Source organism: Ylistrum balloti, unplaced genomic scaffold, assembly GCF_031769215.1.
Source record: "Ylistrum balloti isolate Yb309-2 unplaced genomic scaffold, AGI_CSIRO_Ybal_v1 Utg369758, whole genome shotgun sequence".
NCBI lineage: Eukaryota > Metazoa > Mollusca > Bivalvia > Pectinida > Pectinidae > Ylistrum > Ylistrum balloti.
The window spans coordinates 761,787-826,628 of NW_026781958.1; the positions used below are offsets into that span (position 1 = coordinate 761,787).

Sequence of the window (64,842 nt, forward strand, 5' to 3'; positions counted from 1 at the left end):
ATTTGAGAACGATGCGTATATCATTCTGTTTGTTAAAACCTTCTTATTGGAGGAGATCAAAACAATAATGCTATAAATACAAGGTAGTATATTTTCTACTCTGGATTGTTTTCCTCTTTTTATGGTCTGCATTTGAATTAAAACGTATAATATATAAATATTGGAAATAATTTATCATTTAAACAAAAAGTACAAATTGACATTCACGCTTGCATGGAATATCGATCGTTAGTGCATTTAAACCTAGAAAATTCAGGACATTATTGCATTCCTATAGCACATGTACAATTGTGTCCATTTTCCATTACCAGAAATATACATACTGAGACTAGACATATATAATACATATATACGTCTCTGCTGAGAGGTTAAATTCTAACCATCGGAGATTGATAACCTAAGTCCATTAGAAATGGACACTATTTTTGATTGATTCCATGAGCCACTAGTAATCGATAAAATCAATTAGGTAGATCTATGTTCTACTTGGAGAGTTAAAATGCCTCAACTAATGCATGACACTATGGATTTCTTCATGACACAAAATATGGAAATTAGAAAAAAGAATCGTTAGTTAGCATATATGATATTTTCCGTTCTTGTAAGGCAAAATGGGGTGGGGGATGGGGTCGGTGTGTATGTGAGGTTTAGGGTAAAACTCCTGTTTCCTCCTCTTTGTTTTATCCAATCAAGTTATGAGTTACAAAAATAAGGTTCGATAACTCTAATCCAAGCAACTCAGGAGAAGACTTTGTAGAGAGGACAATTGGTAGATCCAATTGAGGGGAGCACGATGGCAGGGAGCGCCAACAGATTCGTTTCAGTTGACTATGAAATATTTGGAGACGTGCAAGGTTTGTGACGAATTTGATATATGTTGTATCAAAACGATGTGGAAGTAACACGTTCAATTTTCCTGACCCTGACCTGCAAATGACATTTAATGCTTAAGTAACATTTCTTTTTTTTTTTTTTAAGAAAATTCCGTAAAATTTCAAATTCTAATTTTTATAATGGAAATGTATTCCCAGTTTTACAGTTGGTTAAACGGATACATAAATGTTTTGATATCGCAACGTCAGCATTTTTACCTTTGGTGTATACCAATGCAACAGTTTGTGGTAGGAGTTCCTTCCCTTTACCCACTAACGCACAAATGATGACGTCACCAGAGTGCGAAATCACGTTAAATAACAAATAACCTAAATATAAGTAAATGTGTTGAATTATAAGGTTTATTAATATTACCTTCATACAGTGTCATTATATTCATATTTTCTCTTTCATTTCAGGTGTATTTTTCAGACAGGTGAGTACAAGATAAGTTTGTAACGGGCTCAAAGCTGGGACACAAATAACTATTTATTTTACTATTTTTTTTTCACAAAGTTAATATCATTTTTACATCACTGTAATTGAATACCAATGTACCAAAAATTAAGATTCCTAGATTAGTCTTTTTTTGTTTATTTTTTTACCTTTGTCAATATATATTCATCATAATATTAACTTGTAGTTGTAGCATTTTTGAAGTTTTATAGAAATAATTGGATAGAAAGCTGATTGTATGAGAAATAAGTTTTTAGCATGTAGGGTTTGATACTTAAACTCAACAATGTGAAAAATGAAAATCATATTTGGGAAAAAAATATTGTGTCCAAATTGAACATCAAGCAAGCACCATAGCGCCTTTTATTTTTCATTTGAGTTACAGAGACTTAGTGAATAGAATTCTTGTTGTTTTCGTGAATCAAAATCTTCACATTTTATAAATGTAATGAACAACTTTACAATTATGCAATTTGACGAAATTGACATGTTATTTTGTTCTTGAAGATCAAAGACACTAAAGTGATTTTGAAATTTGAAATTTAGTGTTGTATGAATTATTATAGTTTAATTAATAACTGATTATTAATTGATAATTAATGCATATGTTTTCTGAATTAACTACTACTAATCTGCCCTAGTTTTCTGCCGTATAGATATACAGCTGTATAGGGTTTGTTTTGTATGTATACATCTCTTCTTTATTTTCAGCATACATATGATCTAGCTTGCCAAATTGGAGCAGTTGGATGGGTGATGAATACTGCTAAAGGAACTGTCAAAGGCAGAGTACAGGGCACTCTGAGACAAGTAGAACATATGTAAGTAGAGAGAGTATGTAAATTGTTGAAATCAGAACCTTTGATATACATGTACTTGACTTCCAACCATACATTTATGTTTGTCTTTCACCACCTGTAATTATGATCCCTGAAAATTTATGCAGTAGAGGGGGGAACATATGGTCACCGCCTTTTCCATCCATCTACCATCAATCTTCATGTCTGTATCATAAGTTTGCCTTTAGTAAAGCAATGATTATGAAACTTGGTGTATTCATTAGTCATACTAGGGGGCCAGGGGGGTGTCCAGTTTATTAAATTCAGGGTCCTCGACCCCTCAGTTATATAGTTATTTCCCTTTGTTGAAATTTCGTATCAGGAACATAACTTCGCTTGCAATTAAACAAGGATAATGAAATAAATTTGATGTATACATTTATCATACTAAGATGATGCGCAGTATATCAAATTCAGGGCTTGCAATCCTTGATTACAAGGTTATTGCCCATTGTTTAAATTTTGTCTAGAAATGTTACCTTTTCTTAAGCTTTTGTCTCAGGACCATTACTTTCCCTGCATTTAAATTAGGATATTGAAACATGATGTATACATCTGTGATACAAAAGCAAGGCACAGACTAGCAAAGGCAGTGCCCATGACCCCTCAGTACAGAGTTATTGCCCTTTGTCAAAATTTTGTGTCCTGAGCATAACTTTGCTTCCATAAAAAATTGGATTATGAATCTTGTTGTATGCTTTGTTCATAGTAAAAGAATGTGCAGTAAACATTCCATTCAAATGACTTCTCAATAACCAGAAGGCTCAGGGTACTGATATTTGACCTGTAGCATGGTGTGATTATGGGCTGTCAAGTTTGTAAATCTGAATGACCTTGATCCACTTTAAACGTCACTTGGGTCAAATGGGTTGAAATGTGTAAGCAACTTCTTCTCAATAGTCAAGGGGCTTGATAGTGGGCCTGTAGCATGTGCTTTCAACAAGCAACATGTCTAGAGTAATGGTATTTGTGTAATGCATGTATAAAGAAAGTGATTTCAGGTTTGCAGAAAATGTCTTCATGAACCAGCCAGTGTCTTCTATGTAAGCTGTGTTGTAGTTGAGCAAGTTTTTTCATGCCTATTTGGCCTTTTATATGGTCTATATAGTCAGATGACCCTTAAGGCTCATGGGCCTCTTGCTATTTTCACGAGATCATTACTTTGTTTTGTAAATATATAAACGAATATTTCTGTCAGAAGATTTCCTACATACTGTATTCATAAATAAGCCCACACCAGTTTATCGCTCTTCAGAAAAATCAATAATGCAAGATTTCTAAAAAAAAAAAAACCATTCTCGGAGTTCTTGACCTTTGAGACAGAGGTCAGGTGTTGATCCTTCCTGCCACCCCAAGGCCTGATGAAGGGTAATATTTAATCATTGAAAAAAAAAACAGAATCAGAATGATAAAAGTTTGGGGTTGAAAATTGATAATTCAAGATCCGTTTTGGTTGGCTGATCCCCGTCTCTAAAACTGTTATTTTTTAGTCTTCCTCAAAAAAATATCCAGGAGCATATACCAGTATGTGTAAATTCTTTAATACACAAATACATTGTATTATAACTTTCTTTGGTTTTGCATTTCAGGAAACAATTTCTTGCACATAGAGGCAGCCCAATGTCCAAAATAACAAAATATGAATTTACTAATGACAAAGAACTGGTAAATTTGGACTACAACAAGTTTTCAATCACAGCAGGAGACTGGTGATAATTTGTTTGATTTCTACGTGTGGTGTGTGTTCAGCCTTTCCCTCGGAGGATCCTAAAATACATCAATCTTGTACAATCCCTCGGAGGATCCTAAAACACATCAATCTTGTACAATCACTCGGAGGATCCTAAAACACATCAATCTTGTACAATCACTCGGAGGATCCTAAAACACATCAATCTTGTACAATCACTCGGAGGATCCTAAAGCACATCAATCTTGTACAATCACTCGGAGGATCCTAAAACACATCAATCTTGTACAATCCCTCGGAGGATCCTAAAACACATCAATCTTGTACAATCCCTCGGAGGATCCTAAAACACATTAATCTTGTACAATCACTCGGAGGATCCTAAAACACATCAATCTTGTACAATCACTCGGAGGATCCTAAAACACATCAATCTTGTACAATCACTCGGAGGATCCTAAAACACATCAATCTTGTACAATCCCTCGGAGGATCCTAAAACACATCAATCTCGTGCAGTCAATACCAGAAGAGTTAAAATGTGTTACAGTTTAACAAGGGTTGAAAGGTCTGGCCTGAGAGAGCGAGCAAGAAGTCTCATTGTTAATGAGTAATTTATTTGTTTTATTAGGAGGTTGAAAATTGTTTCTTTAATTTGGTTTTGAAATCTTACAATATTTTTACTACTAAGTTGTGTTGCCACGCTTCTGATCATTTAGTTTGTACACATTACCAATTTTAATTTGTAGTTAACTGCTTCACTTAAACATTAACAACATATTAAGTATGTAGCCAGCCAATAAAATTGGTATGAAACGTCAGCTTGAAAAACTTAACTCTTGTAGACACAATAACAGTGTTATTGTTGACATTTCTAACCTAAATTGGTAGATATTTTACCTGGTGATTTTATAGTCATTTTGATACTTTGGGTCTCAAATCAGGTAAATGATCCTTATTTATAAATGATATAAGGTATAAGATTTGCTCAAAAAGTAATTATTTACCAGAAACTGAAAATTGTCGATCACATGTTATATCATTAGACACAATGTTGAACTAACATGCCCAGATAACTTTAAAAAGAAATGAAAATGGCATATTGCTTAGAAGTTATTTTATAAAATGAAAATAAATCTTTAAAAGAAATGAACCCGGAATAAAGATCTAAATTCATTTCATATTTGTATTTACATAACACTATAATATTTCAGTTGATACTTGTCAAAAAATTATGTTTCAGTTGATTATAGTAAACATTTATCTGGAATTATGCACTCTGTATTTACATCATTGCATTATAGGATAGAGTTATAAAAAGAAGAAAAAGACGAGAAAACTTGTAGAGAGCTTTATCATCCTTTTTCTTGTTGTTATTATCATGGTTGGTCAGTCTTTTGCCTGGTTTGTTGTTTGATCCCATCACGAGGGTTGGTCATTCTATCACCTGGTTTGGTTTTTAGATCCCATCACAATGGTTGGTCAGTCTGTCACCAGGTTTGTAGGTCTGATTCCATCGAGTTGGTTGGTCAGCCTTTCGCCTGGTTTGGTTTTTAGATCCAATCACAATGGTTGGTTAGTCTGTCACCAGGTTTACAGGTCTGATTCCATCGCCTTGATTGGTCAGCCTTTCGCCTGGTTTGGTTTTTAGATCCCATCACGATGGTTGGTCAGTCTGTCACCAGGTTTGTAGGTCTGATTCCATCTCGTTGGTTGGTCAGCCTTTTGCCTGGTTTGGTTTTTAGATCCCATCACGATGGTTGGTCAGTCTGTCACCAGGTTTGTAGGTCTGATTCCATCGCGTTGGTTGGTCAGCCTTTCGCCTGGTTTGGTTTTTAGATCCCATCACGATGATGGATCAATCTATCACAAGCTTTGTTCTAATCCAAGCTTCTTGTTAGGTTTGTTTACTACCAGTGTGTGTTTACTGGGTTTGGGTTATATTTATCCCTTTGTATGAAATGTTTTCACTCACATATACTTGTTACGTTGTTATATTTACAATAAAAGAATATTACAATATATTATCTGTGTTCTGTACAAATATTCCATAACAATACTGCCATTTCTTTTGAATCTAAAAGAAACAAAAAATGATTATTTATTTGTGAGTATTGTTTTCTATATACATGCACAGGTACAGTTTGAAACTAAGTATTTAACAGTTACCAATTGCCTCGAGAGCCTCAGCATGTCATTTGTTGATTTTTTCTGTCGTCTCTTAAATATTTTTTCTCCTTTTTAAAATTTGATTTCATTTGGCTACAGATAATATAATTTACAATTTGGGGAAATGTTCTTATATTACAACCACTTAGGAAGTTTATGTCTACCAAACACTGTCACCTCCATCAGACAAATGACCAGTGTGAAAAGTATTTGTATTTGCATACAGTATACCAAATGGTAATGAGACCTTATATCACCAACCTGATGAAATTCACAATTTGGTTCATGTTTCCCCATGAAAGGTTTCTGCAAAATTTCATCACAACTGGTTCAGGATTTTTTTTTTGTGAAGTAAAACTTGTCAACTGTTTATCAGCAGAAGATGCACATTGACAGGCAAGAAGTGATAGCAAGAGACGAGCTGAGCATTCATCTCGGGCCACGTAAAAGTTGTAGTTCTTTGGGTGATTGTTTCAAAGGTGTACACACGTATAGTACTTACGATTACTGAATTAAAGAAAAGGCTTCACAATAAAAACACAAAAGATGACAAACAAATGACCCTTAGTTTACATGTAATTTAATGTTTATTTTTTCTGCTTAAAGTATTACCATACCCTAAGATTACAATATCACACATTTAGTACAAATTACACTCGCATACCAGAAATATAGATACCCTCTAATATAGTACACCAGGGGAGAAGTTCCGTTTTATTTACACAACACAACAAAACTGTTCCATGTTCATTAACAGCACCTGCAGTTATCTTGATGTTAAAAAAAACTGTAGAATATGAGAATTATTTTTATATATACCTGACTAATAAAGAGACTTATTCGCTTAAAAGGAGATTTTGCAAATAAATCAATAATTTTTAAAGTGTAAAAAGAAATTCACAAATTAAGAAATGTGTCACAACTTTGAAAGGTAGAAAAATGACAAATTGTAGATCAGTTTTGTGGTAAATGAATTGTAAACATCATAAAGGTTTTCTCTTTCATCACTGATTGCAAATACAGAGTTTGTCAGATTTCAATTCTATCTCTTTGAACTCCATTAGTACACCCGAAGGCATCTTAAAATTTGGTCAAAATTTAAAAAATCACACAAACAAGAAATTGATAATATCTATCAATATTATGAGGAGTTTCACAAAAATTAATGAAAATTCATCTAAGACTTACAGAAGTATAAGATATATATAACAAAAATGCAACCAGGTTGTTTGCTAGGCCAAAGCTGAATGGGCTTTCTACTGTGACCAAATGTGACTGGACTTAATGCAATGACCAAACTAGACTACATGCTGTGACCAAATTTGACTGGACTATATGCTGTGACCTGAATGTGACTGGAGATTATATGCTATGACCGAAAGTGACTGGACTATATGTTGTAGCTAAATGTGACTGATGACTAAATGCTGTGACCAAATGTGACTGGATCATAAGCTGCTACTGAATGTGACTGGTGACTAAATGCTGTGACCAAATGTGACTGGACTGTATGTTATGGTTGGTGACAATATGCTGTGACCTAATGTGACTGGACTATAGGTGACTGGTGACTAAATGTTGTGACCAAATGTGACTGGACTATATGCTGTGACCAAATATCACTACTATATGCTGTGACTAAATGTCACTGGACTATATGCTGTGACTAAATGTCACTGGATTATATGATGTGACTAAATGTAACTGAACTATAAGCTGTAACCAAATGTGACTGGACTATATGCTGTGACCAAATGTCACTGGTGACTATAAGGTGTGACCAAATGTCACTGGGGATTATAAGATGTGACCAAATGTCACTGGTGACTATAATCTGTGACCAAATGTCACTGGAGATTATAAGCTGTGACTAAATGTCACTGGATTATATGCTGTGACTAAATGTCACTAGATTATATGCTGTGACTTAATGTGACTGGAGATTATATAATATGACTAAAAGCAACCGGACTATATGCTGCTAGCAAAAGTGACTGGGATGAAATGGACTGGATTACCAACTAGTAACAAAGGTGACCAGATATCTATGTGAACAGGTGACTGAATTATCTGTTAGGTGACTAGATTATTAGATAAATGGTGACTGGGTTATAAACAATAGAATAGATTTAGTCAGGGTTTCCAAGAAACAGAGGTGACTGGATTAGTGGACAGCACTACACTGATATGATATATTATTTCTTATTGTTTTCATAACTAGGCAAAATAGAACTATATTCGTACAAACTTCTGGAAATCTTAAGTTTAATGAAAGTTTAATACCATCAGATCAACCTCTCCAGAAAGTTAATAACAGAAATATCAATTTTCAATTTTCAAAAGTATAAATTTTAAAACTTTTCAATGACTATTAATAAGATGTATATAACTGTAATACACAGGGATGATTTTTATTGATTAATGGTCTCTTTGAGAATTTTAAACAGTTGAAAATCCTTTTGACTAGAACTTAAAGAGATCTTTGAACAAGCATCCTAAATATGTGTCTATAGCAAGAACATTGAATAAAATCAATTTATTTTAGCAGTAAAACTGTAATGAAAACGGTCAAATGTTCTAACATTTCATAATCAATAAATAATTACAACATATTCTCATCAACTAATTACATGACAAATAATATAGAAATATAAAATCATAAATTATTTCCTTTCAGGAATACAGCTACAAGTATATATTAATATACTTAGATATTTGGTTTAGAAAAAAGTTGCTTTGAAGCTTTTGTGAAGATTAAATAGTAATGCTGTCGACTATGTAAATACTTCCATTAATAAAAGTTATAATGCTGCAAATTGTCATGGCAATTTATTTATCTATTCTATCTTTTTGTCCCAATAAACATGATTGTAGAGACATCATCCCATATAATGCAAAAGGGGAGGATTATAAAAAAATGGAAAATTTCATTTCAGGTGGGTTTTTCGTTATTTGTTTTCATTAATTTAACCGTATTTAATCACAAATAAGCTCATCCCTGATATGATCAGACAACTCTGCTGCAGTTTCAGTTACATATATATTTATATATACATAAATATAGACAATAATAATTTTTATTATGACAATTGAAATATTGGAATTATGCAACATTTTGATTTTCTTAATTCCACAACCAAACAAAAAATATAAACAGTATAATGTATAATTATATCTGTCATCAAAAATGTACAATGTCACTGATAGAGATTACTTTGGATATGAACCGATTTCCAAACTAAGCATAAATACCATGGTGATGGGAACTGGTTCCAGTTTTACATGTTCTGTAATAATCAATTAAGATTGAATTCTTGAGGTTTTTTTTTTTCATTTATAAGATTGAAAAATCAATATTTTTGAATCTGTTACTAATGCTTAATTCTACTTACAGAACACTGCTGATAAAAGCCTGTCTAGTTTTACCTTGAAATAAACAAATTTACTGACGCAATTACACTAGATCTCCACATTTCTGAGATTTCTAAGTCATTCCTGAACTCTATCAATTAATCTGCAATTCTGGTACCAATTTTATACCCTAAACTTCATACTGCTGATGCCACACTGGTTTTCTTTGGCCCACAAATCAGACTTTTGACACAGATACAGGGTACATAACATCAATATGTCATTGTGTCTAAAACATTAGGGTGAAAGATTACTCAGACTATCATCTCCTTCACCACAAAGCCAATGATCTGAATTCACACAATATTGTACTACAATAACAAATGATTCTGATCAATCAATTATTGGGTAATAATTAATATTAATGCTGCTTTATCATTATATCTGCTGTTGTCCCTCACATTTTCTGAATTTGTCCAGACAAGAATAAATACTCTACAGATGTGATACTGAACAATCTTGTGGGAAGATAAAGATACTGAAGAAATTGACCTTGGTAAAATGTATATCGTGAGTTAACAATGTACCTGGTAAACAACTTACTTGCCTCATTGATCATGCTAGCTTTATATATGTTATCAGACGGTTTTGTATAATAAATTTGTAAGATCTATTTCAATTCAACTTCTAACTGAAGATTTGTGAGTTTGCTGGGTTAACTGCCCAGGAACAGCTTCAGTCATTTTGAGGTAGGGTCTCCTAGTAGTAGCTGGTGGCTACCTCTCTGAACAACATATGAGAGGACCATCACATGCCATCCAGAGCAATTAGGGTAAAGTGTCTAGCCAGAATACAATCACATCAAATAATGCTCTCCAGATCTTCACCGGAGGTCTTACATTATGTAGGGCAACGTTATCAACTGAGATATCACAGCCCCTACTGAAGGATACACAAAGCTCTACCCACTGAGATATCACAGCCCCTACTGAAGGATACACAAAACTCTACCCACTGAGATCACAGCCCCTACTGAAGGATACACAAAGCTCTACCCACTGAGATATCACAGCCCCTACTGAAGGATACACAAAGCTCTACCCACTGAGATATCACAGCCCCTACTGAAGGATACACAAAGCTCTACCCACTGAGATATCACAGCCCCTACTGAAGGATACACAAAGCTCTTCTCACGGAGATAACACAACCCCTACTGAAGGATACACAAAGCTCTACCCACGGAGATAACACAGCCCCTACTGAAGGATACACAAAGCTCTACCCACTGAGATATCACAGCCCCTACTGAAGGATACACAAAGCTCTACCCACTGAGATATCACAGCTCCTACTGAAGGATACACAAAGCTCTACCCACGGAGATAACACAGCCCCTACTGAAGGATACACAAAGCTCTACCCACTGAGATATCACAGCCCCTACTGAACGATACACAAAGCACTTCACACGGAGGTAACACTACCCCTACTGAAGGATACACAAAGCTCTACCCCACTGAGACTAACACAGCCCCTACACAAAGCTCTAAGGATAACACAGCCCCTACACAAAGCTCTACCTACTGAGATATCATAGCCCCTACTGAAGGATACACAAAGCTCTACCCACTGAGATAACACAGCCCTTACTGAAGGATACACAAAGCTCTACCCACTGAGATAACACAGCCCCTACACAAAGCTCTACCCACTGAGATAACACAGCCCCTACACTAAGCTCTACCCACTGAGATAACACAGCCCCTACACAAAGCTCAAGAGATAATTTAAATGCCTTAAAAAATTGGCCAATAAAAACATAGCTCTTGTCCAAGCAAGTATATGATATGATGTTTACAAGAAGCTAGGTTTACCTCCATAATCACTGTACTTTACCTTTACTTCCAGGTAAAGTTAAATAGGGTTTGTCATGGGACAGCCATTTGCATATACAAATGTATTGCACTTATTTATAAATGATTTATATTATATCTGAATTAACTGAAAAACAAAACTGTATAAAGCTCTAAACAATAGTGATCACAAAAATACAAAATGAAATAATAGAAGATAAGATTTTGGAATGTTTGCTAGTTTAGGTAGAATGTTAAACAAAACGTGGAAAACAAAATAAAAATAATAGCAATTATAACTATAACAAGATCATAATTCTTCGTGCCTTTCCTGTCCATGTGATGGTATATCTTGACCTGTGACCTTGACTTGATCTTCAGTGACCTTGACCTCATCAACTCTAGATGAATCTGATCCTTCTTCCTCATGGTTTTTCTTCCTCCCTCCAGAGTGATGATAAAGTCTAGATTTTTTTAAAGCCAGCAACTCATGACGAACCTAATATTTTGATAAAAAAGAAAGATGATGAATAATGCATTTATAATGAGCAAAAAATTGATTCTACTTAACAGTATTGTGCAGTAGAGAAAACATCTACTTTAATATTGTAATACTGATTTGTGATACATGTTATTTCTTAATTACAATATAAAGGGTACACAAAAGTTATTCCATTACAACTCTGCATAGTAAGGGCACTTTCACGTCCAGGCGTACCTGTCAAAAACTAACTTGCTGAATATCATAAGATATAAAAATTTCAGCATAAAAAGTATGGTCGATGCACTCACATATTTCTTTGAGCATTGTGCTATTAAGTATGAGTGAAATGGATGGTATCTTAATTTAAGTTAATTGATTTATGCTCGACAGGAAATTCTGAAACTGTTCATTTTGAGCTTAACATATATCAGGTACAACTTCCGGTACAAGTGCCTTCATGTATAGTTTCAGACCACCTGAACTATTTCAGACCACCTGAACTGTTTCAGACCACCAGAACTGTTTCAGACCACCTGAACAGTTTCAACTGGGTTACTTGAATACAGCTTAAGTGATACAGGCATGTAATTCTAAATTACAAAATAACATTATTTTTATAAAATAATACATATAGAGTGATTTAAACATACAATTTGAGTTTATGTTGCTGTTTCAGCAATATTCAGTTTTGGTTTAAGAAATGGGTTTTACAAAGGTAAGATGGTTAGAAATTGTATCCATGGTATACTCCACTCATTATTTGAAGTTTGGCAGTAAAACCAAAGTCTTTTGTGATAAACAAGATGTAGGACATACCTGATCCTCCTCAAATGCACTCTTTGACCTTGTTGGTGACATGTCATCTTTAATCTCATATGATCTCTTCACCTCGTTACCTTCTTCATCAAATCCTACAAAATAGAAAATACAGTAACATAAAGGTCCCTCTAATAAAACTTTTCTCATACAAAATCTGAAATTCCAAGAAACTGTTGTAAATTTTCATTCTCACATTGTAACTCGGTCAGCACATGATGACCAGTAACATGGGTTGGAGAAACAATCACTGTTGTAAATTTTCATTCTCGTAACTCTGTCAGCACAGGATGACCAGTAACATTTGTTGAACAAGTGACCATTCAACAAGACAACAAAGCTGTGATAACTCACCTATACCATACTCCTCAGCAGCATCCCGAGAATGACCAACTTTTTTCTGATTTTTCATCTCCCAGTCCATCATGGCGAGAAAATTGTAGCCCTCCTTCAGTGGCTTCCAGTCGCCCTGGGGCAGTTTTGCTGTAAACAAAATCAATAACATTCTAGAATGGATTATATGTTGAAATTAATCATTAGAGATAAAAAGGCCAAGTTGATCAACTTATTAGTTTGTCGGCTGATTTTACCCTACTTTAGGTGTCTTCAGAATATCCTGAATATTCAGAATAAGACTGAAGTAGAACAAAACCTGTGGACAAACTAATGAAATGAAACCCTGACTTTTTTGCCTGTTAAGATCTTTACTCACCTACATACCTTCAGATACAAAGACGAGGGGGCTAGGAACCCAGTGTCCACCTCTGAAGGCAACCACATACCCCATGTTGGCTTTATTTCCCCCCATTTTTTATTTTTTTCTTCTTTGCAAAGAATGAGAGGAGCAATCAGAATAGTCAACATGCTAAAATAACATTGACTTACTATTAAGAACAGAACCTTACCCCCTTAGATTGACTGACTTTTTATCAAAAATAGATCCCCCACCCCATGGGGGACCAACTTACTACTATGGACAGATCTCCAATCTCAAAGGACTAACTTACTACTAAAAATAGATCCCCCACACCTTGGGGGACTAACTTACTACTAAAAATAGATCCCCAACCCCCAGGGAGGGACTGACTTACCATATTTATTCCATGCCTCGTAACAAGCTCATCCATATTTTCTGCTGATCAGAAGTATTACAAACAAACTCCATTTCATGATTCTGTATGTGATAAAGCTGTCAACCTAAAATTTATACAGTCATAGTGTGTTGGCCCCTTGGTGTTTTGAAGGTGTTTTAACTTTCCTTCAGGAATACACTCCTACAAGGACAATTTACTTACTATTTGGACTAGACTTTCCCTGTAATGATCCCTGTATCCAGCTCACAAGTTCTTCACTACCAAAAGTCACCTGATCATAGTTAAATACCTCACCCTGAAAGTTCAAAGGTCAAAAAATATCAAAATTGGAAACAGTAACTCCATTTTGTTTCTCACCATTGATAACAAAAATATCTTTCTAAAATTTGTATATATTGTCATTGATATTGATATAGGAGATTGATGTGGATGATGAAATATCAACTTAAAGTTAAACTTAATCATGTATATCGGAGAGAAAATAACAAATAACTATGAATTTGTAAACAGGTATTTTGACTTGAGTTTTATCAGTTTAAATGCCACATACGACTGATAAAATAAATGAAATAAGTGTTTTTCATGACAAACATACCAAGACCAGATTCACCAACGCCACAGCAGGTGTGCTGCCTTCAGGATTATATTTCTTCAAAATTTTGGTTCCAAAATCATCTGCAGTTGCTCTACAACAATTGTTAATATGAGTTGAAAACAACAAATGAAAAAAAAAATTTAAAAATTCAAACCAATAAAAGGAATTATATAAACCACCTGACCGAGTAAGAAAGAACCAATGTCCTGATTGTCTTTGGTCGTAGATCAGGTGTTGCAGGAATCAAAATGGATGGCCGACAGTATTCAATGGAGCCCTAACAAGGAAGGTAAATACAAATGACAAAGAAGGTTGAGCATCAACATCTGGATTCCATGGTTTTGTCGTAGGTTGACATGTTAGCTAGGCTAGCCGTCATCAACATCTGGATTCCGTGGTTTTATCGTAGGTTGACATGTTAGCTAGGCTAGCCATCATCGACATCTGGATTCCGTGGTTTTATCGTAGATTGACATGTTAGCTAGGCTAGCCGTCATCAACATCTGGATTCCGTGGTTTTATCGTAGATTGACATGTTAGCTAGGCTAGCCGTCATCAACATCTGGATTCCGTGGTTTTATCGTAGGTTGACATGTTAGCTAGGCTAGCCGTCATCAACATCTGGATTCCGTGGTTTTATCGTAGGTTGACATGTTAGCTAGGCTAGCCGTCATCCAGTAAAATAAAAAGAACTGTAAGAGTACTACATGTAGCTTATCTATACACTTCCTTTAAGTACAGGTAATATCATGTACAAGTCCAGGTAATCTCAGATGTAACACAGCAATACCTCTTAAAAAATACTGCTACTGAATAAGAAGTAATTTTTTAAACCTCTTAGTTAATACATGCATTTGAATCTCTCTATTTTAGTTCAATTTACTTTTGTATATACTATATAGTACATACTATAAATGTATTTACTTTAGTGCTATCAAATTTTAGTGCATAATCAATTACAAACAAACAGAGAACCATCAATTTGCATAATCACTATAATGATATGTCAATGTGTAATTAGTGCAATCATACTTTAGCACAAAAAGTGTTAAAACAAAATTGTAGCTAAAATATGTATGTGTACAGCTTATAAAACTGTCTCTGAATTTGAAATGTCTTGGACAAAAAAAAATGAAATCTGTCCACAAATTACAGATTTTTTTCACACAAAAGATGGGAGGTCACATGGACAAGGAGAATTGGATGTTACTGACAACACTACAATCACTCATATTTACCTGATCCAACAGAAGATGACCTCTGTGAACTGTTCACTTTTTACAATGGAAGACAGGGTGTCCTTGACCTTTTGTGACATCTCTTGGTCATCCAGGAAGGATATAACAAAAGGTTTTTTCTGTCTGTACAAGTCTGGGAACATCTTTACTGTTAGCTCTGGCTGTGAATATATCAACATGCAATGGTCTCATTTCTGATCAAGTAACACTGCTCCTAATTTTAACCTTCAAGCTATCTAGATATTAATTCTTTTGGGTGGTCAGGTGGTGTAGTGGTAACACACTTGTGACCTTATCATTTCCATATACTATTCATCAGACTACCTACCATTCTATATAACCTTGATCTTGACCTTGACTCTATCTAGACACAGTACATCAAGCTACCTACCATTCTATATAACCTTGATCTTGATCTTGACTCTATCTAGACACAGTTCATTAAGCTACCTACCATTCTATATAACCTTGATCTTGACTCTATCTAGACACAGTACATCAAGCTACCTACCATTCTATATAACCTTGATCTTGACTCTATCTAGACACAGTACATCAAGCTACCTACCATTCTATATAACCTTGATCTTGACCGTGACTCTATCTAGACACAGTACATCAAGCTACCTACCATTCTATATAACCTTGATCTTGACCGTGACTCTATCAAGACACAATACATCAAGCTACCTACCATTCTATATAACCTTGACCGTGACTCTATCTAGACACAATACATCAAGCTACCTACCATTCTATATAACCTTGATCTTGACCTTGACTCTATCTAGACACAATACATCAAGCTACCTACCATTCTATATAACCTTGATCTTGACCTCGACTCTATCTAGACATAGTACATCAAGCTACCTACCATTCTATATAACCTTGATCTTGATCTTGACTCTATCTAGACATAGTACATCAAGCTACCTACCATTCTATATAACCTTGATCTTGACTCTATCTAGACATAGTACATCAAGCTACCTACCATTCTATATAACCTTGATCTTGATCTTGACTCTATCCAGACACAATACATCAAGCTACCTACCATTCTATATAACCTTGACCGTGACTCTATCTAGACACAGTACATCAAGCTACCTACCATTCTATATAACCTTGACCGTGACTCTATCTAGACACAATACATCAAGCTACCTACCATTCTATGTAACCTTGACCTTGACTCTATCTTGACACAGTACATCAAGCTACCTTCCATTCTATATAACCTTGACCTTGACTCTATCTAGACACAGTTCATCAAGCTACCTACCATTCTATATAACCTTGACCTTGACTCTATCTAGACACAGTTCATCAAGCTACCTACCATTCTATATAACCTTGACCGTGACTCTATCTAGACACAATACATCAAGCTACCTACCATTCTATATAACCTTGATCTTGACCGCGACTCTATCTAGACACAGTACATCAAGCTACCTACCATTCTGGGGATGCGTGCTTCAGTGATAAACTTCTCTAGTTGTGCTGAGTTGAAGTCCCCAGTGTATACAGTGTGTGGGGTCACATGATCTGTTTGTCTGACCACTATCACAGCTGGTAATGTTGTATCAAATTGTTCCTTAGCTCTGGAACAAAACAAAGTTATCTCTCATAATGCTCAGAGCCTATGAAAGGCAGATACACATAATTAATTCTTCTGTCAAATAAAATAGCTAACGAATAAATTCAAAGATCTGTCTTCCAAATCATGAAAAGTTAAATGTTAAATAGCTTGTTCTTCACTATAATATGTGTAGTCTTTTGGGATAATTTTTTCAATTATTTTCAAAATTGTTTACTGGGTAATATTTATTTGGCAAAGTGAACATGTCAATAACATTATCTAAAGTACTGAAAAGAAAGCATTAATATTCTTTGTGTCAATGTCATAGATTGCTTCAAGTGACTTGTCAAAAATTATGCTGTCAAAAGAATTACTGGGAATTATGGTATGTTCTGTGGCCTCAGTTGCACAAATCTTCCTTAATTAACGGAAATCCTAACTGACATTGGAAAGCATTACATAAGTTAAAGAAAGACTTAAACTTAAGTCAATTTCCTGAACTTATGTAATGTTATTCTATGTGGAATTTAAAGCTAAAGAAAATTCTTTTAGAAAGAATCATGAAACTGGGGCCTGATTCTGCGACACAAAAATCAACTTGAGATAATCACCACAGAAGATATTTTACTTTATAAATAATTTCTACTGTTAAATAATATCATCTAAATATACAATTTCCCTATTTTTGAATCAGTATTTCCAACAAATGTATAGTACTGTAGTTTTATACAAATTTATAGTGTTATTCCTGATATTTTTATTTTGATATTACTTACATTGATGTTCCTTTTCCGTCCTTATTGACTCCGAACATGATCCTATCCTCCATCTCTTTACCAACCTTCCTAAATATATCCATCTCTGTAAGCAATACACAGTATATTGTTTTATAAATATTTTAATCAGCAATGACTCCTTATAATTAGTAAAATTGTTCTAACATTCATCACTCCAATTGAAATTAGGTGATCACATTACATAACCACTATCTACATAAACACATAAGACTGTAGTACTGGAATCCTACAAAACTTTTGAAATCTAAATCTTGGATCTAATTACTCAGTAATGAAGGATCTTTGTTCTAACATTCATCACTCCAATTGAAATTAGGTGATCACAAAACGATAAAACCTTGTAATGAGGTGGAGAGAGTTTTGTAATGGGACAGGTTATTAAAATGTATCACTGCTGACATATTGACATTTACTTAAATGGAAGGCCAGCAGCTTATCAAACTCACAATGGAGAGAAAACTTAGAAATGAGAATATTGCAGTAAAATCAAATTTTCATCTTTGACATAAAATTGTGTCATAATTAAAATAAATCCACATTATTTGAGGAAGATTAATCTTAAACAATGGAGCGTGAATATAAATTCTAAAATCAACTTCGCATTTTTTTTACTCACAATATTTGTTGAAAAAATCATTTTGAATAACAGTCTACCTTTTTTGTGTTGAGACTCAAATAGACCTAACACCATCGAGTCACTTGCAATTTCCATCCCGCTGGGGAGTTTACCCAGAAGGAATGTTTGTATATCAGATACACTGCTTAGGTCAATGATGTCTGTATGATTCAGTCTGGAAAAAAACACAAAGTTGATACTTGATGAAGCTAGAATGGGTATGGAAATGTATCACTGGTGTCTTTCTACTGATTTACAGCTAGCTCAACATAAAAACATGAAAGTGTATAATTTGTTAAGTTATCTCAAATTTATCTATCAAAGTATTACTAACACAGTTACTAAATAGTGTAAAACCTTGCTGTCTCAAATTTATCTAAACTGAACAACCTGTTTAGTTTAAAGCAATTCATTCATCTGTCCCAGTTTAACCTCACACCAAATATTTTAACTAAAATTGAATACTTGGATAACTTGAAGTTTTCTCAAAGTCATGCTGACTTCTATATAACCAGGTTTGACTAATTAAATCACATTCCATATAGTGTCGCTAGATTGGTTGGAGAGATTAAAAATTCCATGAGTTATCTCCCATCTCTTATGTAACATGTATAAATTATTGATGTGAAATGTTCCATTTTTGACAGAAAGAGGTAGTATGTATTTTCAAAGAAAGTGAATTTTCAGGAAAATTTTTTCATAAAATATGGCAAACAGGGTTAAAACAATGCATATATGATGGCAATTTCATGAATTGTTGAAATGACCACATCAAACACAGGGCAAATATATTCAGGATTTTATATCAAATCATTATGGAATGAAGAACTAGAATAATGAGAAATCGTTGAGAAAAAAAGGAGACAAATATTTAATATTTGATAAGCATGAACCATTTGACACTATTTACAAACACAAGCTATACTAACAGCTTGACTGTGTTAACAACATTCTGTGTGTCCAGCATCCCTTTGTAGTTCCGAAGTTTCTCTCCGTTTCTGTATATCCTCAGCGTTGGGTAAATTGTCACATTCTCCCGAGCACAAACATCAGTCCAATCATGACAATCAACACGAGCCAGTGGATTCCTTCTGTCAAACTCGAGCTGTCTGGAGGCGTCACCATACAAACGCAGGAATGCCATGCTTTTATCATCAACTACAAAACAAAATATATTCACAAACTTGTAAAGTATTTCTAACTTATAGTATTTCCACAGTCACAACATTAACATGCCCCCGGGTATACAGTTGTACAGAGTCCTGGGTATACAGTTGTACAGAGTCCTATTAATTTATAAAGTGATCAAAAACTTGTACAAAAGTGACACATGTGGATAGAATTTATAGATTTAAAGCCTGATAAAGCAGAGCCAAACAATGAATTAAACAGCATCATACACATGTTTTCTCCACTTAGGACTTGTCAGTGAACCTAAATGCCCAAAATCTAATGTAAAACTGCAAGTATTAGGACATCAGATATGTGATATAATTCACAACTTCATCATACTAAATCAATTATGACAGCAATAATCATTATAACTTTATGAAGAAGAAAATTTGATATCCTATTGGTGATCATGTTATATACCTGTTGAATTTGACGATATGTAATTGGAAAGTTGACAACGCCATCAACAGATCCAGAAAACTTACATGGAAGGTAGAACAGAATAAATAGTAGATCTTTATGCTGGACAGTGTTGGAAAAAGTTTTATCTGTCAGCTTTGGCACCAGGGTCAGGTCCATCTCTGTTCTTCTTGCTCTAAACACAGCTTCTGCCACCTGGTCATCCTGTGTCTCAACTGACCGTAAAAAGTATTGTTCATTGATTTCATTCAAATATTACTTGTTGAAGTATTCCTATCCTTACAACTGCTGAAGTCACTTTGTGAGGCAGGCACATCCACAGTTGAGACCTCTCATTTTTCTAACTAAGATGACAGAGGCTCTGTGTAGTGTTACTAACAAAGACTTAGTTCCAACAAAAAATCTTTGACCTTTCAACCTTTTACCTTGACCTATAACATTTCAGTGAAAACCTTGATACACGTGATACCAGAATACAGTTTAGAAAATACCTGGTAAACCATCATTTACTGAAGCTCTTTACAGCAGAAAAACTTTTAAATATTTGTTAGAATTATAGACTGTAATATCTGTATTTTTTTTACCTGCTAGAATTTCAGACTCATCAAATGGACTCGGTTCTCCCCCTGCCACAGATTGTCCATCTTGTCCATCTGCTGAACCAGAAGGATCCCCAATATCGTCTGAAACCATAACACTATTGAATTCCTCAGCTGTTTTTGATATAAATTGAAATATATTAGCTTCCGTCACCTCCCCTTCTAGGAAAATAGCTGATGCCTGAAAATATAAATATGAAACAGATGTATTTTTCTTTAATTAATTCTTACATCCAAAGAATATTTAGATATTATTGAAAGAAGAAAAATCCAAATCTTTGTAAGCCAGGCATATTCTTCTCCATCAGAAAATATTCCTCCTGTCTGGTATCAAATTGGACAAAATGTCCAAACTCCATATGAGATGTGCTTAACATGGACAAAGTAATAAAAGGGCTATAACTCTGTATAGGAGAGTGAAAGAAGCTAGACCAATACAAAATTTGGCTACAGTGGACTAAGTATGTGCAGGACATTTTTCTTACATTTGAACAGCTTCTGTACATTTACATAGTAAAAGGGACTTTCATATTAAAAGCCATTCTTATCATGGCCCCTTGTCTTCAGTATAGATAAAGAGAACAAAGATAAAACAACTTACCTCCCCTTCAATAAGAATTCCCACAGCAGGTGTCTCTCCATTAAAAGGGTATGGGGGTTCAGCATTCTCACTACAGAAGGTGCAAAGTAAATGATTTTTTTTTTTTTATATTGCAATTATTTCAAATTGCTCTGTCATATAAATGCGACTGACAAAATCTGAATATGTTTATCTATCATTACTTGTCAACCCTGAACTAGAATGTCTGGGAGGATGAGGGAGCCATGTGTAGGGTTGGGGTGGGGGATGGGGTGGGGGATGGGGTGGGGGATGGGGTGGGGGATGGGATGGGGGTTGGGGAGGGGGTTGGGGAGGGGGATGGAGAGGGAGATGGGGTGGGAGTTGGGGGGTTGGAGAAAGAATTTCAGATATTGTTAATCAAGATCTATACCCAAATCAATGATACAAATAAAGGAATGTAAAGTCCTCTGACCTCAACCACGATTAACATCTAATCCCTTGTCCACTAACTCATGGAAACAGAAGTGTGAGTGACTTACATGTCAATGGTTACTATTCCGTATACACCCCTATATTTCATGACCAGTTTCTCAGCGAATTCCATCACAGTTTTGCGACTGTCCGCTTTGTAGTACATGTATATAACATTTAAGTTGTCCGTGTAGGCATACGGTGAGGTGGTTCCTTCCGATGGGATATCAAACTACAACACAAACATAAAGCAATGACCAATTTGGTCTACAAAACTCACACCCGGTAATGTAAATGTTTCATTATCATACATACTGTAAAGCTGGTTATTTTCAGAGGGATGATATTTTCACTATCATACATGAATTTTGTACAGCTGGTTGATATTTTCACTTGTACATGAAAACTGATAACTAGTTATTTTTGGGAGGGAGAAAGACATTTTCACTATTTACACAAGAATACTGCATAGCTGGTTATATTGGTGTGGGGAGAGAGAAGTTGGGGGGGAGGAGGTGAAGGGGGAGATTGCTGTCTCATCCCTTATTTCACTAGCCCACCTTCCAATGAAAAGTTTACTTCTTTCAATTTAAATGAAAATTGCAAAATATAACCAACAACAAGATACTTCAAAATATATATATTCTACTCTTTCATAACCCTCCTAATAATATCCGCCTTTAAATCTGTATTTACAATTAAATGCCTCTTCAAATGATATCACACAGTTTTACTGAAAATTCTCCTGAAACTCTCGCCTTGTAAACTTTGCCTCCTACTATACATGACCCTTAAAAAATCTTCTTGGACGATACCGCCCTCAAACTCTAGATTTACTAAATGACAAGTCACCTGTTTAGGAAATGTGAGTGCCCTGACAAACTGGGCCAGTGATGCTAGATCCATGTAACCATAGTAACGTATTTTGGGACAGGGGTCCACTTTTTGACTGTCCTTACACTGCAGAAGCCAGATCACAGAGTCGTCTGTTGTCATGTCACTGAAACACAGAGAGCAAACAGTTCCTGTCAAAGAAATAAATACTAGATCTGGTATCCAACAGACCTGATGTGTTTATAAATGTTTAGAATAAATACTAGATCTGGTATCCAACAGACCAGATCTGTTTATATATGTTTAAAATAAATACTAGATCTGGTATCCAACAGACCTTATCTGTTTATAAATGTTTTCAATACAGGTATCTGACCCTGCCAGACAGCTCAACCAAAAAAACTTCACTTTAGGTAGAGTTGCCATAAAGTAGAACAGCATTACTGATCTTAAAAGGAAGATGAATGAATTGCATAGATGCGTACTTTAGAAATGCTTACGAGATAATTTTATAAATTTTGTTTGGTATCACCAAATGAAAATCATATAAAACACTGTTTAAGCATCAAGTTATGTTCAAGTGAAAGAGCAGTCACATGATTCACAAAATGGCTTCCAAGGACAATCATTTTGACTCTCCTGACTATATCAACTTGGCAACTATTACCCATTATATTATCTACATTGACAACTAACTCAATGAAAAAATAAAAGAGAGTTTGTAAGTAATACGTATTATCATGTTTTTATTTATCTTTTAATTTCTTAATATTTTTGGCCGGGTTGCACATAGTTTTTTCTTGATCAACAAATGAAACACCCTTAACTGTCTTATAAATACCATAGAACATTGCACTCATCCCCCGACCCGGCCAGTTGTGACTTTGCCCCATTTTATCAACTAAAGAGTGTTGTAGTTGTAATACAATCTCTGTAAAGCAAGGTCAAAGTTCACCATTTAAAACTTGTAAAACAATCACCTAAATTCAAAACCTGCATCACATCAAAAGTACACGTGAACCTACAGAGAACACTTACTCAAAGTTTTGTAGAGACTGTTTACTGGTGGACACAGCAAACTGGAAATTGTCTGAGTATGCATAGGCGACCTCCATAAATATTCTGTGTTCTGCAATAAAACATATATACTTCACCATCTAAATCAAAACATATATACTTTACCATCTAAATCAAAACATATATACTTTACCACCTAAATCAAAACATATATACTTCACCATCTAAATCAAAACATATATACTTCACCATCTAAATCAAAACATATATACTTCACCATCTAAATCAAAACATATATACTTCACCATCTAAATCAAAACATATATACTTTACCATCTAAATCAAAACATATATACTTTACCATCTAAATCAAAACATATATACTTTACCACCTAAGTCAACTGTTTTAATGTTTCATTGTTTTGTGATTTTTGATCACACATCAACAATGTCTTCCCCAATAGTATCAAAATTCTGTTGTGTTTATCTGCAATATAGATCTTTAGAGTGAGACATTCTACAGTAGAAGAAATAAGAACAAGTTTGTACTCATAATGCAGTCAAATGTAATTCATTTGTGACCCAAAATATTGTGATAAAAAACATAAGGTTAAAACTTCATCAGCAAAAAATAATCTGGAGAAAATTTTAAGAACCATGGCATCCATACTTACAATAGTAACTAACCAAACACCCCAAATAGCAAGTGGTGATCACAATACCTTCCTATAAGTCTCTGTACTCACCATACATCCCTATAAGTCTCTGTACTCACCATGCCTTCCTATAGCTCTCTGTACTCACTATACCTTCCTATAAGTCTCTGTACTCACCATGCCTTCCTATAGCTCTCTGTACTCACCATAACTTCTTATAGCTCTCTGTACTCACCATGCCTTCCTATAGCTCTCTGTACTCACCATACATTCCTATAGCTCTTTGTACTCACCATGCCTTCCTATAGCTCTCTGTACTCACTATACATCCCTATAAGTCTCTGTACTCACTATACATCCCTATAAGTCTCTGTACTCACCATGCCTTCCTATAGCTCATTGTACTCACCATAACTTCTTATAGCTCTCTGAACTCGCCATGCCTTCCTATAGCTCTCTGTACTCACCATACATTCCTATAGCTCTTTGTACTCACCATGCCTTCCTATAGCTCTCTGTACTCACCATACATTCCTATAGCTCTCTGTACTCACTATACAACCTTATAGCTCTCTGTACTCACCATGCCTTCCTATAGCTCCCTGTACTCACCATACATTCCTATAGCTCTTTGTACTCACCATGCCTTCCTATAGCTCTCTGTACTCACCATACATCTCTATAGCTCTCTGTACTCACCATAACTTCTTATAGCTCTCTGTACTCACCATGCCTTCCTATAGCTCTCTGTACTCACCATACATTCCTATAGCTCTTTGTACTCACCATGCCTTCCTATAGCTCTCTGTACTCACCATACATTCCTATAGCTCTCTGTACTCACTATACAACCTTATAGCTCTCTGTACTCACCATGCCTTCCTATAGCTCCCTGTACTCACCATACACCCTATAGCTTTCTGTACTCACCATACATCTCTATAGCTCTCTGTATTCACCATACATCCCTACAGCTCTTTGTACTCACCATATATTCCTACAGCTCTCCGTACTCACCATACATTCCTATAGTTCTCTGTACTCAGTATACATCCCTACTGCTCTCTGTACTCACCATACATCCCTAAATATGTACTCACAATACCTTCCTATAGGTCTCTGTACTCACCATACATTCCTATAGCTCTCTGTACTCACCATACCTTCCTACAGCTCTCTGTACTCACCATGCCTTTCTATAGCTCTCTGTATTCACCATACATCCCTACAGCTTTCTGTATTCACCATACCTTCCTACAGCTCTCTGTATTACCATACATCCCTAAATATGTACTCACAATACCTTCCTATAGGTCTCTGTACTCACCATACATTCCTATAGCTCTCTGTACTTACCATACCTTTCTACAGCTTTCTGTACTCACCATACCTTCCTACAGCTCTCTGTATTACCATACCTTCCTATAGGTCTCTGTACTCACCATACATCCCTATAGCTCTCTGTACTCACCATGCCTTCCTATAGCTCTCTGTACTCACCATACATCCCTATATCTGTACTCACCATACCTTCCTATAGGTCTCTGTACTCACCATACCTTCCTATAGGTCTCTGTACTCACCATACATTCCTATAGGTCTCTGTACTCACCATACATTCCTATAGGTATCTGTACTCACCATACATTCCTACAGCTCTCCGTATGTACTCACCATCACCATACCTTCCTATAGTACTCACAATACCTTCCTCTCTGTACTCACCATACATCCCTATATCTGTACTCACAATACCTTCCTATAGGTCTCTGTACTCAACATACATTCCTATAGCTCTCTGTACTACATCCCTATAGTTCTTTGTACTCAGTATACATCCCTACTGCTCTCTGTACTCACCATACATCCCTATATATGTACTCACAATACCTTCCTATAGGTCTCTGTACTCACCATACATCCCTATATCTGTACTCACAATACCTTCCTATAGGTCTCTGTACTCAACATACATTCCTATAGCTCTCTGTACTCACCATACCTTCCTATAGCTCTCTGTACTCACCATACCTCCCTACAGCTCTCTGTACACACCATACCTTCCTATAGCTCTTTGTACTCACCATACATCCCTATAGCTCTCTGTACTCACCATACATTCCTATAGCTCTCTGTACTCACCATACCTTCCTATAGCTCTCTGTAATCACCATACATCCCTATAGCTCTCTGTACTCACTATACATCCCTATAGCTCTCTGTACTCACCATGCCTTCCTATATCTCTCTGAACTCTTCATACATTCCTACAGCTCTCTGTACTCGCAAAAAAACCTTCCTATAGCTCTCTGTACTCACTATACATTCCTAAAAAAACCTTCCTATAGGTCTCTGTACTCACCATACATCCCTATAGCTCTTTGTACTCACCATACATTCCTACAGCTCTCCGTACTCACCATACATCCCTATAGCTCTCTGTACTCACTATACATCCCTATAGCTTTCTGTACTCACTATATATCCCTATAGCTCTCTGTACTCACTATACATCTCTATAGCTCTCTGTACTCACTATACATCCCTATAGCTCTCTGTACTCGCCATACATCCCTACAGCTCTCTGTCTTCACCATACCTTCCTACAGCTCTCTGTACTCACCATACATCCCTATATCTGTACTCACCATACCTTCCTATAGGTCTCTGTACTCACTATACCTTCCTACAGCTCTCTGTACTCACCATACATCCCTACAGCTCTCTGTACTCACCATACATCCCTATATCTGTACTCACCATACCTTCCTATAGGTCTCTGTACTCACCATACATCCCTATAGCTCTTTGTACTCACCATACATTCTACAGCTCTCCGTACTCACCATACATCCCTATAGCTCTCTGTACTCACTATACATCCCTATAGCTCTCTGTACTCACCATACATCCCTATAGCTCTCTGTACTCACCATACCTTCCTATAGCTCTCTGTAATCACCATACATCCCTATAGCTCTCTTTACTCACTATACATCTCTATAGCTCTCTGTACTCACTATAACATGTACACCTCATTGTACTCACCATATGTCCCTATAGCTTTCTGGAATGTGAATATAATGTCCCTGACTCCTCTACTCCTGTACTCAAAATCTTCCCTTTCTTCTCGCCTCTGTAGGATTGGAACTTCTCTCAAAAGCACTAATCTAATTTAAAAGTTCAAAAATGACATTTAAATGTTTGATGAATCTGACATATTGAATTCTCACCATTACAAAACATTTCCTTTTTTCTATTCTATTCTATTCATTCTTGCAATTGGTCTTCATTGAAGCAAACGGGTTCAAGAACTGCATAAAAATTTATCTTGATTACAATCATATTTGGTTAATCCAATGCAGCTCTCTCATAACTTGTCATGTCATGGGGAAGTGGTAAAGAGTTTGAGATGCTATTCATCATCTCTGACAATGAATCATAAAGAATTTAACATTTTGTTAAGTAGTTTCAGTACTATATGTATCAGGACCTCTAACTTTTTGTTACTGAAATAATGGATGATCCTGGAGGAAAATGAGAATGAAGGGTCACAAAATGTCTGAAATAATTCAACATATTTACTGTAAAATGTTGGACATGATTGAATTAACATCAAACATGGTTTGAAGTTCCAGCTGTAGAAGTGTGGCTCCCTGTCTGTATGTGTAGATGTTGTGTTCTGCCATTTCTGTACCACATACTTCCTCCTCAAGCTGTGACCGACAGTCAAACTGAAAGTCAACACAATTATCACAGATTAAATAAATGAAATTAGCAAAGAACTTGAAAATTTATATACATTATGAATATTTCTTCAAATCTGTTTAAAAAATCACTGATTAAATAATGTGAAATTAACACAAAATTTGAATTATGAATATTACTTCAAATCAGTTAAAAATCTGCTGATGAAATCCAAATGAATAATCGCTAAGTTTTACATCTGCAAATCATACTATGACAAATGGCTCAAACAGATGATAATGCATTTTTGTATCCATTACTACACTAAAATATGAGGATTATTTTTACCGGACATCTTATCTCCAATGTACAACCACTTATTCGCAAGAATTGCGAGTCACTTTTACTTAAGTCTAGATACACATGAAGTCTTGAATTGAACTTTTAAAAAAAAAAGCAGCTCAGAGAATAGAGCACTGATGTACGAAACTGACTTTGATTGACATTGAGTAAAAGAAACTGACATTTAGTAAAGGAAACTGACATTGATTGAAAGAAACTGACATGTAAAAGCATGTTACAATACAAATATTATGGCTCTAGATTATTTGGTTTTAAAGGAGAAGTTATTTGAACACATGTCTGATCTCAGAGTGTCTTTGAAAGAAAACGAATTTCATTTATTTCAAACAAACTAAATAACCATTTACTCCTAAATATTTCAAGACAAGTAAAATATATCCCTTTACTTATAAGTAATGTAGAGGAAATTTAATGCCTTATTTTGTATGTGTGTTGACCGATCCTTGTGAGGAAAAAAGGAAGGGAGGCGACTCTTCCACAACATGCAGAATCTTACCACACCAAATTTGACACCATAGACTTCTAGAAATTCAGCTGATTTGTCATATTCTTTCATGAAGGTTCGAAGTCGTGCCATGTCTGCAAAAGAATATAATTATACATGTATTAGACAAAACGAAATTCAAATAATTTTGCTATTTTCTATGTAATCATGGCCTTATTATGTGTAATACTGTAGATTTCAAATTTCTTATGTTAACTTTGTAGTTGTATTATATATAAACTTTATTTATTTAAAACAATTGCAAAACAAGTTATCTCAACTTATACTAATCACTATTGTTGGCCCACATTTAAACAAACCAGGGGTCTTACTGTGAGAGGAAACCAGAGCAGCCTGGGAAAACCCACATGGTTGTGCAGGTGACCCCTTACCATTTCATGTCCATTGCAGGATTCGAACCCCGGGAGGCTAGTTAAAAGGCGAGTGTGTTACCACTACCCAACCACCCAGATGTATTATGGAGAGTAAGTAAGGAGTATTGCAGCAATTATTAGGTTCAATTGTTGGCTTGTTTAGTTTATCCACCGCCAGGATCCTTCTGAGATGCGGCCTCCCTTCAGTAGCTGGTGGCTGCCTCACTGATCCACATATGGGAGACCCATCACAAGCCATCCAGAACAACTGGGTTAAATTGTCTCAACCAAGAACATAACCATAACTTAAATGAAACTAGTTTGTTTTTCAGCTTCCTGAAAAACACAATCTGCCACAGGTAGGGTTAAATATTTCAGGGGCTTTTCTTTTAGAGGAATTAAGGGCTTTTGTTCATTACTAGCATTGGATAATGGGAGGGGGTGGGGCTTCTATAAAAATTAAACAAATTTGATAGAGATTTTGTTTCTGCTCCAATCTCATTATGTACATATGATATACATTGTAGTGTATAAACATTGAAGGAGAATGAGTCAAACAAGTGTAGTATTAACAGCCATCCCAACAATCATATACAACAGGAGTATGTGAAAGAAAATATTAAATAAACCAAATTCAAGATACCTGAGAGACCTATATTGTTAAAAACGGAAAGAAGTTAAATTTTGTTGTTTACTCTCTGAGTAAACTGACCTTGTAACAACACTTTTTAATCGCAGTATGGTACTTCATGTCTCTATTTACTACGTAAAATAACCCTCAGACAATTTTCTCAGTAATACTATATCAACACTACAAACTAAGTAACTTCCTTCTCTCAAACAGCTTCCTTGTCTATTAAACAGAAAGGAACAAACTCACATTAATTACCATATTAAGTATTTTTCTCCCAGATATAACAATATTCCGTGTAGGGATGTATAGTTTTTGGAGAAGGAACACTCTCCTCCAAATAGAAAAGGCATAAAAGCCTATTTTTTTGCTTTTTAATTTCTATGATAACAATTTCTATTGTTTGTATTGTTTTTCACACATATAAAACCTTGAAAATTTACATTGTATTTCAGGGACTGAGTAAGTTGCCCCCGCTGGAGCCTCACGACCATGGATATACATATATCCCCAGGCTATTGTTTTCTCAGATTAATAAAACTTATTAATGTCTGCAAAAATATGAAATTGTATTCATTGTTTGCATTTCTATAGTGATGAAAATACACCACCCATCTATCTTCTTTTTTGTTTTTGAAATCTTCATCTATCACCTTTTAAATGACAATTTTCCACAATTCACACATCATAGAGTGTCTGTCTCGAAGTAAAAATGTAAAAACACCAAACATATGTTCTGGGTCACATTTACTACAAAAAATATATTTCGTGTATTCTTTTGTAAACCTTTGTAAACGGAATTTATTTCAGTTTCTAATTCAAAATTTTGATACTGCATTTCAGGACTGATGTAAATATTGTTTATATTGTAAAAAGAACTTATTTTTTTTAATTTTCAACATATTCTTGTAGTTTTTTTTTAAACTCTGACATGTACACAAAATGGCTACATTATCAGACAATCAAAACTTGTGGACATGTCCTTAAAGTAAATATCAGGCAATAGTGTTGTATGCGACCTGGAAGGTTTTTTCTCCTACTGAGATGTCATTGAAATTGACAACCTCTGTAAAGAGAAGAATTATGTTCCACGCCGCATAAATCAGATAACGTCGAGTCACAAAACATATCTATCATTTTACTGCTACCGTATTTAACTACAGACACACTCAAGGTCTGGATTTTTATCCTTTCCTTCATTAACCTCTGTAAAAGGTATTATATGTGACTCAATGCCTTTTTTATTCAGTAATAATTCTATGTCTGGTAATAAGCCCACCACTATATATTATCATTCGCTGTTCAGTAATATCACAACAAATGTTATTATTGTTAGGTTGTGTTTTTTAAATTTCTTTTTTGCTAATTTCAAAAATGGCATAAAATTGAGAAAAAAATATATGCCTTGAAAATAACACTTTCAGAGAAAACATGAGTCTTTTTCAATACTGCAATAGGGCCCCAGAGGATTGGAGACTATTGTCATTCACAATACTGGTTAATCTTTGGTCATGGAAGGTATATGCAAAATTCCATTAAAGTTAGGTTAAGGATTTTTGAGAAGAATTTGAGAATGTAAACTGTTTATTGACGCACATATACAATGCATGATACCATATAAAAGGCTATTACAGTAGGTTACTCAATACTTTGTCTCAGGTGACCTAAAAACTAGCCTTTAATGATTTAAGTAAAACCAGAAAAAATGGAACTTTCAAACTTTCATGGTTTTGTTATACACCTAGCCCTGACTTTGAACCAGATTAATTATTGTACTGGCCCCTGGGATTATTGCAGGATGAACTACAGTACGATCAACACTTGCTCTGAATTCTATGTTCGTGACCTCCAATGCGCTAACTCTCTTGCCAACTGCATTGTGAATTCCTGTTTGTTTTTATGTTTTTACATAACAGATATTTATTAACTATTTCATTTTGTAACCATCATGGCTACCATATTGATAAGATAATATATATAAATGTACATTGTAAAATGAAAAAAAACATAGTATCCAAAATGCAACTAATGTAAAAAAATAAACTGACTTAACATGAAGCAAAACTTTAACACAAAGTCGACAAAGAATATCAACTTTAAACCAAAAATGAAGTCTGATTAATTACAGCAGGAGGACCTTGTATGTGAAATCACATTGAATTTCATTGGAGAAAAATACAACAAACAAGAATGACCAGACCAATGTGAAGGGAGATGTCTAGTAACACACAAATTCAGTGAAAATCTTAATTCAACTGTGAAAGTAATCGTAAAAATGGCATAAAATCACCAAGTTTCATCAAAGTCCTTTAACTCTTGTAGATATGAACAGATTTCAATGGTTATGAAATCCATGTGAAGTCTCATGTATGTAAACCCACATACCAAAGTTGGTGCAAATCCGACAGCAAAAACACTTTGAATGCCAAAAATATTTTAATACTTCCCGTATTATAATATTTTTGGCATTCAAAGTACCATAACTCTTGCTAACATTGATGGAAGTCACTGCTTATCAAAGTCATGTGAGCTGTAATTGATATGAAACCATACATACCAAGTCTGGAGAACATTAAACTACAAATACACAAGCTCTCACATGGAAAGTAATAACATAGTAGGTTTCATAATTCAAAGTCCCATAACTCTTGAAAATATCAACAGATTACATTAGTTATCAAACCAATGTGAGGTCTCATGAATATAAAGCTACATACTAAATGCAAAAAGAATCAGATGACAAATACACAAGTTATTGTGCAGAAAACAAAAACAGACACAAGGATGGACAAGCTGATTACAATAGGGCACCTGCACCTTGATGCAGGGCTCTAATAACCAGGAATCAAAACTTTTTATTTTCTTAGTGATGTGAAATAGTACATGTAAATGATCTGTATTACCTAACAAACACCTGAAATCTGGTATCAGTTCATATGAATGAACTTTGTACTCTAGATTATACCATCTTTTTTTAAGAGGAATACATTTTTATTGCAGTCAGTACACAAGTTCTAGTTTAGCTAGGAAACAGGTGTTTAAAGATAAAAACATTGATACCAGAAATACAGGTAAATTTTTGTTACACTAAAGTAAGCAGATTGTGTACCTGTGTTGTTGCAGGTGATTTTATGCACTGTTGATAGATAAGTCCTTGAATCTGAACATATATACAGGTATATAATTTTCTCTAATCACACAAGAATTTGTCATCATGTAAAATTTTGTCCACTTGTTCATCATATATAGACACTAGTCCAGACTTAATGCGAGAGGTTCAGACAGAAGAAAAGAGGTTATAATATATACAAACAAAACAAGACTGTTTATCTGTTTGTTTTCCATGCTGCTTGAGAAGGTCATTCACTGTATCTCATTTACATGTAATTTTCTCCAAAAAATTAATTAGAGACTTGTGGCAGCCTGTGGCTAAATTGTATGACAAGCATTTTAATTCTACTCTACCATACACAGATTACCTTAAATAACAACAAAAATATGGACTATGAAATACCTATATACAGTTTACAAACTACTTTATAGTATAAACCATACAATCATATATTTTTAGGCTCAAACTTTGTATTTCCTTTTTGTTGACAAGCTTGATTTCAAGGATAAAAATTCTAAAACTATGTTTAAAATATCTAAATTCACGGAAAAGTAATTGAAACCCTAAAACCAAAGCTGGGGACAGGACGTTTCTGACTATATCAAGGAGAGGGATCTGTTAGGTTAAATTTTCTAGCAGTCACAATCTCCTACATCAAGGAGGGAGATCTATCAAGTTAGAATTTCTAACAGCCACAATTTCTTTCATGGATACTCTTTTTAAAAAAAGACCAAGTATGCCTTATTACCAGAAAATTACTGTAAGATAAAATCTCCTTTAACTTGAGACAGGAATCACCTAGATCAAATACAATAGTCTACACCAGGAAGTTTAAACATGTAAGAGCCAGGAAATATACAACATTTTTTTATCTATAAATTTCATTGACCAATACTGGTTGGTAGAGTATTTACCTCAACACAGTTACATGTATTCATTGTACCTATAGCTTTTCTTAAATGCAGATCTTTTCAAATTGATTGTTTAATTGTTTGGTATGAATGGAGGCCAGGTACATTAAAATGGAGGGGTCGGAAATATATAAAAACCTTCCTGATTAAATAAATCAGGACAAAAAGTATCAAAGCACACATAGAATTTATGTCCATAGGAGTCCAGTCAAAAGACTTGTTTATTAAATGGTCATACTTGTACTTTAGAAATTTCTTTGCTTCTGGTGCATGCCCCCTTTAAAATACTGGGAACACATGCACACAAAACCAGAAACTGAAACAAGAGTGAACCACTGAGATCAATGAGGATTTGAACCAAGAACCACTGCGCTTCAGATGAGGCCACTCTAACAAAAGATTTGCCCCTGCCTCTCTATGTATTTATACCTGAATATCTATACAGCAAAGAACACAATTAACAGTGTAATTAATATATAAGCAGAGATGGATTCAATGACATTTACTTTGGTAAATTATTTGTCATATTCATGCGATTATTCAATAGCTGCAAATGATAAATAAACATCACAAATATTGAAAGCATATGCTCATTATATAAAAAAAGAAAGAAACTCACCTCGTTTAAAGTAATAAACAGCACGCACGTTCGCTGAGCTTCTGAATTCATCCAGTGCAATTTTATCTAAAATTCTTACATGTTCGAATTTAAATGGAAAATTATCACTTTTAACAAATTTTAAAAAATAAAGAAATATTGTTAAATATGACAAAATGTTCATTCTCGACGGATACATCTTTGCAGTTCCCTCTCGTCTACTATGAGCACCTGTTGTTTGTCATGAAGAGAATGACAGCTGTTTGACAGCTTTACCGGTTTTTTTACCGTACACAGGTAAATATGTCAGCTAAAGCCATCAGTAATGTGAGCTGTAAAGTTTTCCTAGGTACCGAAATGTAAACACATATCACACATTCCTATTCGAGACGCTGAATGCTTGAGTACGTCTGCTCTGGCGGAATAACTACAGTTAATAGGACTTAACATAAATTACATACGAGACACACGACCGGAAGTAAACAAAGTTTACATTAGTTGGTGCGGGGTGAAATTGATGCACAAACAAGAATAGACCGTGCACACTAAAACTCGAACAATATTAATCCGTGATTTTCACAAAGTATATAAATGTTAAATGGTAAACAATCGATAAAAATATATTTCGTCCTGACATAAATAGTTTGTATAAATGTTTTCATCATTAGGTGACTGATATCCACTCCCAGGTTCCACACATGAGGTGTGTGCTGTGATCCCTAAGCCTACTTGGATCAGTAAGTGTTTTTAATTAATCTCAGATCACAGATTTTCACTTTTCTGTGCTGTCATAGTTGTGTCCTGGTACAAAAACTCTTGCTTCAAATGTTCTATATAGCATGTGGCCTCCAGCATGATGTTCAGTGTGGGTACCAACTAGTTGTGCAATCCTGGCTTTTCACAGGAGAGTAATTATATATAGAAGCGCATCAAACATAAGTTTTTAGTCATATTACATGTATAGATCTTTTCTTTGAAATCTTTCCTGTATCTCTGCCATTAAAGTCTTACTTGTAGCATGTCAGTTTGAAATCTTTCCCGTATCTCTCTGCCATTAAAGTCTTACTTGTAGCATGTCAGTTTGAAATCTTTCCTGTTTCTGAAGTTCGTCAAAGTTATGATTGTTGCCACATAAAAGAGACTACTGACATATTTCCCCTTTTTCTTCAATCCTTGACATGAAGCCATATGTTTTAATTCATTTGCATATATTTCCATCCGATACATAATTATCCTGTTTGTAATTTAAGAGTTATTGCCCTTTTTTCCATATTAAGACTTCTACCTATTCTTGTCTAGATTTTACAGCCTAAATTGTCCGATTTGAATAGATTAATCTGATATTGACTATATATAAAATGACATGATATTATAACAAACAATAATCATATATTTCACTGCATCTTCAATATTCCAGGGGTTATGCTCACTATCGCTCTCTGCACCTCTGGAACATGACAAAATTGAAGGCAGAAGCACAGTAATTTGATTTGTCTAGAGCGGGTTCCAGGAGGAAAAGTGACCAATCACAGGCTGATACGCTCCTTTGAAGTTTACAAAGGAGCAACACCCAACTTCAATTCCATTACAACATACATGTATTATTATGTGAACTCGATTTGTTTGATGAACATCAAAGGATGAAACTAGTCTTGACCACAAAGTGTCCCGCATATGCATGGAACCTTCAAATTTGCCATGAGATGTGCAGGGGTGCAGAGAATGGTAGTGAAGGTAACCCCTGAAGTATCAAGGATGATTTCACTGCATTTGATCAAAAATCAATTTTTCAAACTTAAATTATCATAATAATGTTTAATGAATATATTAGAATGTGATAACTGATACAATAGAATTGTGAAGTATTTTTCCTAGGATGACACAGATCCTTTTCAGTCTTGGTTTTGAAGAAATTTTATAGTAGTGTATGATGTAAATGGAACCAGGTAAAATTTTCAAGAATACATATTCTTTATTTTTACCTGCTTTAAACCAGGATGTACCATCACTTTTATTATGTGTTATTTTATCAGTCAAACTTGATTCTGTTCTGGTAAAAACGAACGGGAATTTATAGGTAATAAATTACCGTATATATTTTAAGGTCAATCTCATTTTAGCCCTTTTCACACAGAAATCATTGTGCTAAAATATGATAACCCTAATTGTTGCTTGAATAGCAATTATTGTGTGAATTCATCAGAGTACTTATTTGTAAAAACAAAGATAATGTGATAAATTTGATTGTGCCAATTAAATACATTTACAATATTCTATAGATTTAAAGAAACACACAAAAATACAAAAACTTGATTTGTTATTCCACTTTTATATTCATGGTATATAAATCACATATAATTATACAATAACAAGTAATATCAACTACATAATTCTTTTTATATATATCACATCTGCAGCTACTAGGTTATCGCCCTTGCATCAGAACTAGGTTATCTCCCTTACACCAGTTAATTTACTTATGTTCTAACTAGTTAATCCAAGATCATATTTTTTCTGTATTGCTATATCTAACACAAGAAGTAAATAAATATCTTTGAATTTGTTGGTTAAATGTTGAGTTAAGGTGGTTATTAGCCTTGTAGTGGTGATATCACCTAATCATTTTAGTGTTATCACTTAAATAGTGGAATAAAAGTAAAATGTCACCGATGATTGATAGCTTAATTTGTTTATCATCACATGTATGGTGATGTCGCCATAGAAATGATACTGAGTGAGAATTTATACCTAAGATGGTGTATCTTATTATCAGTCTAATAAGATGCCGTTTCACGAGTATTTGCATGGGTAATTATTTATAACCAATGTTGAACTATGAAAAATATCATGATGACAGTAGATGTTATGCAATCAAGATGTTTTTATCCAAAACAAAATACATATGTACCCGGTAGGTCTTATTGTGATACACCTGAATGAGTTAGTAAAGGGTACAGCAATTCAAACATACATCCTTTACAAATTTTCTTGTGACATGCATCTCCAGTGAAAGAGTTCCACATCAAGCACTGCAAGATATTTACTGTTATCTTATACAGCACTTGATTTTAATTCTGGTTCATGTGCCATGTTTGCTGTTCTATATAATCTACTGGGTCATGAAACATATTATTTCACAGGTTGCCTTTGTAATAACATTATTAAGTGTGGAACTCTTTGCGAAAAACTTTAATGTAAGATAACATACACCCTTAACTGACTATTCTTAAAGGTTTGGAACATGTATTGTATATCATACGTAAATAAACAAAATCCCAACTTGAGTATATATTGATATTTCATGAACATTACAGCACAAACAAAACTTGGTGCACTCTACATTTACCATTGTACTTCAGGTAAAGACTAATGGATGGTATATCCAAGTTTTGTTGATGGAAGCATTCTTGGAAGTTCTTTCACTTTTCTAAGTTCTTCACGACCACTCAGGGAAGAAAAATCGTCAGAAAAGTTATCACTTTCCAGAGATGGATTAAAGTCTCCATCTGAGGGCACGTAGGAACTGATCGATTCTGTGTGTAAAGATTCACGTTTCAGCTCAGTGCGTTTCTCCCTTGGATTCACCTTCCTCGGTTTTGGTGTCGGAAATCGAGAGCTAGTTTGTGACCTTGGAGTGCCTGTTGGGGAAGGCCTAGCCATAGAAGTGTCCAGCTTTACCTGAGAACGGCGCAGAGCTGGGATTGGTGATTGGAGTGAAGCTTTTGGGTTGATTACCTGGAATCTTGCAGAATTCATACTGGCTGTAACTGGCACTGGAGATCTGGCGGATTTTTCAGAGCTCATCACATCCGATAACTCTGATCTTTCTCCAGAACTCATGAGTCGCTGGAGTTCTGGTTCCTCTGTGGACTGAAACTGACGAGTACTATAATCCTCGGTGGACTGAAATGTTCGTGATTTATCTGGCATGTCTGCTTTATCACGCCGAGGGGAGAGGTCAGACTCAAATGAATCGTCATTATATACATTACTTGGATCTTCAGGGGATTTACGACTCAGCCATTTTTTCTTCGCTTTTGGTGGAGATGGTTTAGAATTACGGGTGGATTCCAAGGGTTGATCAAAATCATCATCTTTCAATTCAAATGAATGGTCAAATTTATTATCCATGGCGTCAGCTCCGATAGAATCTGGTAAACTTTCATTATCATCATGAAATCCAGGAAATCTTCCGTTTCTAGTCGGTGCATTCTGTTCAAAGTCACTGAAATTTTCATCGTCACTATCCTCATACATCTGGGCGCTTGGAATACGAACTTGGATACTCCTCTGACTTGGAAGACTAGGAGAATCCCGGTCAGAAAGGTTCTCCTCAGCACTTTTCTGTCCAATACTTTTTGACTCCTGTAAGTCTCCTGAGGATTTTCCTGATGTTTGTTTTGTACTCCTAGGTGACTTGCTGCGCTTTCTTGACTGTTTTTGTTTTCGTCTTGGTGGAGAAATTCTCCTTCTATTGGACTTTGATGTTGAGTTCATTGTCCCATATAACAATGAATCTTCGGCCAGGGTATCTTGAAGATTCTTCTCTGCCAAACGCCTCACCTCTGTAAGTGTATCAGATAAATTCCCAGTGTCAAATTCCTGATCCTCTTTGATACTCTTCTTTAATTTTTGCTTTTGTGCCTTGAAATCTGTTTCTTCTTTATCTACACTTTTTGCCCAATCAGGATTGACTTTTGCTAGCCTCAACCTCTGTGTGTTTGTCAAACCATATGTTAACTTTGATTTCTTCACACCCAATTGTGGAGCTTGTCTGATCCAACTTTTCTGACCTGGAATAGCATCATGAGGGTGTGCACATGTTTTATGACTTTTCCGTCCCCTCTGCTTTCCATAAGGACCCGCCTGTTCAATACTTTGATTTTCTTTTTCTATTTGTTGTGGAGCTATCTGCTTTTGTTGCTGTGTACTTCGACCTGACTGTGGCACATGTTGTTGCTGTTGATGGGTTCTTGACACAGACTTGACTTGCTGCACAGTCTGTTGGATAAGCTGTGGATTCTGAATATTTGATATTTCTTGCATCAAAGCTGTTAACAATGGAAATAAGGCCTGGTCTCCCATTCCAGTTTCCTTAATTTGTGGAGGTGATTGTTGATGATTCATGAAAGTAACTTTAGCAGCTTGAGATTGCTGATTTCGTAAATAATCCTGTCGTTTACGTTTTGCTTCTTCTTCTTTTTTCATCCTTTCTAACTTATGCTTTGCTGCCATTGATTCAGCCTCATCTTCTGATAGAAATTCATCACTGGGTTCATCGTCATTATAAGCGTACACTCGTTCAGTTTTTTTGGCAGGCTCAATTTCACTGTTATAAAACAGAGGAGGGGGTTGGGCAATATTTGTGACGATGACATCATCTTCATCATCATCTGCATTCTTAATGCCAAGCCCATTCAATTCTGAAACTGGCTTTGGTTTAGATCTTTTGAAAGTTTGAGTAGCTATTGTATGCAGATCTTTGACTATAATTCCTTTGCCTTCAATTGGTTTGGGTTTTACCTCTGGTTCCGAAATGGCCACATGGATTTCTTTGTCACACATGTTTACAGTCTGCAGTACAACATCATGCTTTTCTGGATCTGTCATTGATCCCATTTCCTGTGTTGTCATCAGAGGATCCTCATCCCTTCTAGAATAACCACCAACATCCCTTTTTGAAGGGCTACCTACATCCCTCTGTTGAGGAATATTTTGTCTGTACACCTGGTCAACTTCTGTTGACATCCGCTTCGCAATTGCAGATTCTGGTATGTGTGGAATAAGTCCTGGGCCCAAACACAACAGACGATATCCTAGAATGATATAGCCTATTTCTTTTCCCATCAAACTGTAGATTTTGTACAATCCTTTGTCACCATGTACGGATGGAACTGTAGGTCCAAGTGTTTTAATATCATTGAGGATCAAGTCCATAACTTCATCCAAGGGGACTGTACAATTTCCAAGCAATTTTGACACTTTAGGGAAGTTGTCAATGACCATTACATACAGAGGCGTGTTGCTCAGGTGCGTCTTCAGACTTGACACAGCTATTTTGAACAAGCATGATTTACCTTTTTTCATCATGAAATTGCCATGTTTGTCTTTCAATTCACTAAATTGTTCAGGTACATTGTAGTAGGGATCAGTGGATATTTTGCGTCTTATCTGATCTCCAAGTTCTTTCTCAACATGATCTACGAGAATCGTTGGAAAGTCCAAGAGCCTGAATGCAACAGCTGGGAATCTGCAGGCCACATGAGGGATGTAAAGTTTTTCAACCACTAATTCCAGAGAAAACAGCGATTCTTTGTCCGTTACCTTTGCCATGATTTGAAAATGTTGTTCAATACCTGGACACACACCGAAAAATGGCGTTATTGACTAAACTCCTTTGCAAAATATAGTAAAACTACATAAGAATTATTCATATGGTGTTAGCATACTTTGCCGGTCGGCTGTAACGTTTTCCCTGCGAAACATTTTACATGACACAACCTGTATGGTTGTCAAACGTCAAATACACAACAAGTCGAGGTAAACTGAACGCTCTGCTGACGTCGCCTAAAACCTTTCTGTATACAAACATTTAAGAGAGTACGAATCCAGAGCGCGCCATTTTGAAATTTAATAGATTGAAAATGCGAAGAAAATATGTAAACAAAGCGTTTCGCTGTATACAGATGTATTTTGGTGAACTGAAACAGGGTATATATTATGGTAGTGTAAGTAACATCGATAAATATTGCTATCAATATCGTTCAAAGCAACTAATTATTATAAAAAAAAACATATCTTGGACTGTTGTAGCCGATGGTCCTTTAATTTACTTTCATTGGACTGGCTCAAGGCCACGAAGTTGAACAAGATTGATAGCTTTGCGAAAGTTTCCACATTTAACAACTACATTATCAACCTCCTTATATATGACCTCTATATAACTATTCGCCAAAAATACTTCTTTTTGCACAGTTTTTTTTTATTTGAAGAAACGAGCTTTCCAGCATAACAAACATGAAACTTTAGCCTGAACCGACTTTCAACGGGGTCAGTTTATCATGCCCTAATGACCAGAATGGAGTTATATGAGATATGAACCTTTGTGTGCATTGATATGAAATAATTTAAAATAAAGAAAATATAGATATAATTGTATAGCCTGCTGTACTGTATAGTATAGTGTCCTGCTCAATTCCGATAGAAAACGTATACACCCATATCAGATTGAAAGAAAACCAAAAAATGTATAAGTGATACCTCTGAAAGATCTGTCAGATAGTCATGTATTTCAATACTAGGTTACAGAAGGCTTGAAGTAAAAAAAAACAATGTAGGTAAAAATGTTCAAATGTTGATGATCAGTTGTATTGATAGCTGATAAAGTATCCTGTAGTGTTGACAGGAAGTTTGCTATATAGACCTGGTCAAGGAAAAACAGCAGACCTGTGCTAAAAGCAAAACATATTACAAGTTCCTAGAACAAGCTTTCTAGTAACATTATATTGTACTCAAAGCAGTCATGTAACAAGGCATTATATCAACTAAATTAATGGTGACAGGTTACAAACTGTATGTATGTAAAATGTTTCAGATGTGAGGAGTGCTAAAGTATCAACATGAAAATAGAAAAAAGATGAATAAAGGAAAACAGGCGACCCTCTTCCAGAGTTGGGGGCCGGCCAAAAAATCTCAAGCTGTTAACTCTAAAATTACTGACAGGGGTGATGTTGGTAAAAGACCAGGCCCACCATCTACTGATCATGCAGGCATCATAGATCTGTGCGATGGATTTGAAGATGATGAGGATGAAGACCTTTTGGCACAGGTTTGATTTTAGTCTCATTCATCAAGGGGGACTCTGATGAACTCTATGTATTCCGTAATTTTTATTTCTGAGTTTAATTTTGCTTAATTACAGATAAGTCCTTATAGATATAAGAGCTCTGAGTACAGATTAAGAAAATGTCCTGCTGCAGAACAATTTTCTGCTACATAATTATGATTATTTTGAAGAGATATTTTGTATTATGAAATCTGTATAAGAAGTGTATGTTAAATGTACAGATAATTACAGGCAAACAAGTTTATCCAAAAAATGCAAGAAAGAAAAATTTTTATGCAAGGGGTTTGTTTCTTATGCAACATTTAGAAAATTATCCCAGCCTAACCCATCTTTAATAACCATTGTAGTCTTTATTTTTCATTATTATCACAGTTGAATCATAAATCCTGCTTGTTACCACATACAGTGTAGTTGTATTCTTTTATCAGGTTGTGGACATGCCAGGATACAGTGAGCCAACAGCCGGTACGTCTTCAGTGGCACCACCAGGAGATGTCTGTAACATTTCGTTGGGAGCAGAATCCTTTCCTTGTAATATGTCTTTGACCCAGACAGTGGCTCCTGAGGGATTTGACAAGTTTGCAGGAAAGAGTTGGATCTACCCCACCAACTATCCAGTCAGGGATTATCAATTTAACATCAGTCAACAGGCTCTGTACAAAAATACTATGGTGACCCTTCCCACTGGCCTTGGCAAGACCTTCATAGCAGCAGTAGTCATGTACAACTTCTACAGGTATGTGTGATTGTGGCATCCTCGATACTCACCGGATTACAATCACTTTCGCTCTCTGCACCCCTAGAACATGTCATGGCAAAATTGAAGGTTCCATGTACTACACCTTGTATACAAGACGAAAAGACTAGTTAGATCCATTGATGAATATCAGGCAAATTTCAAGGTCGCACAACAGTGTATTGTAATGGCTGTGACATTTGTTGTCGCTTCTTTGTAATCTTTGAAAGTAGCGTATCAGCCTGTGATTAGTCTTTTTTTTTCTCCTGGAACCAATTTAATTACTTTGTTTGTGCCTTCAATTCCCATCTTACAACATGTTCCAGGGGTGCAGAGAGCGAAAGTGGTCATAACCCGTGGGGTATTGAGGATGGTGGTCATAGCTGATCAAAAAATAATTATCGAATTTGATTGAAAACTGAAGTTCTTCATTCTTGACTATACCAGTGAATGTGTTTGTGGTTACAATATTAAAAACACACTTTTATCAAAGATTGCTTTTGCCTTTTAATATCTTATCTGATTTAGTGTACTTGTTAAAATCAGGTTTAGTTTCAAGGGAAAGCACACTTGAACTATGTATTTTGTCAATATTGAGGTAATTTCGTCAAGGTATTTTCAGTCACTTAACTTCAGAAGCTGGATTGTCAAGTTGGTACATTACAAGATTTTAGAATTGGTTTTAAGTACACCAACCTTTTCATTTGATCAGATCATTGGTTGTCCCATACTATAATAGAGACTTAGAATAAGATTTTACTTACTTCATTGGACAGGTGGTACCCTCAGGGTAAAGTAGTGTTCATGGCTCCTACTAAACCTTTGGTAGCTCAGCAGATAGAAGCCTGTTACAATATAATGGGTATCCCCCAACTGGACACTGCTGAAATGACAGGTAAGATATAAGTACCAACACAGATGTATTAAGTGTTGATAAAATCTGAAATTTAGGGACTTTACAATTTGCTACTAGATTACTTAATAGAAAGGTTTATAGTTTTGTTGTTATGAATCCTGTTGGGAAAATTATGACTTTTCTGTTGGTTAGAGCATTGATCTACTTAATCTCAGGGAAAGGTCTGAAGTAGGTAGTTTGATGCTCCCCAGCCATGGCTGTTTGTGTTTCATGGGAAGATGAGAAATGAACCAGTCTGCTGATACTACTGTTTCCTTGGACTCTTACCCTAAATGTTCTGGATGGCATGCGACAGACTTCCGGAATGTTGTTCAGTGAGGAAACCACTAGATATTACCAGGAGACCCCACAACAAAATAACCCCAGGCGTTCACCAGGTGATAAAGCCAGCACGCAAATAATTAAACATTTCTCACAAAAGAAATTGTAAAGTGAATAATTTCAATGCCTACAGGTAACATGGCTCCAACAGAGAGGAAACGTACTTGGCAGGAGAAGCGGGTGTTTTTCCTGACCCCACAGGTCCTCACCAATGATCTCAGTCGTGGGACTTGTCCCGCAGTCAGGGTGCGATGTCTTGTGGTGGATGAAGCACACAAGGCCCTGGGCAATCATGCCTACTGTCAGGTATAGGAGTGCTGCTCACGTCTCTCTGTGATCGATATTGGAGGAATTGAGTAAATTATTTAATGATGTGAAATTTGAAAATTGCTATGCCTCTCTACATCAGTGATATTTTCGGTTTTGTTTTTTTGTTTTTGTTTATCGATTTGGCATTCATATACACTATATTTGCATGACTCATTCTGCAGACTTCATTAACATGTTACTTTTAGAATACATAATCATCTTGTTGCAGGTTGTACGAGAGTTGATAAAGTACACAGAGAGCTTCCGTATTTTGGCTTTAAGTGCTACACCAGGGAGTGATATTAAGGTAATGTTTCTGCTCTTTCTTCAATGAAATCAGATCTGAACTGGTGGTCAAGTTTAGATATAAAAGTTGCTGATATTTGGTCCACTATTTTTATACAGTAAAATATTTTGTTAAATATTTGTGTACAATATGACCAGTCCACATTCTGAGAATTAAAACCTGATGTAACATGTTCCCCTCATACATGGACACTCAGTATTTACACTTAAAAGTACAGGCATGTTATACACTTAAAAGTGACAATTTTGTTCTTTGATATTAGGCTAATATTGCACCTCATTGTATTTTCTCCAAAATTCTTTTGATTAATTTGGGTTTTTTATCAGTAATTGCTGTGGTCATCAAACTGTCTCCTTTTCTGTTCACACTTTTATTTAAGGAGACTTTCTCAGAATGGAAAAGTCTAAAATTCTTGAAATTGATGTTATGGTTGAGTTTTATGTGGAAATACGTTTGCTGAAAGGCATCATAGTGGATGTAGATGCTGTTAAATAATTAAATCTCTTGTAAAAAGCAGAAACTCAAGAATGAAAATAATATTTTAACTCATCATGTTACTAATGACAGAGAATATCATTAACAGTGAATTGGATATTTCTGATAAATGAATGCATTTTCAGCAAATATGTACATGAGATTTATCTAACCTTCTGACTTCAGTTTTGATTTGTTGCAGGCAGTACAGCAGGTCTTGTCTAACCTCCTGATATCTCACATTGAATTAAGGACAGAAGAATCAATTGATATCAAGCAATTTTCACATGAGCGGAAAGTTGAAAAGATTGTAGTTCCCCTGGGTGATGAGCTCACCCAGGTGAAAAAGACATATATTCAGGTATTTAGGATTTGGAATTGGTTGAAATTTTATGAAAGATAGAAATAAAACTTCCAGGAAGGCAAAGAGTGCAATGATCCATTAAAATGACTTAAAGTAGAGAAATATTCCCGTATAAGTCAGTAATAATGTTTGTGTACAGCTTGTTTCTCTTTCAACATGAAAATAATGTCCAAACTATTTCTCACATACCATATATGTTAATGTCTTGATGAATTTTTGAACCAGAAAATTTGCTGTAGATGTGCGAGCTACAAACTATTTCTGTTTTATATGGTTTTTGTTATAAAAAATACCTTTCTTTTCTGAATACATACACATACAGCTATCTATAGCTTTACATGTTTCTCATGAAAAAGCTTTTCCTTCTAATCATCATGGATCTGGTTTGAACAAGGTTGTCATCTATTTGGTATAAAAAAATTCCCAGCTGTTTTCTCAGGTCCATGCATAATTTTTTCTGGTATACTTGTAGATCCTGTATTATTTCCATTACACTGTGTTGAACATATCTGACCATTTGTCTTTTTCTGCAGGTCATGGATGTGGTTGTTGGTCGACTAAAGAGGCAGGGCGTCTTGTATAAAAGGGAGACAACCAGTTTCTCCAAGTTCCTGATTCTGAAGGCCAGAGAAGCATTTAGACAGAATCCACCCCAACAGCTACAGGTAAGCTAGAATGGTATTTTATTTTATTCCACCAAGTACAGGTAGACAGAATAATTTAGATAAAATTACAAATAGAAATTAAATAAAAAATACAGGAAGACTTAAGAACTATTTTGCTAGGATTCTGTCTGATTTACATGCAGATACAATGAATGAAGTTTACAAAACATCAAGGGAAGACAAACTAGACATGTACTGGATTTATCCTGCAATAAGCCTTAGGGACCTGAATATTTCTTCTAATCTCAATTAGGTGAATGGGCAAATTACTGGATATAGTATATATTTCCATTCATCCTGTGCTGTTATGGTTTTTTATGTGGTACATCACACCTCAATTGTACCGGATAGCATATGATGGAAATAATTGAGATAGTTACTACAAGGAAACACCCACTCTAAATGATCCATGCTAATCTATCCCTGTGTGAACTTCCATTCATATTGTAGTGCTGTGGACCTTCACACTGTATGACATGTAAATGTGTTGATGCTACAGAGGACACATTATGGTGCTGTGGACCTTCACACTGTATGACATGTAAATGTGTTGATGCTACAGAGGACACATTATGGTGCTGTGGACCTTCACACTGTATGACATGTAAATGTGTTGATGCTACAGAGGACACATTATGGTGCTGTGGACCTTCACACTGTATGACATGTAAATGTGTTGATGCTACAGAGGACACATTATGGTGCTGTGGACCTACACACTGTATGACATGTAAATGTGTTGATGTTACAGAGGAAACATTATGGTGCTGTGGACCTTCACACTGTTGACATGTAAATGTGTTGATGCTACAGAGGACACATTATGGTGCTGTGGACCTTCACACTGTACGACATGTAAATGTGTTGATGTTACAGAGGACACATTATGGTGCTGTGGAGAGTGGCCTTGACCCCTGTATATGACATGTATTTGTGTTATAGTAGACACAGTATGGTTCTTTGCAGAGTGACCTTGACCCTGTATATGACATGTGTTTGTTTTGAAGGGGATACAGTATGGTGTTGTGGAGGGTGACCTTGACCAAGAATGACATTCGCTTGTGTTATATTGGACAGAGTCTGGTGTTGTGGAGAGTGACCTTGACACTATATGGCATGTGTTTGTGTTACAGAGGACACAGTATGGTGCTGTTGAGGGTGACCTGGCCTTGGCCATGAGTCTTTACCACGGGTTTGAACTACTACAGCTACATGGTCAGCGCTCATTGTATAACTACCTAGAAAGTATTGTGAGTGGAGAAAAGGGACATGGTCGTACAAAGACTGAACTGATGAAAAATGCTGGCTTTGTAGAATTAATGGAGAAGCTACGCAGTCAGTTTGCTTCTGACCCAAACATCAGGTACACCAATATAAGTATTGTAGAATGAATCTTAATTGTAATTGCAAATATATCAAAGCTGAATTATATTAATATTAAAATGAACTGGACGTCAGTAAACACATTATACTATTAAAACTGTTGTGTAGAATACTTTATATTAAAGTTCCATTGATTGACACTTTTCATTTCATTTTTGTCTTTTTGGTATCATTTCAGAAATTCTTTCATTCGTTACATTTTTGTCTTCTCTGTAGTATTTCAGAAGTTCTTTCATTCGTTACATTTTTGTCTTCTCTGTAGTATTTCAGAAGTTCTGTCATTCCTTACATTTTTGTCTTCTCTGTAGTATTTCAGAAATTCTGTCATTCATTTCATTTTTGTCTTCTCTGTAGTATTTCAGAAGTTCTGTCATTCCTTACATTTTTGTCTTCTCTGTAGTCAGAAATTCTGTCATTCCTTACATTTTTGTCTTCTCTGTAGTATTTCAGAAATTCTGTCATTCATTTCATTTTTGTCTTCTCTGTAGTATTTCAGAAATTCTGTCATTCCTTACATTTTTGTCTTCTCTGTAGTATTTCAGAAATTCTGTCATTCATTTCATTTTTGTCTTCCTTGTGGTATTTCAGAAGTTCTGTCATGTAAGATATTTATATCTTATATGAATAATTATATATCAAGTTGCTATGTTTAATTATAAGATAAATAGTAAGATTAAATGTGATCTACACCCTGTTACACCCTTGGAACTTAATGGAAAACCTCCAATTCAAGTCACTTAAGCAAGTCAGATAATTTTTTTCCAGAAGGAAACATAGAATTTGGGATGAGTGCCCCTCCCCATTTGGTTTTTGATCTTTCTTTCAACCAATTTTGATATTCCTCAGCCACATTTAACAATTAAGGCCCCTAGAAGGATGACACAGCTGTATGGTGCTGTTTATTTTATTTGGCTGCACCTTATCTACATCTAAATCAATACTGATGGTGCTAACCACTTGTGTCTTTTGTACAATATTAGAGGGAGCCAAAAACTTATTTTATTCCTTTAATCCTCTATATATATTACTCAGATTGAGCCAGAAGTACAAAGATGGAGTTAAGACCGGACACCCAAAGATGCAGAAATTGGAGGAGGTGGTTGTCAACCATTTCAATAACTTCTTAAAAGGTTTGTACAAATTGTAAGGTTTTCTGTTTTTCATTGACGATGTCTCTGAAAAATATATCAATGTGTCAGTAGCTTACACAAAACTGGTACAACAGTGAAAAGGTCAACATTTCCTCTTTTTATTAAACAAGCTTATTATAAAGCTGACAATTGATGTTGTGGGTGTTTATTTGGTGTAGACTTCCCTGTTTTAATTTGTCATGGTGTAAGTTTATGTCCTTATGCTATAGAATCCTTTTGAAATTAGCAGGATTGGTTTTCACTGATACGTCTAGGTTTCAGTTTAGATATACTGCATATTTCTATGTTACCAAGGTTTCAAATTAGTGTTACCAAGGTTTCAAATTAGGAAAATTCTCGATAGAAAATTCAACTCTTTTCAAGATGGAAGTGTGGAAGAGAAGTCGCAGGCGACTCGGGTGATGATTTTCTCCCAATACAGAGACAGCGTGTCTGAGATAACAGATATACTCATGCAGCACCAACCATTGGTCAAAGTCATGAGTTTCATCGGTCAGTCCTCTGCTGGCAAGGCAACTAAGGGTTTTACACAGAAAGAACAACTCAAGGTAATTAGCTGACCATAGTGTCCAGGGCGTCATCTCTATTGATGCTTTTCCTTGATGAGACAAAACAACTTTTGATTTCCTTAAAATACATACATTTATAAGCATGATGACGATTTTCTTGGCCGTAATGAAAAAATTGTTTAACTTTTAGTCAGAGGAAATATTTAATACAGTCCTACGTATTGCACAATAATATTCATGATTTCCAAAACTTTTATAAAATTAGGCATATTCATTTAGAATATTTAATATATGTGCAAGAAATTGCTTAGATCAGTGTACGTTTAAGATGATTACAATATAAAAACCTCCTACAGTTTTCGATCTTTATTGTTTGTGATACAAGTTCTATGAGAGCAGGTAATATAAAGAAATAAGAAAGATGAAGTTTTACTTTACTACTTAAATAATGTTATTTAATTTGCCAGGGGAAACACAATTCTTAACCGTTTCTAATTTGTTCCTAGGTCATGAAAAAGTTTCGTGAGGGTGGCTACAACACCTTGGTATCCACATGTGTTGGAGAAGAAGGTCTGGATATTGGGGAAGTGGACCTCATCGTATGTTTTGATGCTCACAAAAGTCCAATCAGATTGGTACAGAGGATGGGACGTACCGGCAGGAAACGAGAGGGACGTATCATCATGTTAGTGACGGAAGGCAAGGAAGAACAGGTATTCTTCACCATTTATAACTGTCACTGTATCTGTACATATGTTACTGGATCAGATATAACTGTCAGTGTATCTGTACACATGTTACTGGATCGGATATAACTGTCACTGTATCTGTACAGATGTTACTGGATCAGATATAACTGTCACTGTATCTGTACACATGTTACTGGATCAGTTACTGGATCAGATATAACTGTCACTGTATCTGTACACATGTTACTGGATCAGATATAACTGTCACTGTATCTGTACATATGTTACTGGATCGGATATAACTGTCACTGTATCTGTACACATGTTACTGGATCAGATATAACCGTCACTGTATCTGTACATATGTTACTGGATCAGATATAACTGTCACTGTATCTGTACACATGTTACTGGATCAGATATAACTGTAACTGTACACTGTATAACTGTCACTGTATCTGTATGTTACTGGATCAGATATAACTGTCACTGTATCTGTACATATGTTACTGGATCAGATATAACCGTCACTGTATCTGTACACATGTTACTGGATCAGATATAACTGTCACTGTATCTGTACACATGTTACTGGATCAGATATAACTGTCACTGTATCTGTACATATGTTACTGGATCAGATATAACTGTCACTGTATCTGTACACATGTTACTGGATCAGATATAACTGTCACTGTATCTGTACATATGTTACTGGATCAGATATAACTGTCACTGTATCTGTACACATGTTACTGGATCAGATATAACTGTCACTGTATCTGTACACATGTTACTGGATCAGATATAACTGTCACTGTATCTGTACACATGTTACTGGATCAGATATAACTGTCACTGTATCTGTACACATGTTACTGGATCGGATATAACTGTCACTGTATCTGTACATATGTTACTGGATCGGATATAACTGTCACTGTATCTGTACACATGTTACTGGATCGGATATAACTGTCACTGTATCTGTACACATGTTACTGGATCAGATATAACTGTCACTGTATCTGTACACATGTTACTGGATCAGATATAACTGTCACTGTATCTGTACACATGTTACTGGATCAGATATCGGTCAACATTGTCATTGTGAATTTAATTGATGTTGATATGAATGTCATGAGATAGAAAAATGTTATGTAGGACATAAAGTTTCATCCAATACATTTATATTTATTAAACCAAAGTTTCTTGATTCAAGATTTAGGCTGCTTTTCTTTCATACACTGTATGTAGAGAAACTTGGTAATTGACAATTTTTGCCTATTGCTGAGAAATTAGTGTTTGGATTTTTCTGAAATTTCTGAAAAAGTGAATTTGATCAAAAGACTTCTGTTTTAAAGTTGCTAATAGTGTTTATCACAAATTTTATCTTAATACAGATTTACAACCAGAGTCAGTACTCTAAGAAAAGCATACACAAGGCTATTCTTAATGGTGCTAAATCTCTCCATTTCTACCAAAACAACCCACGTATGGTCCCAGAGGGATGGATGCCATCCTGTCATAAGATGCATATTTCCCTACAACAGAATTTCCAGACAAAAGATGGTCCTAAAGTCAATCGGGACTCCAAGCAGAAAAAACTCAAATTCCAGTCTAAGTCTGCCACAGGTTTGTCACTTATGTATGTTGTGTGAATTTACTGGTGTTTCTGTGTTATAGATGAATTAGGAATAATTTTGTCTTAGCTTTTAGTTAAAGGTTAAAGGTCACCAGATATATACATGTATTTAGTTCTGATGCCATGACTCTAAAATTTGATTGCAAATTTTAAACACTCCCCAACCACCCCTTTTCAGAAAGTTATGTCCTTTTGGGAATGGGGAATGGGGTGTGAGTTAGCCCCTGGACAACAGTTCTAGTTTATACTGTTCCTGAACTCCTGGGAAGATGATAAAAAAGTAAATGAAATACATACACATGATTGACAGATGATGTAGTTATGCACCTTATATAGATGGACGTATTTTTGATATTCTTAGATACCAGGACTGATGATGGCCTGCTGACTACGGAGGAGTACCGTGACCTTATACAGAACTACGCTGTACCTGAGGACAGTATACCTACACTGCCTTCAAGATTGCCACTGCTGACATTAGGGGAGAAACATGTAAGGGAAACAGTTGTTGTTTCATGTCAGTACCAGATTTTGTTACTCCAGTGATGAGTTCTGTTTTGACATGTTTCAATCATGGAAATGTCCCATCTCTATCACATTTGCCAGAATAGTTGATCATATGATGATAAGGATTAGACATATTTCTATCTAATACATAATTTTTAGAACTCATCCCCAATTTTTCATTTTTGCTTGCTAAAATATAAAGTTCTTGGACTCTTTTGATCAAACGGAAACAAGATCCACTATGTATAAAATCTTTATTTCTAGGTAATGTGACAACTTTCAGGTGGCAGATTTTCTTTGACTTGTTGCAGTCAAGTTCCATTATTGACCGGCATAAGTTAGATAATTAGACATTACACTTATCTGCTGATGAGTCCCTAAGTTTTTCTGTATTGTTAGATCATAGTGTGTAACTCAAAATGTGATAAACTTACAAATTTACTATACAACTCAAAGAAATGCATTTTCTGATTTTGAGAATTGGCAAAAAAAAAAATCTTCAATGATTTTCATTTTGACCATTTGTACACACCTTAAATAAAGGGTGTTCTTTAGGTTTTTGGCTTAGTCTGTGTTTGGGATCATTCTACAGAACAATAGTTGGGAAAATGAAAGGTACAATCCCCAAATTGTGGTTAATATTTACTTTCAAAACTTGATTGGGTCATGAGAGTCTTTAGGGAATTTATTATACAGAAGGCAAGTTTGGGAGATTATACAGAAGTATTGAATTTTTTGTTTCAGGAGAAACCTGCTGGAGAGAGACAAATTCTTCGTGAATGGTTGCCCTGGCAGAATCGTCTACAGCAGACTTATAAAATAGACCACTCAACTAAAACTAAACACTTTGTGGAACTGATGCAGTTTATTGAAATTCAGCGTAAGTGGTACCAAAGCATAGTACTAATGTGTAACTGCAACAATGATTAAAATAGTCAAAAATGTTTCTGTTCAGCTGTGAAATATTCAATTAAACATAAGAAAATCTTCATGTTTAAGATAATATTAAGCATATCTATTTTTGTTAAATGATTTGTCAGTATCATTTTGTGTTTTCTTAATTTTCCTCTTTAGGTTACTGATGTTCTAGTAGTAATTATGTTGATTGAAAAAAAACACTAAAAAAAGAAATAAAATAAACACTTAAAAATTTTTTTTAAACCACGACATACTTTAGACATTAAATTATCAAGAGATTACTTATCAATTTACAGAAACACTGGATCCAAATGAAGATCCCTATGGAGAGGAAATGAGTTTGTTTCTGAATGAGGAGGACGTACTTAAGCCAGGGGAGACAAACGGGCGACAAGGGACCGGAATACGTAAATTCTGTGTCGCTGTGGAAAAAGAAGGCAGCACAGCACAAACAATACCAAAAAACAAAGGGAGACAATTTCGAAAGAGCGATGTATTACCAACATTTGAAATAAGTAGTAATGAAGAGAGTGAAGAAGATTTGCCAAATTTTAACATTAATCGTAATGATAAACGAACATCTTTTCAAGGAAATAAGAAAGGAAAGGCGGGAAAACGTCAACTACTCTCGAAATCTTCCCAAGTGTTTACAGATATCCCAGAGTCCAAATCTATTGTTAAGAAAAGCAAAAAGGACAAGAAACGTTCTGTGAGCGGTGACAGGTCTGTAGTCCAGTTGATAGTGGAGACTGAAGATAATGATTTTACTGATGAAGAAGAAAATATGCCTGCAGTATTACCACCTCTAGATGAAATCACATCTCCTGTGAATCAGGCAGAAGATAATGCTCAAAACAATCAAAATGAAATCCAAGACGATATGGAATCTTCTGATATCAATTATTCTCCGCTTATGGACAGTCAGGAACTTATGGAAGTAGACGATGAGAAGGAAAAAGAGTCGTCATTTTCACAGCTTCTTCCTAAAATTCCTCCGTCAGATATTGGTCAAGTTACCCTTGAAAGTGCAGAAATACTTTCAAATACAAATGTGTATCGCGTTCGAACACCTCCGCCTTTAGAACAAGTCGGAGAAATTGTAGCCGAGTTGGATAAATGTGAAAAACTTCCTCCACTAGATCTGTTACAGTTAGTTGATGAATGGGAAAAGGAAAACCAGGAATACCAAAACAGAAAAGGAAGCAGTGGTCAGTTTGATGAGTCTGACTTTAAGGACAAAAGTGATCAGTCTGGTAAAGACCAAGGACTTGGTCCTTTTTCAGTGGATGAAAGATCATCTGCTGGTGACAAGAGTGTAACTAGTTATTCAGGAAGGAAAATGTCAGAACCAATGCAGGACATTCAGATCCACATAGCACGCCAGTCTCCATCTAAAGACCATCAAAAAGTCATCAACAGTAAAACAAATCTAAAACATGATTACTTGGATATTTCAGCCTGCCAGGAAAGAGTGCATGATAAAGGGAAACAATGTCTCAAATCTGTTCCCGATGACAATATGCTGTCACCAATCAATAAACCTCATGTTCCAGTTAGAAATTCAGAAGATGATGATGATGATGTTTTGTCTGATGATTCTGGTTTTATTTTAGACACACAAGCAAACTTTTCTCTGGCAGTCTATGAAGAAGAAGGTCCATTTGAGATCAAGAACAAATCTGTCACATGTGACAATATCCAAAACTCACCACTGAATGTTACATCACAGAATGTTTCACCACAAAATGTTTCACCACAAAACGTTACATCACAGAATGTCTCACCACAAAATGTTTCACCACAAAACGTTACATCACAGAATGTCTCGCCACATAATATCTCACCACGAAATGTCTCACCACAGAATATCTCACCACAGAATGTTTCACCACGGAATGTTTCACCACATATCTCACCACGGAATGTTTCACCACATATCTCACCACGGAATGTTTCACCACATATCTCACCACGGAATGTTTCACCACATATCTCACCACGGAATGTTTCACCACATATCTCACCAGAAAGTAAGAATTACCTGAAGGATATGTCAGTAATGAAAGAAAGAGGTTCTACATTATCTTCTGACGATGAGTTTTTCGACACTCAGGCAAATTTTTCACTGCATAATGAAGACCTCTTTGGTGATGACAATGTGGACCAAATTAACACAGACACAAAACATACTTCATCTTCCACAATTAGTGACAATTCAGGTAATTTCAGAGGACAAGAATGTCCCAAAAATGTTGAAAAGATTAGATTTGTCAATAAACAAGGAAGTTTAGACCAAGAAAGTACAGTGATTGAAAAGGTCAAGTTTATGGATGATATCGGTAATGAACCTATGTGTTCTGAAAAATATGGAAAACCCTTTTCAGAGAAATATAGCAGTAACAGCAGGATAACAGCAGCTTCATGGAATCTAAAGAATCTGCCTGCTGGTCATAGAAACACAGCTGACACCTCGTTATTCGATGATTCTTACGATAAGGAAATGCTGAAAATGACCCTAAAAACTCAAGGAAGTTCTGTTGTTTCTCCCACACAGTTTACATTCACACAAGCATTAGCATGTGTACACGACAGCAACGAACTTCTGTCAGAGGATTCTCAAGATGATATTGACCTTGAAAAGGAAAAGAAAAATGGAGGTAACTTATTGGAGAATATGACAGATTTTTTTAATTCCATAAAGGAAATAAAGAAATCATGCCAAGCTCCCGAGACAGAATGCAACAAAGCTGAAGACAAAAATCAAAATACCAGAGATGTAACGCATCTGGATCCAGACTCTAAGAAAGATTCTACAAATAACATTACTGATTTTCAGCCAAGTGAGGATATCGGGAACAGTTCAGATGAGGGTAGTAAAGACTCGTTCGATATACCTCATTTTGATCTGGGTTTTGATGTTGACGAGGACATCATTCCTCCATCACCTTGTGCCAGCCAATCTATCTCACAGAAATCTTTTTCCGCCAGTCTAAGTCAGAGTCTACTCAAAAGTAGAAAATCATTATCAACAAAGTTTGATTCCACCTGTGGTACTCGTAAAACTTCAGCAGTGGAGTCTGACAAGGTGGGAAGTGTCGCTGGTATGAGTATAATTGAGGAAGATTCGCTGGTGCTTTCAAATCATAAGACGATTATCCAGAGCAGTCACATGGGAAATGATTTATGTGAATATTCAAAGACAATGATTGATAGCAGTTCAAAAACTGCTTTGCTCTCCTCAACAAAAAATGATACTGACAGTTTGAATTCTGGTAGAAAAAATGAAGCAAATTCAAAGGGTGTTTTGAACATGGTTAAAAGTTATGCAGGAAAAACCATGGACAAAAATTTGTGTAAGCCTGGCTTGAACTCTCTTAAAGCTACCACAAGTAACTTTCTAGATGATGTCAGAGAAACCAAAGTCAACCATAGTACAAAGGATTCAAACGAGTCTGTGATGTTTGGTGACATGCAAGATAAAAACACAGTGGAGAAAAAACAGTTTGTTTGTAATATCCGTGACAGGATATCTGCTCCAGCTCAGGGAAATAGACCATATAGATCACCATCAGATATACAGACATGTACAACTTCAAAAACAGGTTTAGGAACAGCCAGCTATCTTCAAGAAACGCTAAACGTCAACAAACAGAATTTTGACGAACATGATGGTTTTTCACCGGTGTGTGACAGGTCTCTGATTCCTGTTGAATCACTCTCTTCAGAGTCGGATGATGATATAGTTGTTAGGAAGAAACGAAAAGCAATAATAATAGATTCACCATCACCTAGTTTTACACAAAAAAAACAACACATGGACAATCAAACCACTCCATTTAGAACACCTGGTGAACCTTCAAATGCAAATAAGTGTAGACATGAAAAAGATACAAAAAAATTGAAATTTAACGTCTCATTTAAGCTTCCTGAGATCGAGGAATTGGATGATGACGACTTTGCTGATGACAAATCAGCTTTAGTAAAGGACAGGTTGTCTGTTGCTTCTAAAACATCAAGAAATTCTGGCAGGTCATCAGATACTGAAAGGAAAGTTGTTAAAAAAAGGACAAAATCCAAATCTCCAGCAGACATGTTTATTCATGGTGAAGCTGAGGTGTCAGATGACGAGGAAAATGTTTCTGGTGACGAGGATGATGGAAGTGACATGGATCAAATGGAGGACAGTTTCATTGGTGAAGCAACACAGATGTCACAAGGAAGAGCAGAGGACATGCACGCATTCTATCTGAAATCAGTCAGAAGTCCTTTAGTTGGAGGGAAATTCCGGCTGAAGTATGATCAAGGCAACATGGATGTATTCTCACAACCTCACCAATATGATGACTCTCATTATATGGAAGATAGTTTTTGTGTGGATGATGATTTTGAGGAAACAGGTGTTGACTTGGAGGAGGCAAAAGAAATTACAATGTTAGAGGATGCTGATATTACTTACGTAGGGCGGAGGACACGCTGGTCAAAACCAGCAGCCATTCACAAGAAAAAAGCCAGGAAACATTTGACTGGCAGGAAAAGAATAAGGAAAATATCAAATTCTTCTAGTGAAGAAGAGAGTTACAAGTGTGACGTTAGTAAAATACAGACACCTCAAGTGTCAGCTGGTAAACGGCGCAGAAGGGTACTCCTGTCGAGCAGTACGAGTGAAGAAGAACCTGACTGTAAAGTTGTCTCCCCTCTGAAAATTACTTCCCCTGCTGAAGGGACACCGGACATTATACCATCACTTATGACAAGGATAAAAAATAATCATGTCAGTGCAATTTGTATATCAGAGTTAAGATCCAAGACAGAGTCACACCACACCACAGATCCAACAACATCCTGTGATATTTCTGGTGTTCAGAGTGACAATGCTAGTGCCTGGTTTAATACTAGTCATAAACCTGCAGACAGATCTGTTTCTGGGTTGAATACAAATTTAACAGCTGAACAATTGCGTGTACAACGACTTCAGAAACAGAAAGAGAAACAGGAAGAATTCAAAAGGAGAATGGCACAAAAGGCACAAGACATTTATGAAAAGTCAAAATCACCAGTGATTAATAGTGATTTTAGTAATTCAAGGACTGGGGCTATTGAAGTACCTAAGCTGAACTGTGATATATCAAGGAATGATGAACAACTGTTGACTAGTGCTAAAATGGAAAACAACAGTAAATCTGTGATATTTGTGGACTCTAGAGAAATAAATGGTTCTCAGAACATCGTTTCTGAACTCCGCTTCAAACATAATATGTCTGTGATAGTCGCTCAGCTGGCTGGGTGTGATTATGTTGTCAGCAACCGCATGGGAGTTGACCGAAAAGTGTGGTCGGAATTTACGAATGGGTCAAATAGAGCCAAACTGGTCGACCGTATTCATCAACTGTGTGACTTGTATGACCGACCATGTCTGATTATAGAATCTGACCCAGTGAAGGGTTCTGATAAGGGAGGTAATCGACTCCTTCATTGGACTAAATATGTGGACAAGACCATTGTCCAGTTGATCAACTCTAATGTGAAAATGTACTTTACCAGTGGTCAGTTAGACACTGCGGCCATCCTAGCTGACCTCTGTTTGCTCGAGATGCGTAAAAACATGGCAATAAGTGTACCAGTGAATGTAAGTGATAAAAAACAGCAGCATATAAGGTTTTATTCATCTTTTCCGAAACTCACTCATGTTCACAGTCTCAATCTTACCTACAATTTCAGAACAATTAAAGACTTTCTGTCTGCTAGTGTTCAGACTATTCGAACTAAAGGCTGTATGTCAGAAAAGAGGGCAGAGGAAGTGTTCTATTTCATCAGGAGAAACTTTGATGCATAGGTGTTGCTTACTATCAATGACTAGCTCAAAACCCTTGAAATGTGGTTTGTTATGAAATTTTCTTTGAAATCACTTGTATTTTCTGCACAACTTTATTTACATAATTTCTTTTTTCTTTTTTTTTTTTTTTTTTCTATTTTTTTTCTCAATACGTCATTTTTATCAAATTCTTTTTCTTGTCCAAACTTGAAAATTATTTATAAATCTCATTAGCAGTAAATCAAGTTTGACATGCGGTACAGCATCTGTGCTTAATGAGCAACACTAATACGTACCATCCATACTCGGATCCATATTAGGAAAAACACATTAAAGCATCAATTTCTTCAGGTCGTGGTTAGAGAAATATACATTTAACTATGAAAAACTGTCAATACATACCAATAGTTGCTGGTCAAACTTTATATTTTCTGTATTGGCCACTGTATGGAAAGTTCAACCAGCCCATAAGCAAATAAATCATGACCAGTACCTGTAAAATTATACACAGAATTCTAGGTTAGGAACAAAATAATGATCTGAGAAAGATATTTCAAGTAAAAATGTTCAGAAATGTATTAACATGTCAGCAATAGCGAGGATTGGATGCACCTGATAAATGTTATAATTGGAAAAGAAATCTGAGAATTTTTTCTTTAGAAGAGTTACCTTGAAAACTTGCTAAGCAAAATTTAATTGGAACACTCAGTGATCAATCTACAATAGTTCTTTTTAGCTTTATTGATACAAAGAATGGATCCTGCAATTTAAAATTATTTCCAGAAATCCAGAGTCCCATTAAAAGCATATGAAGTACAGGACTAGAGACAGGTAGATTGATCACTGAACACTTCTCTGTTGATGATAAACATGAAATGTTCACACTTTCTATCTTAAGACAGATACGTTAAACCTCTGTATCGTGTTACATGATAATGAAAATAATTACATGATATGATTGCACCTAAGTGATATATATGAAAATATACATACATATAAATGTCACCTGTTGGAGGATCGGCAGTACTCTACCTGTCCATGTGATACAGACTACACAAATGAATTGTTGAAAATTGATATGAATATTCTTATTTAAGATTTGCCAAGTATATATTGTGAGATGGAAAACTTAGTAAATTAAGATTTTAATATTCTTTGATGAAATGTTGTGGTTTTTCTCATCAGTACAGGTAATGTTTTGGAAAAACGAGAACTCTGCATCTTTTGAATTTGGCAAGTTTCAATACTACTTTTTTTAAAGCGAGTTTGTTATATCTCGTGCAAATGTGTGTTGTGACCAAACCTGTCCCTAGAGAATTAATTTCCCTGTCTGTATGATAAGGAATAAAAGAAATCAATACAGGTTTTATAAGTGTGGGAGTATTGATGCAGCTGTTTCACCCTTTATACCTAAATAATATATACAGTTGTAGGTAGTCAATAACTAGGTCATTACTTACAAACCATATACACAATCAATATTACTTACAACTTGATTGTGGCTGTGACTTCATATATTCAGTGATTCAACTTTTCAAAGAAAATTTATATTTTAATTTAGTAGTCATATTTCTGTTAGTTTTTTGAAAGTTTCTCTGAAAGTTCACCCAAGTACCCTACATATGATGTATATCACGGATATAAAACCGAAAGTCACTCGTGGAGAGACTGGTATTATGATCCTGTCGGAAATGGAGTTACTTCCCTTGGACTAAGTATTTAGACAACACTCTGTACCAAGTTCTGCTATGGATTGTAAAGTGTTTTCTGATATACATGTACATACCTGTGTGTACCAAAAAATAAAAGAATTTTTATTTACTTGAATATAGAAAAAACAAACAAACAAAATTTCAGTTTGCACTTAACTACAACCCCAGCCTCTTTGCTGTACAGAAGTTTGTCCATACATCTATAAAAACATGTCTGTGTAATTCAGAGAAAAAGCCTGCTATTTAAGATAATCAAACTTGGCACACTTTATTGTTCCTCTTCCAAAGAAGATGAACCATTTTTGATTTTCAGTCAGGGTTCACAGGTCAAGGTCACATTGGTTCATACAGCAAAATCAGTTCTCATCAGTTATCTTGTGATTTCTTTCAGACTGCTGGGGTTAATCACCATCATTATAAGTCTTGTATCTAGAGTACTCTCTACACTTCCCTGTAAACATTGGATATGCTGGAATTCGAAGTTTACACTTTTCGTTGGGTTTACCAAGGTAATTTTGAAGCAGGATCTTCTTGCAGCGTGTAGCTACTTGACTAAAATATTTCATTGTGTAATCAAGTTTCTGACTTAGTACAGGTTTTGGTTTTTTTTTGTTGATGATTCAAATTTGTGATTTAACCAAAACTTTGAAGCTTTTCTTTAATGGGAAACATGTAACACTGTCATCCTTTTTTCAAGATTTTTTTCTTCATGGTTATTTTCCATCCTCAAATGTAGTGAAAATATAATTTAACATTATTTCATTCAAAAGAATTCCTTTATTTGTGTTACAGATTTGCAATAAACCTTTAAGTGGATTTCATATGTGTTTATATCATCCTGCTGTATAAAGATCCACACTTGTTTTTGTTTTGACGAGGCATTGTTTAAGGGACAGACTTGTGCTAGACCACTTTTAGAGTCTGGGAGAGATACGTTTATGTGAGTCACAAAGCATTTAAGACTGAACGATAATTACAAGTTTTATATTTTGATATAAATGGTATACATATTTTGTGATTTAAAGTATCATAGCTGATTTCTTGTGTTTATTTTTAAATCTTTTCATGGGTTCTTCTTTCACATGTCAGAGTTATGCATTGTCTTCATTTTACTAGTTATCTTGGAGAAAATTTGAAACCGGTTTGGTCTCAATAAAACTCATCATCAGCCTGGAATGTCTGTAATACCAGATCATTTTACATTAAAATCCATCAGCATAAGTTGAATGAATAAAGTGCTTTGAAATCGCTCCAAAAAAAAAAAAAGAAATGTGTTTTGTCATGAATTCCCAGGACATTATAATTTGGTTAAAATTCCAATCAGCATTGTGTGTCACGAAATGAGTGTAGTTTTATACACTTAGGTACTTATGTCTCATCAAAGGTAATATAATATGATCTGCGTACCTGTTTTCTAACTGTATGTAGATTATCCCAAGTTTTGGTAATGAAGATTCATGATTCACAAAAACGTTTCAAGGCATGTTCTGTCAAACTTTGTTCATTGCCATTAATTATTAATTAAAAAATATTTAAAATGACATTAGTACATATATTAACTCTTTTTTTCATTTCAATGAAATAATTTTTATTTGCTTACATTTGTAAATGTATTCATGCTAGAAGAGGGGAATGATTGCTGTGATTTGGTGCCTGGTTAAAATAGGTAGAAGTGAGTTGGTGTCTGATTGAAATATATTTTTGTAACTGGCGCAGAGATAAAATATATTGATTTTACTTGATATAAGGTTTAAATATAGAGATGTGACTGGTGCCTGATTAAGATATATAGACATGATTTGGTGCCCGGTTAACACATAGACATGACTTGGTGCCTGGTTAACACATAGACATGATTTGGTGCCTAGTTAACACATATATGTGACTTTGTGCCTGCTTAACACATAGATGTGACTGGTGCCTGGTTAACACATAGATGTAACTTGTTTCCTTGTTAACACATAGATGTGACTGGTGCCTGGTTAACACATAGACTAGACTTGTTGCCTTGTTAACACATAGATGTGACTTTGTGTCTGGTTAACACATAAACATGACTTGGTGCCTTGTTAAAATATAGACTAGACTTGGTGCCTGGTTAACACATAGATGTGACTTGGTGCCTGGTTAACACATAGATGTGACTTGGTGCCTGGTTAAGATATATAGACATGACTTGGTGCCTGGTTAACACATAGATGTGACTTGGTGCCTGGTTAACACATAGATGTGACTTGGTGCCTGGTTAAGATATATAGACATGACTTGGTGCCTGGTTAACACATAGATGTGACTTGGTGCCTGGTTAACACATAGATGTAACTTGTTTCCTTGTTAACACATAGATGTGACTGGTGCCTGGTTAACACATAGACTAGACTTGTTGCCTTGTTAACACATAGATGTGACTTTGTGTCTGGTTAACACATAAACATGACTTGGTGCCTTGTTAAAATATAGACTAGACTTGGTGCCTGGTTAACACATAGATGTGACTTGGTGCCTGGTTAACACATAGATGTGACTTGGTGCCTGGTTAAGATATATAGACATGACTTGGTGCCTGGTTAACACATAGATGTGACTTGGTGCCTGGTTAACACATAGATGTGACTTGGTGCCTGGTTAAGATATATAGACATGACTTGGTGCCTGGTTAACACATAGATGTGACTTGGTGCCTGGTTAACACATAGATGTGAATTTGTGCCTGGTTAACACATAAACATGACTTGGTGCCTTGTTAAAATATAGACTAGACTTGGTGCCTGGTTAACACATAGATGTGACTTGGTGCCTGGTTAACACATAGATGTGACTTGGTGCCTGGTTAAGATATATAGACATGACTTGGTGCCTGGTTAACACATAGACATGACTTGGTGCCTGGTTAACACATAGACATGACTTGGTGCCTGATTAACACATAGATGTGACTTGGTGCCTGGTTAACACATAGATGTGACTTGGTGCCTGGTTAAGATATATAGACATGACTTGGTGCCTGGTTAACACATAGACATGACTTGGTACCTGGTTAACACATAGATGTGACTTGGTGCCTGGTTAACACATAGACATGACTTGATACCTTGTTAACACATAGATGTGACTTTGTTTCTTGTTAAGTTATATAGACATGACTTGGTGCTTTATTGTAAGGAGTGCTGACTTAGATGTATATTAGGTCTGTTAGGACAGAGGGATAAAAACTGTGTTACATATATATGCAACTTCTACTACATTAAGTTCATTTAAAATTCAACCTGGAGGCTCTGACTTAAGCCAGAAGAAGGTGCATGGCTAACCACATGAATCGTATCTGTTTTAATGTAATCCAAGTTGATACGAGGACTTACTGTTATATCTACATAAACTGATGAACATGGTTAGTATACTGTGTCCTTTGTACATTTAGTAATATCTCAATACAAAGAGGTACTGTCAGTATCCATACAAATATATACATGTTTTGGTAACACCCATCCATTTTCTGTTTTGATTTGTGTCAGTATTCCTACATTTACTTATCAAACTTCCATATTCTGTGTTTGTCTGTATTAGAGGGGATATATATGTATTTAGATTTAAGTAATGCTTGTCAAATGTTGTTGAGGAAATAATATTCTATATATGGTTTAGCCAAATAATGAATTAAACTTCATCATATAGCTGTTTTGTCCTTGTAGGACTTGTCTGTGATGCTTGGTTAAAACATAGAATTTGACTGAAGAATATTAAAATTTATTGAAAAATTTATTAAAATATAAATTTGAATGTGTGTCTTTATTGGAAAAAAAACATTTTAGACATAGTTACCAATTGTTTTAGATATAACCACTTGCTAATGATTTGTTTAATATTAAAAACTGTTTACGTCACATTTCTTTTAATCTCACATTTCATCCAGTGAGTGACACTAACAGGTGCTCTCTGAATCAAACTGATACACCATTTAACAATTTCATTATCAAACCATAGACCATGTGACATTTGCTTTTTAGGTGGTGTCCATAGTATACAATCGAACCTGCCTTCAAGACCACCTGTCTATATAACAAATACCTGTCTATCAAGGTCACCTGTCTATATAACAAATACCTGTCTATCAAGGTCACCTGTCTATATAACAAATACCTGTCTATCAAGGTCACCTGTCTATATAACAAATACCTGTCTATCAAGGTCACCTGTCTATATAACAAATACCTGTCTATCAAG

General features: G+C 35.4%; 4 protein-coding genes across 4 annotated transcripts; 2 read left to right on the top strand and 2 right to left on the bottom strand.

Annotated features, from left to right (window-relative positions):
* Nucleotides 1-726: 726 nt before the first annotated feature.
* On the top strand, nucleotides 727-5,882 carry LOC132543606 (acylphosphatase-1-like). The gene is made up of 4 exons (XM_060207120.1): nucleotides 727-854; nucleotides 1,293-1,309; nucleotides 2,041-2,150; nucleotides 3,758-5,882. Exons 1-4 carry the CDS (start codon nucleotides 794-796, stop codon nucleotides 3,879-3,881), a joined length of 312 nt encoding a protein of 103 aa, XP_060063103.1. The 5' UTR covers nucleotides 727-793; the 3' UTR covers nucleotides 3,882-5,882.
* Nucleotides 5,883-11,413: 5,531 nt separating this feature from the next.
* Nucleotides 11,414-34,553, bottom strand: LOC132543564 (thioredoxin domain-containing protein 16-like). The gene is made up of 20 exons (XM_060207079.1): nucleotides 34,376-34,553; nucleotides 28,741-28,823; nucleotides 27,780-27,928; nucleotides 27,243-27,364; nucleotides 23,560-23,650; nucleotides 22,540-22,687; nucleotides 21,756-21,919; nucleotides 21,249-21,325; nucleotides 20,640-20,828; nucleotides 20,121-20,270; nucleotides 19,392-19,620; nucleotides 18,501-18,637; nucleotides 17,826-17,910; nucleotides 16,927-17,071; nucleotides 15,462-15,622; nucleotides 14,224-14,314; nucleotides 13,830-13,923; nucleotides 12,889-13,017; nucleotides 12,535-12,629; nucleotides 11,414-11,733 (listed from the first exon to the last, which is right to left on the bottom strand). The coding sequence occupies exons 1-20, from the start codon at nucleotides 34,551-34,553 to the stop codon at nucleotides 11,545-11,547; spliced, it is 2,706 nt and encodes a 901-aa protein (XP_060063062.1). The 3' UTR covers nucleotides 11,414-11,544.
* A 2,160-nt stretch (nucleotides 34,554-36,713) lies between these two features.
* On the bottom strand, nucleotides 36,714-40,804 carry LOC132543524 (microtubule-associated protein 10-like). Its single transcript, XM_060207037.1, has one exon. The coding sequence runs from the start codon at nucleotides 40,685-40,687 to the stop codon at nucleotides 37,721-37,723; it is 2,967 nt and encodes a 988-aa protein (XP_060063020.1). The 5' UTR covers nucleotides 40,688-40,804; the 3' UTR covers nucleotides 36,714-37,720.
* Nucleotides 40,805-41,990: 1,186 nt separating this feature from the next.
* Nucleotides 41,991-58,930, top strand: LOC132543565 (Fanconi anemia group M protein-like). The gene is made up of 16 exons (XM_060207080.1): nucleotides 41,991-42,182; nucleotides 42,629-42,936; nucleotides 43,713-43,831; nucleotides 44,307-44,479; nucleotides 44,712-44,789; nucleotides 45,466-45,624; nucleotides 46,161-46,292; nucleotides 47,426-47,655; nucleotides 48,708-48,805; nucleotides 49,190-49,374; nucleotides 49,842-50,048; nucleotides 51,431-51,662; nucleotides 52,034-52,164; nucleotides 52,924-53,059; nucleotides 53,394-54,844; nucleotides 55,145-58,930. Exons 1-16 carry the CDS (start codon nucleotides 41,991-41,993, stop codon nucleotides 58,928-58,930), a joined length of 7,617 nt encoding a protein of 2,538 aa, XP_060063063.1.
* The last annotated feature ends 5,912 nt before the right edge of the window (nucleotides 58,931-64,842 follow it).

Bases quoted from the DNA above. Each gene is read 5' to 3' on its own strand.
- LOC132543524 (XM_060207037.1), bottom strand. From the start codon at position 40,687: ATGGCAAAGGTAACGGACAAAGAATCGCTGTTTTCTCTGGAATTAGTG.
- LOC132543565 (XM_060207080.1), top strand. From the start codon at position 41,991: ATGAATAAAGGAAAACAGGCGACCCTCTTCCAGAGTTGGGGGCCGGCC. The intron at 42,183-42,628 runs GTTTGATTTTAG...TTCTTTTATCAG, and splicing joins ATGAAGACCTTTTGGCACAG to GTTGTGGACATGCCAGGATA. The intron at 45,625-46,160 runs GTATTTAGGATT...CTTTTTCTGCAG, and splicing joins TGAAAAAGACATATATTCAG to GTCATGGATGTGGTTGTTGG.
- LOC132543564 (XM_060207079.1), bottom strand. From the start codon at position 34,553: ATGTATCCGTCGAGAATGAACATTTTGTCATATTTAACAATATTTCTT. The intron at 19,621-20,120 runs GTAAGTTTTCTG...TTTGTTTTGTAG, and splicing joins TATTCTGTTCTACCTTCCAT to TTGATGATAAAAGCATGGCA. The intron at 17,072-17,825 runs GTAAGTAATATC...GTTTTGTTCCAG, and splicing joins GACGGAAAAGGAACATCAAT to AGCTAAGGAACAATTTGATA.
- LOC132543606 (XM_060207120.1), top strand. From the start codon at position 794: ATGGCAGGGAGCGCCAACAGATTCGTTTCAGTTGACTATGAAATATTT. The intron at 2,151-3,757 runs GTAAGTAGAGAG...TTTGCATTTCAG, and splicing joins CTGAGACAAGTAGAACATAT to GAAACAATTTCTTGCACATA.